We start from the raw sequence: 72,089 nt of genomic DNA on the forward strand, positions 1-72,089 counted from the left end.
CAACGTGCATATACAAGTGGTTACATTCATGGAAGTACCGTAACGTTATTTCCGGGTGCATCTCATTAATATTAGCACTCTGGTAACCATAGAAATATGTAAATGAACAAGTTCGTAACGTCATCTCTAGATTTAAGTGTAACCTACTCCGGTAACTATGGTAACATATACAGATGAGCAATTCTATTCATAAAGGATCCGTAACATCGGTTCCGAAAGCGTCATGTTGATATTAACACTCCGGTAACCGTAAAGATATATGTAGATGACTAATTCATTCATAAAGAAGATAGCAACGTCATTTTATATTAATTTTATGACTATAGTTGCATGTGTAACCAAATAATCTAAATCATGAAAAATCCATAACGTCACTTCCAGAGGTGTTATATCCATCAACTCTAAAATATCAAAAGGACATATTGGGTATAAATTTTAACATATTGTTCACAGAGACATTATACCCATAAATGCTTTATCAATACTATATCACCATTAAAAAGTGAATCTATGATTATAGATGCCAACCAGCATCCGTCCGAAATCATTCGGGCAGATGGTGGGAGCATAATAAAGTGCATGCGTGAAAAGAATATATATATATATATATATATATACATACATTATATTATGTTCTAACCATAAAGAAAAACTATAATTATGATAATAAGTGCAGTTAAATATTGACCAATGATCCATTATAATAAAACAAACCAATATCCATGCATAGAAATAGGAAAGAAGAAAAGGAAAAAACCCCCCTGTGATATATAAGTGACAAAAGGTGACAAAGGTGACAAGAAGGAAGAATTGTTTAGAAAAAGAGAATAAATACAAGATTAAAATATTGTTATAATTCTCAAATAAATTATATAATAATAATAATAAAGCACTGATAATACAAATACTTCAGAATGGTACATGGTTAATCACTCTGTAAATATCTGATATATAGTGGGAACCAATATATATACACAATCTTCAAAATTATTAGATTCCATTAACGACAAGTGCCCAATGTGAACCACACAAAATTCCCACCATAATCCAATTAGTACATCAACAATCAATATATAGTCCCAATAAATAGTAATAATATAATATGGTATCAAAAAAACACTCCCAATTCCATCATGTATCAAGATTAATATAGAAAGATACATAAATACACAAAGAACCGGCAAGGTCAACATGGAAGAAAAACATGGAGAGAAGGAAATTCCAGCCCTAAAAGGAAAGATAAAACCATACATCATAACCACATATTAAATTTTAAAATAAATATATTTTAATATTAAAACCAATTAAAACAGAATAAAAAGCCCATAAAAACCGCACTGAAAAATAATATTTATATAGGAAGAAAGGGAACAAAGCTGTTGTGATCATTCAAACCGTTTGGTGTGAGGGTATTCAATTTATAGATCCACATTGTTTCTCTCTGAGCCAGAAGTCTCTTCCAATTGCCACCTCGCATACCAATCAAGATCCTGTCTATACCTTTGGCTTGAAATAGAGTACTATCACATTCATGTTTTAATTTGAAGTGACGTGGAATGGTTTTTAATTTATTAGGATCCTCTTCTTGCTTGGCATTTTCAATATCTAGCACGTGTTCACGGATTCGACGTCTCAATTCTCGAGACGTCATTCCCACATATGCTAATCCACAAGGACAGGTTGCTTGATAGATAACTGCTTTGGTTGTACAATTAATACTATGAGTGATTTGATATGTCCTCTCATGATTTGAGTCCTCAAAAGTCTGGCTATTGGTAATATTGGCACATGCTACACATTTGCCACATGTAGTGCAGCCCCATTTTGGGCCTTTTGCACCGAATATAGGTTTTTGTGACTTAATTTCATAGTGACTCCGTACTAATGTATCTCGAAGATTCCTAGATTTTCTATATGTGACTGATGGATGTTGGTGTATATGCCCTGCAATAGTTTTATCTAGCTGAAGAATCGACCAGTGTCTTTCCAGGATTCTTTTAAATTCATCACTCCGAGAGTTATAGTCCAGTATGCAACGTACCTTAGTATCCTTCTGTTCAGTTTTCGTCCTATATTGCAGCAGATCTGTCCTGTTTCTTACACTTGCGTTCCTGTATGCCTCACAAATGGTTTTCTTGTTGTATCCCCGATCCCTAAAACGAGAACACAGATCCTCAGCTTGTTTTTCATATAGATGATCATTGGAACATATTCTTCTAGCTCTTAAGAACTGTCCCTTAGGGATATTTCTAATAAGATGTTTCGGATGTTGGGATGTGGCATGCAGGACTGCATTAGCTGATGTGCTTTTTCTATATAGGTCAGTCTGGATGGAGCCACATTCATCAGTTTGTATAAGAATATCCAGAAATTCAATCTTTTTCTGACTATATTTGTATGTCAGCCGGATATTGATGTTATTTTTATTCAATTCCTGAATAAAGGCTTCCAAATCCTCCACCGACCCCTGCCATATCATCAGCACATCATCTATGTACCTACACCAGAATAATACCTTCTCGCTCAGTCTGGTGGTCTCCGTTTGGAAAATACGTCTCTCCCACAGCCCCAGAAACAAATTAGCATATGAGGGCGCACAAGCCTTATTATCATAATTATAGTTTTTCTTTATGGTTAGAACATAATATAATGTATGTATATATATATATATATATATATATATATTCTTTTCACGCATGCACTTTATCATGCTCCCACCATCTGCCCGAATGATTTCGGACGGATGCTGGTTGGCATCTATAATCATAGATTCACTTTAATGGTGATATAGTATTGATAAAGCATTTATGGGTATAATGTCTCTGTGAACAATATGTTAAAATTTATACCCAATATGTCCTTTTGATATTTTAGAGTTGATGGATATAACACCTCTGGAAGTGACGTTATGGATTTTTCATGATTTAGATTATTTGGTTACACATGCAACTATAGTCATAAAATTAATATAAAATGACGTTGCTATCTTCTTTATGAATGAATTAGTCATCTACATATATCTTTACGGTTACCGGAGTGTTAATATCAACATGACGCTTTCGGAACCGATGTTACGGATCCTTTATGAATAGAATTGCTCATCTGTATATGTTACCATAGTTACCGGAGTAGGTTACACTTAAATCTAGAGATGACGTTACGAACTTGTTCATTTACATATTTCTATGGTTACCAGAGTGCTAATATTAATGAGATGCACCCGGAAATAACGTTACGGTACTTCCATGAATGTAACCACTTGTATATGCACGTTGCTATAACTACTAGTGTCACATGTTTTTTATCCGGAAATGACGTTACGGACTTGGTATGAATGTAATCGTTTGTATATGCATATACATACATATATACTTTTTTCACGTATACACTTTGTCATGCTCCCACCATCTGCCCGAATGACTTCGGACGGATGCTGGTTAGCATCTATAATCATAGATTCACTTTTTAATGGTGATATAGTATTGATAAAGCATTTATGGGCATAATGTCTCTGTGAATAATATTACGGATGTTACGGATCCTTTATGAATGTAATTGCTCACCTGTATATGTCACCATAGTTATCGGAGTAGGTTACATTTAAATCTAGAGATGACGTTATGAACTTGTTTATTTACATATTTCTATGGTTACCGGAGTGCTAACATTAATGAGATACACCCGGAAATGACGTTACGGTCCCTCTATGAATGTAACTGCTTGTATATGCACGTTGCTATAACTACTAATGTCACATGTGTTTTATCCGGAAATGACGTTACGGACCTTGTATGAATGTAATTGTTTGTATATGCAGGTTGCTATAACTACGAGTGTCACATGCTCTTACCCGGAAATGATGTTACGGATTCTTAATGAATGTAACCGCTTGTATACGCATGTTACCATAACTACCAGTGTCACATGTTTCTTTACCCGGAAATGACGTTACGGACTTTTTAACAAATGAGCAAGTATGTTTCAACTGTTGTGATGGTAACCAGAGCGTCACATGATCTAATTTGGATATTTCGTCACCAAATTACACACCGGCTCTACATCCATGAGGGATTTCCTGCCTATAAAGAGGTTAGCGGTTCCAGTACAGATCACTCCTGGACGAAGCACTTTCAGGTGCGAAACGCGCGTCAGTGTGGCTGTTGGAGGCCGTGGCAATCTTACGTTTTGGACTCCTTGGTAATGTTATGTTGTATTCATTCTTTATTGCACTGCAAACCATACCTTTGATAATGCTATATACCAATTGATATTTACTACTGGTAAAGGTTGCAGTTACTTATGAATGTATAAATAGAACAACATTTCATACCATCCAGTTTTATGGATTCCATTGATGACAGTATAACAAGTGCCCGGTGTCCACATTATTCCATCCGTCCCTCCTGGGCTGTACCATTAAATTGTTATGTGTTTTTATAATTTTTATAATTTATGTTGTTAATAAAGATGATTGATATATAATATGGCCTGCATATTCCTTTTTTGGTGGCTATTTGAAATCATGCAATAGAGGCCTCATATGGTTATTGTGGTTATTGGTGTAATTGATAATTTATTTCTGGTTAAATTGCAGAAATTCCACAAGTATCAATGGATTACAGAAGTAGAGAATTATCATGGTCTACTAAGATTAAAAATGTGTTTTCTAATGGTAATGCCCAGGAACAGGAATCAGTCCAGAAATCCGCACTGAAAAAGAATTTTAAAAAATTATTGAACCGCCGTACAAGGCTATGGTGGAACAAGGTGTCTCTGGAGAACTATATAAGTCAGGAACTAGTACCACGAGGACTTCGGGTTCAACTATTTCCTTCTTTTACGATCAGTGATGATGATTTTAGAAAAAAATGGGAAACAGCATGTATGACTTGCTCAAAAACATTTATGGGATTGCTGATCGAACTAGATGGAAGAACCCTAGATAGTTTGAGCTTGGAAATTGATGAAATTCACAAGAAGCTCCAGAATGAGTGTTCTGTGGAAGAATTAGAATTATTTAATAAAGAAATGGAAAACTGCTCGAATGAGTGGGAAAAACAAATTGCAGCCGTCAAGACTAAGAAGTTTCAGCGAGACACCCAGGATAAGGAACAGAACAGGATGTTTAGATGGAATCACAAAAATCAGTCAGAATCTACTAATGTCTCTTTGAGTGACACTTCTAGTGTCGCCTCCAGTACCACCTCAATATATACAGAACGATTCCAAACAAGACCAGCAGACAACACTCGATACCAATATGGTCAGAAGCGCAAACAATCTAACTTTGGAGAATCCACAGGAAACACCAACTCCCTAAAGGTAATTAACTTATCAAATATTGTGCTTACGCCAGTTCAGATTTCTGTATTGCAGAGAGGATTGTCTTTTTCTCCTTCTTCTAGCTTTAACCACTTTCTTGCTTTTAAAGATATTCAGCTTTTTGCAAGAAAGTTAATTTTTAAAAAGCTCTTCTCTGATAAGGACAAACAGGGATTATTTTCCTCCATTGCAGAGAGGGAAGCACTACAAACGCTAGAAGAATTGGCTGAAGAATCGGAAGATATATATAAAGGTAAATTCCCTCAACATTTACTTCCGAAATCTAAAAATTTCCCGTCTATCTCTTTATTTCCTGAGATCGAGCTTTTTGTGAGGCTGGTTTCACGTGATCTTGAGAAAATCCCAAAATCTATTAAAAAAGACAATCTTGGAGTATCAGAGCGACGAGCCCTGAAGGACCTTATGCAGCTTAAAGAAGTAATCATAAAACCATCAGACAAAGGAGGAAATGTAGTTATTTGGCCTACAAACCAATATGAGAAAGAGATGTTCAAACAACTTAAAGATGGTGTATGTTATAAGAAATTAACCTTTAATCCTCTGTCCAAATACCAACAGGAATTGGATTCCCTACTTTATGAAGCTGTCGAGGATGGGGTTCTATCAAGTAAACAAAGGGATGGTTTATGGATCAGAGAACCAACTGTGGCAAGTATTTATTTACTACCCAAGATTCATAAGGACCCACTTATGCCACCAGGGAGGCCAATTGTATCGGGCATTAATAATTTTTGTGAACCGCTATGTGGTTTTGTTGATTATTATCTTAAACCCCTGGTGGAGAACCTCCCTTCGTACATTAGAGATACTACCGATGCCCTTCGCAAACTAGATGGGGTCCAAATAGAGGATGATATGTGGCTCGTAACATGTGACGTTGAGTCACTATATACATCCATCAGGCATGAAGATGGAATTGCAGCCACAGAATTTTTTCTGAAATCGAGTAGACTGGATACCCACCTTTGTAAATTTCTCATTAAAGCATTGGGCTTTCTATTGAGCCATAACTTCTTCCTCTTTAAGGGAATGTTCTTCCTACAGCTCCAGGGCACAGCAATGGGGGCGGCTTGTGCGCCCTCATATGCTAATTTGTTTCTGGGGCTGTGGGAGAGACGTATTTTCCAAACGGAGACCACCAGACTGAGCGAGAAGGTATTATTCTGGTGTAGGTACATAGATGATGTGCTGATGATATGGCAGGGGTCGGTGGAGGATTTGGAAGCCTTTATTCAGGAATTGAATAAAAATAACATCAATATCCGGCTGACATACAAATATAGTCAGAAAAAGATTGAATTTCTGGATATTCTTATACAAACTGATGAATGTGGCTTCATCCAGACTGACCTATATAGAAAAAGCACATCAGCTAATGCAGTCCTGCATGCCACATCCCAACATCCGAAACATCTTATTAGAAATATCCCTAAGGGACAGTTCTTAAGAGCTAGAAGAATATGTTCCAATGATCATCTATATGAAAAACAAGCTGAGGATCTGTGTTCTCGTTTTAGGGATCGGGGATACAACAAGAAAACCATTTGTGAGGCATACAGGAACGCAAGTGTAAGAAACAGGACAGATCTGCTGCAATATAGGACGAAAACTGAACAGAAGGATACTAAGGTACGTTGCATACTGGACTATAACTCTCGGAGTGATGAATTTAAAAGAATCCTGGAAAGACACTGGTCGATTCTTCAGCTAGATAAAACTATTGCAGGGCATATACACCAACATCCATCAGTCACATATAGAAAATCTAGGAATCTTCGAGATACATTAGTACGGAGTCACTATGAAATTAAGTCACAAAAACCTATATTCGGTGCAAAAGGCCCAAAATGGGGCTGCACTACATGTGGCAAATGTGTAGCATGTGCCAATATTACCAATAGCCAGACTTTTGAGGACTCAAATCATGAGAGGACATATCAAATCACTCATAGTATTAATTGTACAACCAAAGCAGTTATCTATCAAGCAACCTGTCCTTGTGGATTAGCATATGTGGGAATGACGTCTCGAGAATTGAGACGTCGAATCCGTGAACACGTGCTAGATATTGAAAATGCCAAGCAAGAAGAGGATCCTAATAAATTAAAAACCATTCCACGTCACTTCAAATTAAAACATGAATGTGATAGTACTCTATTTCAAGCCAAAGGTATAGACAGGATCTTGATTGGTATGCGAGGTGGCAATTGGAAGAGACTTCTGGCTCAGAGAGAAACAATGTGGATCTATAAATTGAATACCCTCACACCAAACGGTTTGAATGATCACAACAGCTTTGTTCCCTTTCTTCCTATATAAATATTATTTTTCAGTGCGGTTTTTATGGGCTTTTTATTCTGTTTTAATTGGTTTTAATATTAAAATATATTTATTTTAAAATTTAATATGTGGTTATGATGTATGGTTTTATCTTTCCTTTTAGGGCTGGAATTTCCTTCTCTCCATGTTTTTCTTCCATGTTGACCTTGCCGGTTCTTTGTGTATTTATGTATCTTTCTATATTAATCTTGATACATGATGGAATTGGGAGTGTTTTTTTGATACCATATTATATTATTACTATTTATTGGGACTATATATTGATTGTTGATGTACTAATTGGATTATGGTGGGAATTTTGTGTGGTTCACATTGGGCACTTGTCGTTAATGGAATCTAATAATTTTGAAGATTGTGTATATATATTGGTTCCCACTATATATCAGATATTTACAGAGTGATTAACCATGTACCATTCTGAAGTATTTGTATTATCAGTGCTTTATTATTATTATTATATAATTTATTTGAGAATTATAACAATATTTTAATCTTGTATTTATTCTCTTTTTCTAAACAATTCTTCCTTCTTGTCACCTTTGTCACCTTTTGTCACTTATATATCACAGGGGGGTTTTTTCCTTTTCTTCTTTCCTATTTCTATGCATGGATATTGGTTTGTTTTATTATAATGGATCATTGGTCAATATTTAACTGCACTTATTATCATAATTATAGTTTTTCTTTATGGTTAGAACATAATATAATGTATGTATATATATATATATATATATATATTCTTTTCACGCATGCACTTTATTATGCTCCCACCATCTGCCCGAATGATTTCGGACGGATGCTGGTTGGCATCTATAATCATAGATTCACTTTTTAATGGTGATATAGTATTGATAAAGCATTTATGGGTATAATGTCTCTGTGAACAATATGTTAAAATTTATACCCAATATGTCCTTTTGATATTTTAGAGTTGATGGATATAACACCTCTGGAAGTGACGTTATGGATTTTTCATGATTTAGATTATTTGGTTACACATGCAACTATAGTCATAAAATTAATATAAAATGACGTTGCTATCTTCTTTATGAATGAATTAGTCATCTACATATATCTTTACGGTTACCGGAGTGTTAATATCAACATGACGCTTTCGGAACCGATGTTACGGATCCTTTATGAATAGAATTGCTCATCTGTATATGTTACCATAGTTACCGGAGTAGGTTACACTTAAATCTAGAGATGACGTTACGAACTTGTTCATTTACATATTTCTATGGTTACCAGAGTGCTAATATTAATGAGATGCACCCGGAAATAACGTTACGGTACTTCCATGAATGTAACCACTTGTATATGCACGTTGCTATAACTACTAGTGTCACATGTTTTTTATCCGGAAATGACGTTACGGACTTGGTATGAATGTAATCGTTTGTATATGCATATACATACATATATACTTTTTTCACGTATACACTTTGTCATGCTCCCACCATCTGCCCGAATGACTTCGGACGGATGCTGGTTAGCATCTATAATCATAGATTCACTTTTTAATGGTGATATAGTATTGATAAAGCATTTATGGGCATAATGTCTCTGTGAATAATATTACGGATGTTACGGATCCTTTATGAATGTAATTGCTCACCTGTATATGTCACCATAGTTATCGGAGTAGGTTACATTTAAATCTAGAGATGACGTTATGAACTTGTTTATTTACATATTTCTATGGTTACCGGAGTGCTAACATTAATGAGATACACCCGGAAATGACGTTACGGTCCCTCTATGAATGTAACTGCTTGTATATGCACGTTGCTATAACTACTAATGTCACATGTGTTTTATCCGGAAATGACGTTACGGACCTTGTATGAATGTAATTGTTTGTATATGCAGGTTGCTATAACTACGAGTGTCACATGCTCTTACCCGGAAATGATGTTACGGATTCTTAATGAATGTAACCGCTTGTATACGCATGTTACCATAACTACCAGTGTCACATGTTTCTTTACCCGGAAATGACGTTACGGACTTTTTAACAAATGAGCAAGTATGTTTCAACTGTTGTGATGGTAACCAGAGCGTCACATGATCTAATTTGGATATTTCGTCACCAAATTACACACCGGCTCTACATCCATGAGGGATTTCCTGCCTATAAAGAGGTTAGCGGTTCCAGTACAGATCACTCCTGGACGAAGCACTTTCAGGTGCGAAACGCGCGTCAGTGTGGCTGTTGGAGGCCGTGGCAATCTTACGTTTTGGACTCCTTGGTAATGTTATGTTGTATTCATTCTTTATTGCACTGCAAACCATACCTTTGATAATGCTATATACCAATTGATATTTACTACTGGTAAAGGTTGCAGTTACTTATGAATGTATAAATAGAACAACATTTCATACCATCCAGTTTTATGGATTCCATTGATGACAGTATAACAAGTGCCCGGTGTCCACATTATTCCATCCGTCCCTCCTGGGCTGTACCATTAAATTGTTATGTGTTTTTATAATTTTTATAATTTATGTTGTTAATAAAGATGATTAAAATAAAGTTGTCAAGGGGTATGTAATGATAGGACAGGGGCCCCTATGCTGGCCCTCAGACTTGAGACCCTGTGCTGTCCCTTATCTCGGAGATAGTCTTGATGGTAGGCAGGTCTGAGCCACCAACATAACCCCAACTCCTGTCTGAGCCCTGATCTTACTCCCCCTCTATCACACCCCTGGGGTGGGCCAGAAAACACAAAGACAAAACCCCAAAAGCGACACGGACAAGGGAGAATGGAAACTCATACACACAGCACTCAAAGCACACAGGAGAGACAATATGTGTATCGGGGAAGAACAAAACCGGAGAGGAAGTAACGCACAACACTGGAACACTCATACCCGTCACAAGTTGAACATGGATCACCATTAACAGGATAACCATCAAAACCGGGATCGCTGGAGCTTATGCTGAAGCTATCATCGTCGCATACTGGAAGAAAGCAGTGTTTTAAATACGAAGGAAGCAGCTACATGTGACAATTAGCAATCTGAGCACTTAGGTCCTGCTCAGCAGTCTGCAGGAATTAACTCCTGCAAAGCTGAAGACCAGAGAACCTGAACCAGCCGACGCCCGGCTCTGGCTGAACAATCCATGAAGCCTCAGGTTGCTTGTCAGACTCTGTGGTGTGAAGAGAGATGTGTCGAGAGCCGAACTTCGCATGACAAAAGAATTGAGTTGGGTTTCCTTTTTTTTAATTCTGCTCTTTTTATATGTTATATGTATAGTCTAGGGTAAACAGGACAACTATTATGATGTTTTGGTTTGCTGAGGGCGGTGTTTTTTTTCCCAATTTTTTTTTACTTTTTCTATGTTTTTGCAGGAGCAGGATGTTCGAAGAGCACCTAACAACCATACACTATTAGAGTTGAGCGGACTTCCAAAAATCCGGGTCTGGCGGATCCGTCGCGGGTTGTCAAAGAAATTGGGATCCGATCCGGAATCCGGACCCATGTATGTCAATGGGGGAGCGGATCCGGGACGAGAGAGAGAGAGGGACGAGAGAGAGAGAGAGAGAGAGAGAAAAAAGAAAAAAAAAAAAAACGGATCGTGCAGCCGGAGTCCCGCGTCCTGGTCGGACGCTGAAACCGCGCGGATTCGGATTTTTACAGTTCGGATCCGCTCAACACTATACACTATGTCTGTTATAGTTGTTTCTCCTGGCAATTTATGAATAATTAGATGTTGCCACTACCTTTGTCTATAGGGTGTGTCTCTTCATTCTATGCTTTTCAGGACGGACTAAGTGGATTGTGTCACTACATTAAGGGCAATTTGACAAAGGGGAATTGTAATATCCACTTGTCAATATATTCATTCATTTCCAGGAGGAATAACAGAGAAATGATTGTCCAATTTACAAAAACAAAACCTATAGATTAGCAAATCTGGAAAATTCAAATTGCAGACTTTAAATTTACATCTTTAAATGTGTCGTATTATGCTTAATAGTTAGTGATAAGCGATCGCTAAAGTCCTCAAGTGCTCGTTACTGAAATCGAAAGGGTCTGAAGCTCAGACCAACTCGATTCGTGTAATGAATATAATGGCAGTCGATTATTTTTCTATCAGACCCCGTTAGAGGGCAGGGGAGGGACGACAAATGCATGGGAAAGATGTCTGGATTAGAGTTGAGCGGATTGCTAATAATCCGGGTCCGGCGGATCTGTCGCGGGTTGTCACAGAAGTCCGGATCCGATCCGGAATCCGGGCCAATGTAAGTCAATGGGGAGGGGGAGGAGAGAGAGAGAGAGAGAAAGAGAGAGAAAGAGAGAGAAAAAGAGAGAGAGAGAGAGAAAAAACCCTGAACCCGGATCGTGCAGCCGGATTCACGGGTCCAGGTCGGACCCGGATCGGACGCTGAAACCGCACGGATCCGGACTTTTACAGTTCGGGTCCGCTCAACACTAGTCTGGATACATCTCTGATTCATAGGTCGCTAGGAAGTAAAAAATTAAATAATTAAAAAACAAAAGCTTGGAGTCCCCCCCCATTTTTGATAACCAGTCAATGTAAAGTGGTCCTGTCTGCTTTACCTTGGTTGGTTATCAAAAATAGAGGGGACCTCAGGCTGTTTGCTAAATTGTTTATAAATAAATAATTTAAAAAATGATGTGGGGTCCCCTCATTTTTGATAACCAGCCGTGGTAAAGCAGGCAGCTGTGGGCTGTTATTATCAGAGTGGGAAGGCCCATGGTTATTTGGCCGGTCCCAGCCTAAAAATAGGATTCGAGTTGCCTGCTCGCTAGAGATAATCACAGATCCCTTATTTGTCTGTCTTGGAATCCATGGACTCCAAAAAACCCTTTCTCAGAAGGGGAATTAGGAAGACTAGACTACATCACAGTAGAAAAAGTGAACTGAACTCTCATTGGGCAGGTCAGACTGACGTCCTTGTATATGCTGTATGGAATGTTTTGGAACTGTTTACAGAGCTTCAGTAAAAGGTAAAAGCTCCCTGTCCACAAAAAGACTGCTGCATGCCCGGTCAGGCCATCAGTACTTGGACTGCTGTGTACAGCCCCGTCATATCAGAGGCCAACCAGGGCGGCACATAGCTGCCCCAAAAGTATTGCATCACAATTCTGGCACTTTTGCCTGGCTCTTCCCAATTGCCCTTGTGTGGTGGCAATCGGCATAATATTTTTTGCGGGTTGATATTAACTATGTAATGTCAGCTGGCATCAAGCCCTTGAGTTAGTAATGTAGAGATGTCTATCAGACACCCCCATTACTAACCCAGTAAGTAAAATAGTTTATTCGAACAAAGACTCCCCCACACTTTGCTTGGTTCACCAATTTATTAAAAAAGTGTTCGCATGAAGTTTGGATGTAATCTACAATCCAGGATTTAAACTCCGGCAACTTTGGCTAGCAGTAAAGTATAGCTATTCACAGATGCCGGTTACAACGAAAGTTCCCATCATAGTTGCTGGGTCTCGCTTACCCAGCAGCTCTGATAACAGTTGTCGTCGTACCTGGAATCTGTGAATAGCTGTACTTTAACGCTATTCACATTCACCGAAGTTGAAGTCCCGGATTGTTTTCTGGCTAACAAACAGCCACAAAACATATGTGGTGGGGACTCAAGCATGGTGATTGAGCACCCCCAATAGGGGGCTAAGTATTGAGCGCATCGAGCACCCTGATGCTCGATCGAGTAATGGGAAGTGCCGAGCACGCTTGCCAAACACTATTAAGCCCTCACCTGCTGCTTCCTACAATCCGGTCTTCTCTTTTTTTCGGCATCTTTAGTGCTGACTAAAGGCCTCTTTACACACAGCGACATCGCAGCGACATCGGTTGTGCTTCACGGCCAAATCACTGCCTGTGGCGCACAACATCGTTAGTCCCCGTCTCACATACTTATCTGCCTAGCAACGTCGCTGTGGCCGGCGAATCATCTCCTTTCTAAGGGGGAGGTTCGTTCGGTGTCACAGCGGCGTCACTAAGCGGCCGCCCAGTAGAAGTGGACGGGTGTAAATGAGCGGCCGGAACATCCCGCCCACCTCCTTCCTTCCTCATTGCCGGAGACCGAAGGTACGATGTTGTTCCTGCAGTGTCACACGCAGCGATGTGTGGTGCCGCAGGAACGACAAACAACCTGCGTCCTGCAACAGCAGCAATATTTGAGATTAGAACGACGTGTCAACGATCAACGATATGGTGAGTAATTTTGATCGTTAGCGGTCGTTCGTGCGTTTCACACGCAACGACGTTGCTAACAAGGCCGGATGTGCGTCACGAAATCCGTGACCCCCAACGACATCTCGTTAGCGATGTCGTTACGTGTAAAGCCCCCTTAAGCCTCTCATTGTCATGAGGTCTCAGGGCAACATATGATAATGGGGGCGGCAAAAATTCCAAAAAAAGAACCCCTTACCAGCCATTTAAAATCCAGAAAAAAATGGCAAATTGCAAAAAATTCACATTTGGAATACTCAAAATTTATCGCGAATTTCGAGGCTATTCCTATTGGCCTATCTCTACCCTTTCAAACCAACATTAAGTAATCCGGAAAGCCTAATCCATCACAGAACTGTGCAATATTTTTACAATAAATTTTTCCAGTCCAAAAGCAGAAATCTGAACATAGAAAACCAATTACAAGCAAAAGTTTTATATTTTGGATTAAAAAGTCATAACCCAATAGTCAGGAGTGTTTGGTAATCCGGGTGTCGTTAAACCTTATTAATGGTTGTGGTTACTGATCACAATCCCCTCACCTGGCTGAACAGAGTCTCTGGGGACAATGGACGATTACTGCGATGGAGCCTGGCTCTGCAGCCCTATAACTTTACCATACAATATAGAAGGGGCAGCCAACACCAAAATGCAGATGGACTGTCCAGGCAAGAGGAGCCTTGAGTCCTCTCAGCCATGCCTGCGTGTACTTAACCAGCGACCTGTAGAGGTCCCTAGTACATACACAAGTTGGGAGGGGAAGGAATTGTCATGATGTATTTTACCTTCTCACTGTATTTGCTGTAATACTATGTCTTGGGATGTAAGTAACCATACCTTCCCCCCCATCTCCTGTGTCTCTGGGCCCATAATGCAATTATCTCTTGTCCACACAGCCAGGGGAACTTCTCATTGTTTCGTAAGCAGTGGATAACGCCAACTACACAAACTTGTAGACATCTCGGAGCCAACCTTCTAGAATCTTCTAGTGGGCCCAACCATTGCATAGACCCCTACCCTTGAGGGGCGGGCCCACGAGCTCAGACAATTCACTCCTGTTTCTAAATGCAGTTGGGAGCTGAGTTTTGAAGAGGAAGGGAGCGAGATCTGATTCTACGGACAGATCTCGCCGTCCAGTGGATTGTGTGGGATTTCTGGGACTCTGAAGAGGACTATTTCGTCGTGATCTGGCACTTTGGATTATCGGGAGGTGCCCCCGAATCTGTTTTATTTGGACTTGTCCTGTGCTGTTCCTGTATTCCTGTTAGTAAACCTGTTGGATCATCCTCGGCCTGTTGTCTCTCTTTGCTCTGATGTACACAATGGTAGATTTAAACAATTTACTGTACATTGTTTTGCATATCAATTGATTAATTGCTATCACAATTGATAAGAGATCCTCCACCCCCCCCCTAATAAAAAAAGCTGAGGATCGAGAAATAATTAAGTCTGACTTTTTATAGCTGATATACAACAAATCTGGCAAAACCCCACGGGCTTTGAACCCGGCTGTTATAGTAAAAAGTTGCCTGTAAGAGCGAAGATAATTCTTATGGAAAGCGAGGGTCATATAACATTAATGTTATCGATGACACGATGGAAATCTCGGAATGTGCATAACTGAATAATAACGAGCGTACCAGAATGATATTAATTTTTAATTGGAGCATGGTCAGAATTCTCGCACCGCTGCATACCAATTAATTGTTAGCAAAGGAGGGAAAGCTGGCACGGCTGAGATGTCTGGGTGACACAAAGCAGGTCATATAGTTCTGTCTTCACTCACAGGATCTAAGAGGAGCAAAAAATATAAAAGGCTGGAAAAAAAACATAACGAAAAAAATGTTTGTTATCGGTAAAAATGGTTTGTAAATTGTACATAAAATGGGAATACAGGAATATTCAAGGATTCTGCTGCAAGCCACCTCTGCTTGTATGCCCCCCTCACACGTTAGGGAACAAATTACTATTAGAACCCATATTAACCAAAATTAAAAATTCCATTTTTTTGCCTATGCATCTATATCATATACAAATTGCAGTCCCTGCACTGCCTCATTGAATAACATGGGTCCTAATCAATCCCTTTTTTCCTTGCATTGCACTCATCTGAATTATACACTAGTTTGAACATACCCTAAGGCTGCATGCCTTTCATTATATCTGACCTACAGGGGTGTTTGGGGGTTAATAAATTGGTGAAAGAGGGTGCTTTTTTGTTTTTTATTTCAAATGAAGATTTTTGGGGTGTTTGTGTTTATTTCTTTTCACTTATTACAGATTAGTAATGGGGGGGTCTCATAGACTCCTCCCATTACTAAGCTAGGGCTTAGTGGCAGCTGTGAGCTGACATTAACCTCTTACTACCCCGACTGCGATCGCACGAGGGCAATCAGGAAGAACTGGGTAAAGCGCCGGGATTGTCACATCTAATGGAAGTGGCAAACCCAGGCAGACTGCTATTTTTACCCTGGGGTGGCCCAATAAGCATGGGTCTCCCCAGCCTGATATTACCAGCCCCTAGCTGTCGGGCTTTATCCTGGCTGGGTATCAAAATTGGGTAGGACCGCATGCTGTTTTTTAAAATTATTGATTTAAATATTTATAAAAAGAAAAAAGCCACATGTAGTTTCTCCTATTTTGGTACATAGCCAAGATAAGCACACGGCTGGGGGTTGCATTCTGTAGCCATATGCTTTATCTGTTCTGGGTATCATATAAAGGGGGACCCTACGCCAAAGGTTTTATTTATATATTTTCATACCATGATATAGACCCACAGACAGCTCCTGTGATTCTTTACAGTCAGATGTTGTCACACAGGCTGGGGGGCGTGTCTTACTTCAACCAATCACAGACACCAGGATGGCTAGTGGGCGGAGAAAGTAGTGCATATGGATGAGCAATAATGAGCGGCCCCAGAAGAAGAGTGAGCGGCCTGGAAGCGGCTACAGCTGTGTCGTAGCCTTGGTAAGAATACCCACTTGCACCTATACCCCTATCCCTTCTGATTCTTATATGGGGACTGGCATCCGGCCAGATAACTGTGATCAATCCCGGGCCAGAACTGGGATTTTTTTTAACATGGTTAGACCTGCCGCTCCCGGTTATCTGTGAGTCCGCCCATCCCTACTTTTTAGGCATCTGTAAAAAATCCAATTTTTTCTTACTGTTTCAAATGGAAGATAAATAGCAATCCGTTAATGGATGCTTTCTACATAGACTCCCATGTAAAAAAACATATGTGGGCAAAATCATTTTACTAATGGATCTCTGCAGGATCTGTTCTAACGGATGATTACATGTGAACTCAGCCTTATTCCGTGTAAACTCACCTGCGATGTTTTTCCAATCCACAGAACATCAATCTCTCTTGCGCGTACACTGACGTTTCTGTGCGGAATTTCCCCATAGACTTGCATTAGATGCAGAAAATCCGCAGGCAAAAATCACACGTGTGTTTTTAGTGTTTTTACGCAGCGTAAACACATCAAAAATGCAAGAAATCCGCAGTTAAGAATATCAATGCCAGGAGGTTCAAAAAACAAATCAGCTTTATTTAAAGCATGACAACCCAAACAGAGACAAAAATCAACCTCAAAAATGCGATAAAAACGCAATGAAAAAAAATCCACAATTAAACTCTGGGTAGTTTCACACTTGCGTTGGACGGGATCCGTAGCATTGCGTTGTGTGACGCATGCAACGGATGCGTTGCATATAGTGGCACAACGGATGCTACGGATCGTACAAAATAACACAATCCGTTATAGGTTTTTTTCCTTGACTTTACACATCTGGGCATGCGCAGTTGTGTAAAGACGGATGAGTTAACGGAATCCGTCAAATGACGCATTCTAACGGAATCCGCCACCATAGGCATCCATTATAAAAACAACGGACGCCAAACGGATTCCTGCAGGTTGCGTTTTTTTGACACTCCACCAAGCGCAGAAAAACGCTACATGCAGCGTTCCATCCTCCCGACGCGGCGTTAAAATAAGGACGCTGCGTCGTCCAGCGGATGCAACGCAGACACTTGCGTTACAGTGCGTTGTCAATATAAGTCTAGGAAGAATAGCGCAGTGCGTTAACGGACTGCGCTATTCTCCATAGTGACGGAATGCGCTGAACGCAAGTGTGAAACTAGCCTAAGGTGCAGAAAACTCAGCAAACACTGATCATGGTAACAAAGCCATAAAGTGATATTTTTGTTGCTTCCTTAAAAAATATAGCATAACACATTACTGATGACATGGTTTGGTTGGAGGGCAACATTTGGTTAGCGTCATAACCACTTCCGTGCTCCCCAGTTCCATAGAGCATAAAGTTCCTGTGCTCCCGCCAGGAGACATCAGCACAATCTGATGGAGCAGACAGACAGGAGGAGAGGTGTGCAGCTGTAGTAAAAGAACTGCACTGTAGCTAGCTAGTAGGTGGGAGTGAGTAGCACTTAGTGTAATCCCAGGGCTTTGCGAGCATGTACAACATTACATCTAAACTTTAAACAATGTTGTTTGTCCCAGGTGAAGGAAACAAGTCCACCTATATGAGAGAGTACTGCCATTAGAAAGAAAAGGCAAGGATTGCGACAGTGCCACCACAGAGGGAAGCCGAAAAGCTCATTCCTATGTGAGAAGCATTCACCTGTCATATGGATGAGCAGACAGCCACATAGAGCAGTCTGAAAACCGATGCCATACCAGATATGAATGGTGAATACACTGCGTGCAGAATTAAGGCAAATCAGTATTTTAATCACATGGTACTTTTTATACGTTGTCCTACTCCAAGCTGTATAGGCTGAGAGCCAACTACCAATTAAGTAAATCAGGTGATGTGCACCTCTGTAATGAGGAGGGGTGCGGTGTAGTGACATCAACACTCTATATAAGGTGTGCTTAATTATTAGGCAACTTCCTTTCCTTTAGGCAAAATGGGTCAGAAGAGAGATTTGACGGGCTCTGAAAAGTCCAAAATTGTGAGATGTCTTGCAGAGGGATGCAGCAGTCTTGAAATTGCTAAACTTTTGAAGTTTGATTGTGACGCCCTGGACTAGCCAGGTAGTCACAGTTAGAGCCCCGCACAACACCTGTCCCCTAAAAAGGTGTCATATGCCAACCATTAAAAACTAGTCACCCCTCTCAGAGCTTGATGGACACACCAGGTGGTGGAGCCAGGCGGTTGGCCACACCCACTGAGGAGTTCAGAGAGCCTGAGGTGGGAAAACAGGAGATTAGTTGTCAGGAGGTGGAGGAGAGTGGAAGCAGGCCTGTACCCAGGTCTGCAGCAGTCTCACAGGTGCCAGGGTTGGAGCCCGGGCACCTTTGGCTAAGAGGCATACGGTGGCCTCAGCCTGCAGGAGCCGGGAAGACGGATCGGTGGAACCGTGGTGGACCGGGACAGGGTAGTGGCCCGCCGGTACCGACCCAGGGAACCTACTCGGAAACCGGAGCACAAAGGGGGATACTCAGACCCTGAAACAAGGTCCAGGAGCCACTGGACTGAGTTAATTAACTGATTGCAGTCTGGACTATAGGTCCTTTCCCACCCAATGTCCCGACTGAAGACAACAGTCCAACGAGGGGGATAGAAAGCCACCGCACAGGAAGAGAGATCCCACGGGCCAACGTCTGTGGGCAAAATGGCTCTCCCGACATCCACAAAGCCGGGGAGCGGACTTCCGATGCTGAAGCGCAGGTAGCCCACAAATACACGACACGGTGCAGAAGAAAGGCAGAGACCACCAACCGGGTGTGGGACCAGACGCAGCCGACTGCGGGCACCGACCACCATCAAATTGGTTTACCAGAGACTCATGTGTGTTACTGACCGTGAGTACAACAGTGCCCTCCGGACGCGCACCTCCCTGTACCGCCCAACAAACCCCAACGGATCCCGGGGCCACCACCCCTGCCCACGGAGGGGTTAATATCTTGCTGCGTAAACATCTTTCCCCAGGTGCCCAGTAACCGCAGCGGTGGTGTCCACCTTCACCACAACCCGTGTGTAGCGTCACAAAGTCAAACACGGCTTCGGCCGTACACCTACGTCCCCTAAAAGCGCCAGCCCCCTTTCAGATTGAAGTGGACCACGGGGCCCCCGGATCCGGAGACGCTCGAGCCACCACCCGGCGAGTCCGGATCCGAGCGGCTCGGTTGCCGCCAAGCACAGGGCGGTACATGATCGCCTGGATCAGTAAAGGGCAGAGAGCTCCACTCCAACTCAGACGCCAGCAAGTTGGAGGTGGGGTACTGGTATGGGCTGGTATCATCAAAGATGAACTTGTGGGACCTTTTCGGGTTGAGGATGGAGTGAAGCTCAACTCTCAGACCTACTGCCAGTTTCTGGAAGACAACTTCTTCAAGCAGTGGTACAGGAAGAAGTCGGTATCGTTCAAGAAAAACATGATTTTCATGCAGGACAATGCTCCATCACATGCATTCAACTACTCCACAGCGTGGCTGGCCAGTAAAGGTCTAAAAGATGAAAAATGACATGGCCCCCTTGTTCACCTGATCTGAACCCCATAGAGAACCTGTGGTCTCTCAAAAAACGAGATCTACAGGGAGGGAAAACAGTACACCTCTGGGAACAGTGTCTGGAGGCTGTGGTGGCTGCTGCACACAATGTTGACTGTAAACAGATCAAGCCATGACAGAATCTATGGATGGTCGGCTGCTGAGTGTCATCAGAAAGAAAGGTGGCTATATTGGTCACTTATTTCTTGGGGTTTTGTTTTCGCATGTCTGAATTTTGTGCAGTTATATTGGTTTACCTGTTGAAAATAAACAAGTGAGATGGGAATATATTTGGTTTTTATTAAGTTGCCTAATAATTCTGCACAGTAATAGTTACCTGCACAAACAGATCCTCCTAAGATAGCCAAATCTAAAAAAACCCACTCCAACTTCCAAAAATATTAAGCTTTGATATTTATGAGTCTTTTGGGTTGATTGAGAACATCGTTGTTGATCAATAATAAAAAAATCCTCTAAAATACAACTTGCCTAATAATTCTGCACATGGTGTAGACTGGTGCTTGTGTCTGAGGGACAGATACATAGGCAGCAAAACTCTGCAAATTGGTAGACTTGCGGGGCATTGCAGAAAACTAAATAGAGACCAATAGAGGAGCTTTGCTCAGCATGGTGAATGTGTGTTGTTTTGCATTGACACAAACTTCGCCAGTTGGCAGAGAAGATACTGATCACAATATCAGCAAAGTTTTTCAGTCCACCAATTTTCAAGATAATTAGAGATGAGTGAACCCGAGGTGCGGGGTTCGGTGTTAGTAACAAACACAGACTTTTTTTTAAAAAAAAAAAAACAAAGTTCGGGGTCGGAGTTCAGGGGCTTTACATATGAACACCATTCGCGAGAGCATTGTTGTGCTTGGGTACGCTTGTAACGGGGGCAGGGAGAGCCTTGAGGGTTGCTGTGATGGCCACTTTATGCTTCAGGCTGACCCCCTGCCCGGCCGTCACTGCTAGAACAGGGGTGTTGTTTGTGGGGCAGAGTGTGGATGGCAGAGGCATTTCGCCAGACTCAGGTAAACACCGCAGACAGGCATCGGATGAACCAAAAGGCATTTTATTGCACATAACTTCTATACAGTTTCGGTACACAAATCTTTCAGCTTCCAAATCACAATTCTTGCCGGGGGACTACTACTGTTTCTCTTCAGCGGGCGTTACCCGGCTACTCTTGTTTCTTCGCTTATGCTCGTACTCCGGCTACTACAGGCTCTGCCCATACACTTCTGCTTCTCTGTCTATGCTTCTGCGGGTCTTACCCGTACACTGCTGGTTCTTGATCAAGGCACGTTTCTGACTCGCCCACCCCAGGGCTATGGGACACCCGGTGCCGGGCCGGACTAGTCCGGTGGTAGTCAGTGGTGGCTGGGCCCGGCTCCGTGGCCCTGGTGGGTGTCAGTTGAATATGTGGCTGATGACTTTAATGTTTGTGTTCGTGACGCCACCTGTGGTATGCGGCTATTAAGCCGCCGCTGCTGTATGAGGCCTCCGGGATGGTGTTATGGCAGCAATGGTGGTACTGCTCCCCACAGGTGGAGCAATGCCCGGGGCACAGTTGGTGCTTGTGGAAGTCTATGGTGCTGTGTGACTAACACGGTGCAGGGCCGACAAGCAATGAAAGAAACAGGCACAAACAGTAGTCTCTTTACCTTCTCCTCTTTTACTCGGCAGAAACTTAGTCCAGGGAGACCGTCACAGATGGTAAAGATGATCCGGCCGGCCTGGAAGTGCCTGGGGTGATCTTTGGCCAGTTGAGTATGAGGCCTACTCCTTAATCTTTCTCTGCTGTTTTAGGACACTGCACTTTGGGTTTGCAATTGCCCTCTTGCTGCTGGGACTTGTTGTTCGTCCCCTTTTCTGTGTGGTAGACTGCGCAGGCCCTCTCTGGTGCTTCTCTGCTGGAGCCCACACCAGGCCCTTGGGATGCAGTTGTACCTTCAGATTGCTTCTGGGACAGGGGGCTTGCAGCTCTCCTGCCCTCCGGATTCAGCTACCAGGGATGGATTTTATGCCCTGGCAACTACAGACTCCGATGTCCGAGTCTCTGCTGTGCCTCTCTGCTCCCCTTGCTTCACTGGGCCAAGCTATCCAAGCTCTAGGCCCCAGTTTCACAAGGCAGCACTACTCTGCGTCTGCACTCTTTCACTCCTGTCTCCAGACTAACTAACACTTCCTCCTTCCAGCCAGACTTAAGGAATGCTCCCTGAAGTTCCAGGTTCAGAGCTCCCCCTGCTGGCCGGAGGGAGAACTGCGGTTGGTGTTACACTTACTGGCCAATAGATCTCCCAATTACCTCCAGGCTCAGCATTAACCCTTTGGGAGGGCAATGCTGTTGTGGCGACCAGGTCCTGGGGCGCCACACTCCCCCTTAGTTAAATTCAGTACTCCCGGACTGTAAAAACAAACATGACATGTTAACACATTTCATCCCATTATGGGAGGCGCATTACTTTAACGTTACAACCTTAAACATTACTATAAGAGTCCAGTGTGGCTCCCTGCCGGTTGTCCATTACACTGCTCCATGGGGGACCCGCCGCGTTCAAACCCCCAACGTAGGCTCTGGGCGTGCGTCAGAGCATTGATGACCCCACTCTATGCACGCCGGACGGGTTTTTCTTCAGGGGTGTTGAGCACACTGGTGCTAACTATGAACAATTTAGGTGTTGGCCACCCATAGTCCAGTGGCCCAATTGTCCATTTTCGCAATCAAAGAAAAAGAAAACATTTTGTACACAACATGACAGACATTTTGCATAACTATTTACATTCTAATAAGTACTCTTTCCCTTATACAGTTGACTCCCTATACCTTAGAGGGGGTTGTCCCCGAGTGCTGCGCTGGGACCTACGTAGCTCTGGTGTTTGCCCCTGACTACGTGGTGCGTCTTCTATCTCAGCACTACAGGTGGGCCTAACCCCAATAGGTAAGCGTGATGGTTGCCTTTGTGATCTAAGAGTCGCCAAGGGTATGACAGGTTCACCACTGACAGGGGGTTGATCCTCCTGTTCCACTGCTGGCGTGTCATCTCGTGCTGGAGCGGACGGTTCTTTAGGTGGATCCGGAACCTTTTCTGTTTCTGGCTCGACCAACTGCGGAAACGTCAAAACTGGTACCACTATGGCATTGTTTATTCGGGTCCAAGTTTTGGGGAACTTTCCAAGGATGGTTTGAATCATCTCCCCTCCTTTCTCTTGACTTTGGGGACTTCCTTGTACTCCTTCCATTTCTCTTTGGATTCTGCACCGTTCAGGGCACGCTTTCAGGCGGTCTCGGGAAATTGCTTGATAGGTCTTGCCTTCATCTTTGCTTATGAGGCATACCTTACTATTGTCAAAGTTGGAGGGGATAATGGTGTAGGGCTCGTTTTCCCACTGATCATCCAATTTATGCGTCTTCCGCTTCTTCTTGAGGACTTGTTCTCCAGGTGCTAAGGGAGTTGCTGGGGCTGTTTGATTGTAATGCTGTTCTTGTCTCGTTCTTGCTTGAGACAGGCTCCTCTCTACGCACTCCTGGACCTTACGGTACCGCTGCTGCCGTTCTGTATCCCAATCCTCTATTTCTTGAACCGCCTCAGGCGACACAGTCCCCATCTCAAAGTCTACAGGCAACTTGCCAGGTCTGGCTCGCATCAGGTAAGCGGGGCTGCAGTTGGTCGAATTCACTGGGATGTGGTTGTACAGGTCTACCAGATCTGGCAACTTTTCTGGCCATTGGTTCCTTTCCTCCAGCGGTAGGGTCTTCAGCATATCAATAACCACATGGTTCATTTTCTCGCACAGTCCATTGGTTTGGGGGTGGTACGGTGTGGTTCGGATTTTCTTACAACCGTACATGTTACAGAACTCTTGGAACACTTCAGCCTCGAATGCAGGACCCTGATCAGTCAGTACCCTTTCCGGATAGCCGTGAGGTCGACAAAAGGATGCCTGGAACGCTCTAGCTGCTGTCCTGGCTGTCTGGTCCTTCACAGGCACTACTACCAGGAAACGAGAGTAATGGTCCACAATGGTGAGGGCGTACACATAGCCTGACCGGCTTGGTGTTAACTTCACGTGGTCCAGGGCCACCAACTCCAGGGGCTGCTTCGTGACAATTGGCTGTAGGGGAGACCTTTGGCTGGCATCATCCTTCCGCCTCAGGTTACACGGGCCACAGTCTCGGCACCACTTCTCGATCATCTTTCTCATGTGCACCCAATAGAACCGATCACGGAGTAGGGCCTCCAACTTCTTCCACCCGAAGTGTCCTGCGTTATCATGATACGCTGCTAGGACCATTGGAGCATCCCTCTGCGGAACCACTATCTGCCAGACAAGTTCATTTGTTCGCCAGTTGACATATCTCTTGCAGAGCTTGCCTTGGTAGGTGAACAGTCGTCCCCTCTCCTTCCACAGCTGCTGGGCTTCCTCTGGAGCGTCTGGGCCAAGATGGGTCTCAGCTTGCGCTAGCTTCTCTTTGACCAATCGCACGGCCGGGTCACCGTTCTGTGTTTCTTCCCAATTATGGTGGAGTAAGGGGTTGACCGAGACCTCGTGCTGGCTTGAGCGCTTCACTCCCACAGCATGCTCACACTGGGAAACACCTTGGTGATGGAAAGCCGGTAACTCTATCTCTTCGAGTTCATCCATGTCTTCTCCAGACTCGGGTAAGTGAGGCATTCTGGACAGCGCATCAGCATTGTTATTCTTCTTGCCAGCCCGATACTTGATGGTAAAGTCAAAGTTAGACAGCCGGGCCATCCATCGCTGTTCCATCGCACCTAACTTGGCTGTTGCCAGGTGTGTCAACGGATTGTTGTCCGTGAAGATGGTGAACTTGGCCGATGCCAGATAGTGCTTGAAGCGTTCAGTCACTGCCCAAACAATAGCGAGGAACTCCAGCTTGAAGGAACTGTAGTTTTCTGGATTCCTTTCTGTGGGCCGAAGCTTCCTACTGGCGTACGCTATCACCCTCTCTCTGCCTCCCTGTACCTGGGACAGAACTGCTCCCAGTCCCACGTTGCTGGCGTCTGTATACAGTACAAACGGTTGGCTGTAGTCAGGGTAGGCCAGAATTTCTTCTCCCGTGAGAGCCCCTTTCAGCCGGACAAAGGATGTTTCCAGTTGGCTGCTCCATTCAAATGGAGGGCTCTGCTTCTTAGCCTGCTTTGGCTGGCCCACCAGGAGATCTTGAAGGGGCGCTGCTATCTTGGTGAAACCATCAATGAACCTTCGGTAGTAGCCCACCAGTCCAAGGAACTGCCGCACCTCCTTCACTGTGGTGGGTCTTGGCCAGTCCTTGATTACAGTGACTTTCTCCGGATCAGGTGCCACACCTTCTGCGCTGACCACATGACCCAGGTACTGTACCTTTGGCTTCAAGAGGTGACATTTGGACGGCTTGATCTTCAGGCCATATTTCGACAAGGACTCAAACACTTCTGCTAAGTGCTTCAGGTGGTCCTCCTAAGTCTTGGAGTAGACTATGACGTCATCCAGGTACAACAGCACGGTTTCAAAGTTGTGGTGGCCCAAGCAGCACTCCATCAACCTTTGGAATGTCCCTGGGGCGTTGCAGACCCCGAATGGCATACAATTGAACTCACAGAGGCCCATTGGTGTCGTGAATGCAGTCTTCTCCTTGTCCGCCTCTGCCACGGGAACCTGCCAATACCCACTGGTGAGATCCAAGGTGGAGAAATAGTTAGCTGACTTTAAGGCTGTTAGTGACTCCTCTATTCTGGGCAGTGGATAAGCATCTTTATGTGTAATGCGGTTAATTTGCCTGTAATCTACACACATTCTCATCGTACCATCTTTTTTCTTTACGAGCACTAGTGGAGCTGCCCAGGGGCTACAACTATCTCTGATAACCCCAGCCTCCTTCATTTCCCGTAACATTTCCTTGGCACACTGATACTGTGCGGGGGGTACAGGGCGGTATCTCTCTTTAATGGGATGATGATCACCCGTGGGGATTTGATGTTTAACCCCTTTCACCTGCCCAAAATCTAGGGGGTGTTTGCTGAAGACCCGCTCGTACTCCTGTACCACCCGGTAAACCCCATGCTTTTGGTGCGAGGGGGTGGAGTCGGTGCCTACATGTAATTTTTGGCACCAGTCTTCCGGCTGCCCCTTGGAGCCATTGTCTTCCGCCTGGTCGGACGGGATCAAGGGTTCCACTGCTTTAATGGTATTGTTGCTGACAGTGTACAGTTTTGCTACAGTGGCGTACCGGGGCAATTTGGCCTCCTCCTCCCCACAATTCAAGACATGGACGGGCACTCTCCCCTTGCGGACGTCCGCTACCCCTCTGGCTATCAGGACTCCAGGCCTACTGTCTGAATACACTGGTTCTACCAAGGCATGGTAATCCTGACCCTTGAGGCCTATTGCTGCCCGACACCATATCAACATTTCACTTCTTGGGGGTATTACAATGGGGAGGGGGTCACTTACCCTCACACTGCCAATTTCTCCTCTGGCTAGCTCTACCTGCTGCCTCCTCATCAGGGCTCTGATCTCCCTCTGTAGGACACGCTGCTGCCCGGAGCTGGCAGTTTCAGACGCCTGTTGCAACAAAATTATCACTTCGGCAATACAATTTTCTGTCACATTTGTACCAAGGGTTAGCAGTGGGTCAGATTCTTTGCGATCAATATCTACAATTATCATCCCCTGACATGGCAATTCCACCCGCCCCACTTTAATGGTTACTTCTTTGTACCCAATTTGAGGTAAGGGCTGACCATTACTGGCCACAATTGTTAAATCATCATCTGGGCCATGGTCAATGTCTGAATCAGCCCCGTATCCAGGAGGGCATTCAAAGGGATCCCATCCAGCACAATGGGAAGGACCGGTCGTCCTCCCACATACTTGCTGCGGCTGGGGTTTGAGCCGGGCTTCCTTACACCTGGGGGTTGGCTCCTGGCCCCAGGCTCAGCCCGTTTAAAGGACAGCGTCGTGCAATGTGGCCCGCCTGGTTGCAGTGGCGGCAGATCGGTTGTCCTGTTGAATCATACCGGTCTGTGTCTCTGCCTCGGGTCGGCGGAATCCTCCTCTGTCGCATCCATGGGACGTCCTCTGGGCTGGAGGCCAACTCGATTCTTGCAGGCGATGGGGTCACTTGTAGAGACTGCACGGTCTTGGCAAGGGCAGCTACAGTCTTGGTCAGCTCCTGGACCTGCTGTCTGAGCTCTGCAGTGGGATCCTTATCCAGGGACTGCGCCTCAGCCCCTGCAGTGGCTCGTGTTGCAGGCACCACCCCGGGGTACGTGATAGCAAGAGGCCGGAGGGGTACTGGGTCATTCGGTGTAGATTCTCTCAGTACCCTGATGGCCTGGTCCTTAAACTTGGCAAAGTCCAGAGCAGGGTTCTGCAGGACCAGGATACGCAGCTGGGTCCTGTGGGCATCTGACAGGAGCCCCTCTATGAACTGCTCAGTTAGGAGTTTGTCTTCTTCACGTACACTCTCTGGATCCACCTGTTTAACTGCTTTCAGGGCCTCCTGCAAGTTTAAGGCATAGTCCCTTATGCTGTCTGTGGCCCGCTGCTTGCACCCAAAGAATCTCATCTTTATCTCTGCTGCGGTGCGGGTGTCAAAAGTACTCTTTAGCTTGGCCAGTATCTGGGCTGCTGTCCCTTTATCTGTATCAGGCCAGGACTTCGCTTCACGCTGGGCTGCGCCGGCTAACTGTCCCATTACTATGCCCACCTTCTGGCTCTCAGTCAGAGGATACACCCGGAACAAGCTGTGCAGGCTTTCTCTGAAGTCACTCAAGGTATGGGACTCCCCGGAGTACTGCGGCAGCCATTCTGCACCCGGTATGTACGGCATGGTGATCGGCATTACCGGCGCTACAGTGGGGGCTGGGGCGACGACGACTGGGACTACTTCGGCCGGTGCTGCGGCGCCTTGGGCGATGGCAGCCACCTGCTCTCCCTCGGAGTCGGACATCTTCCTCCCCCTTAGTGAACCTTACCAGGCTCCGTTCACTTTTCAAATTTTCCTCTGGGTCGCGCGGGGTTAACAGCGCTCTGCTCTGATGGCGCGCTCCCTTTGCGCTCTTTGTCAGGCACGCCCCCCTTCTTCCTGCGCTCGGCGCGGCTAATGGCGGCGGCAATTTACAACCAGTACACAGTCTTTTACACAGTTCTTCAGGCGCACAGTACCCGGTGGGACCGGGCACGAAATCCTGTTCGTGACGCCAAAGTTGACTCGCCCACCCCAGGGCTATGGGACACCCGGTGCCGGGCCGGACTAGTCCGGTGGTAGTCAGTGGTGGCTGGGCCCGGCTTCGTGGCCCTGGTGGGTGTCAGTTGAATATGTGGCTGATGACTTTAATGTTTGTGTTCGTGACGCCACCTGTGGTATGCGGCTATTAAGCCGCCGCTGCTGTATGAGGCCTCCGGGATGGTGTTATGGCAGCAATGGTGGTACTGCTCCCCACAGGTGGAGCAATGCCCGGGGCACAGTTGGTGCTTGTGGAAGTCTATGGTGCTGTGTGACTAACACGGTGCAGGGCCGACAAGCAATGAAAGAAACAGGCACAAACAGTAGTCTCTTTACCTTCTCCTCTTTTACTCGGCAGAAACTTAGTCCAGGGAGACCGTCACAGATGGTAAAGATGATCCGGCCGGCCTGGAAGTGCCTGGGGTGATCTTTGGCCAGTTGAGTATGAGGCCTACTCCTTAATCTTTCTCTGCTGTTTTAGGACACTGCACTTTGGGTTTGCAATTGCCCTCTTGCTGCTGGGACTTGTTGTTCGTCCCCTTTTCTGTGTGGTAGACTGCGCAGGCCCTCTCTGGTGCTTCTCTGCTGGAGCCCACACCAGGCCCTTGGGATGCAGTTGTACCTTCAGATTGCTTCTGGGACAGGGGGCTTGCAGCTCTCCTGCCCTCCGGATTCAGCTACCAGGGATGGATTTTATGCCCTGGCAACTACAGACTCCGATGTCCGAGTCTCTGCTGTGCCTCTCTGCTCCCCTTGCTTCACTGGGCCAAGCTATCCAAGCTCTAGGCCCCAGTTTCACAAGGCAGCACTACTCTGCGTCTGCACTCTTTCACTCCTGTCTCCAGACTAACTAACACTTCCTCCTTCCAGCCAGACTTAAGGAATGCTCCCTGAAGTTCCAGGTTCAGAGCTCCCCCTGCTGGCCGGAGGGAGAACTGCGGTTGGTGTTACACTTACTGGCCAATAGATCTCCCAATTACCTCCAGGCTCAGCATTAACCCTTTGGGAGGGCAATGCTGTTGTGGCGACCAGGTCCTGGGGCGCCACATTTCTCTTTCTCTCTTTGGTTATCTGCCACGGTCGCTCCCACACTCTGCCCCGTTGCTTCCTCTCTCTGCACCAACAGACTCTCTCTCTACTACTCTCACTCTGCTACAGAGCCCTCTAACCCTCCCCCTAGGCTGCCCTACTCCTCCTTCTCCTGTCACTGTTCCCATAGGGACCACTGTTCACCCTGACACCTAGTGGGGGAACCCGGTTATTACTATAACCACACATAACATCACATCGCTGGCCACCACACTGTGGGGCATCTTCAGGGGGGAAACGTCCTTTTCACCACCAGGGGTCCGTCCACCCCTTACATTCCTCCCCTCTTTGACCTCAGCCTCCCGGCAAGGTTTGTACCTGCAAGACAATATCGAACAAACCCACACACCTGGTTGCAAAGCAATCTTTTCTCTTTATCAAATCAAACTTTAAAACCATCACATACAAGCACAACAAATGGGCACACAAGTCCGGTGCCCGGAGTCCCTCCAAGGGAGCTCTCGGTCTTAGTAGTATCTTTGCCCGGAGGCTATTCTCAGTGCTCCCGGTCTTAGCTGACCTTCTGCCCGGAGGCTATCCCAGCACTCCCGGTCTTCCGTAGGCAGACAAATAACAAACAATAAGATTTTCTTAACAGACACGGAGGGAGTCCCTGCACAGTCCGGCATCGGGCTCCTCCCGGGCTCAATACCTTGAACGTTGCTGCAACTGAGAACAGTCACCGGCTTGGAACAGTACCGGTTCTTGAAAACATCTATGTCCGTCACCTCTGTTTACTGGTATCTCACGCAGGGTGGTAAGCGCGTAGCCATTCAGCCCGCTGGGCCCTCACGTACTCGGAGAGGGATTGGCCGGGTAAGCGGCGCAGCCTTTGAAACGGTTCATAATTTGGCTGTAGCTCTGGTTCTCCGGCCTCCGGTTTTGGCCCCTCAACCCCCAGCGGGGGTGATGGGGTAGCTGCACGGGAGGGCTGTGGGCTGCCAACAACAACCACCGGATGCGACACCATGCTCTGGCGAATCGCCAAGATCGCCGGTGCTTCCTTCGCCTGATCCCCTTCGGCCGGCTCGGCTACCGGTTCAGCAACTGCTTCTGGCGATGCCGCCGGAGTGCTTCTTGGCCGACAAACATCAGCGATCACCGGTCTCTGCTGCGTGCGTCTCCGGTACTGACAATCCTCCCACTCTATCTCCTGCTGCCACTGCGCGGCCTCCTGGACAGTGGGTATACGGGTCACTCCCACTGCGAACAGGCCTCGGCAACCCACTTCTCTTCGGAACTTTACTTTCTCACCCGGATACAGGGTATCGAGACGTTGTGGTAACTCCTCAGTGTCCAAATTGACCCGATTATAAAAGAAGTGCTCTCCGGTCTCATCATCTTCTATAAACCCGTATCCCTCGGCCTGATTAAACTTGACCACGGTGCCAATGCTACACTGCCGGTCAAATTCTTCACTGCGGGACCCGGCCATCATTTCCCTTGCCACGGTCTCGGCCAGAAGCCGTTCTTGCACCGGATCTATCTCAGGCGGTGGGGACTGTCGCCGGGTTAGGGGCGACGGCTTCACTGGCTCCCAGAAAAACCCCCGCTCATCTTCCTCAAACTCTGCGGTAGTTTGCCAGCCCGGGGCCTGGACTTCTGTGGGGGGCGGAGGCCCTACCTTGACCGACGCAGCCGCCTCCGGACTCTGAAGGGGTGCTCCGAGTGTCCCGCTTCCCAGCGTCAGTTGGGTCGTGTAGGTGGCCCGGACTTCTATGGTCGTCTCCCCGGTAACAGCATCCCACGAGGTGACCCACGTGACCTTGGCGGGCCTCTCCGGTCCCCCGGTCACAGCCGGTAACGTTATGGTAGGTGTCTCTTCCACTACACTCCGCCTCGGGCGTCCTCTTGCTAGGCCAGTTGTCATCAGCACGCCTGCCTCGGCTCGTATGCCTGCCTGTGTCTCCATGTTGCTTAGCGCAGGCGGTTGAGTTGGCGTCTCCCGTTGCTCTAGCTGTAATGGCGCCGAGAAAGGTGGAGGCGGACCTTCTTTTCCCGCTCTTGCATACGCTCCACCCCTGGCCTCACTCACCAAGTCGACCCAGCATAGGTGACGCCTCTTCTTTCCTGCAACGCCGCCCACGTCTCTAGTCTTCTGCAGCATCTTGGGGCAATTACCTCCCCTCTTTGGGCGGCGCACTCTGCACTTCTTCTTCTTCACTGGCCAGCTAAGTGTTTTGCGTTTGGCGCCAATCTTCTGCGCCTTCACTGTGTCTATGAAGACAGCGGCCATCTTACCGCCATCTTGCGACCGGTCCAACACCTTAGGCACCACTTGGTCTTCCTCACATTTTTGGGTCGGGGTTCCTTGCAGACAGGCTTCACCCTGCTCGCAGCGCCACTTTGTAACGGGGGCAGGGGGAGCCTTGAGGGTTGCTGTGATGGCCACTTTATGCATCAGGCTGACCCCCAGCCCGGCCGTCACTGCTAGAACAGGGGTGTTGTTTGTGGGGCAGAGTGTGGATGGCAGAGGCATTTCGCCAGACTCAGGTAAACACCGCAGACAGGCATCGGATGAACCAAAAGGCATTTTATTGCACATAACTTCTATACAGTTTCGGTACACAAATCTTTCAGCTTCCAAATCACAATTCTTGCCGGGGGACTACTCTTATTTCTCTTCAGCGGGCGTTACCCGGCTACTCTTGTTTCTTCAACTATGCTCGTACTCCGGCTACTACAGGCTCTGCCCATAAACTTCTGCTTCTCTGTCTATGCTTCTGCGGGTCTTACCCGTACACTGCTGGTTCTTGATCAAGGCACTTTTCTCTTTCTCTCTTTGGCTATCTGCCACGGTCGCTCCCACACTCTGCCCCGTTGCTTCCTCTCTCTGCACCAACCGGTTTCTCTTTACTACTACTCTCACTCTGCTACAGAGCCCTCTAACCCTCCCCCTAGGCTGCCCTACTCCTCCTTCTCCTGTCACTGTTCCCATAGGGACCACTGTTCACCCTGACACCTAGTGGGGGAACCCGGTTATTACTATAACCACATATAACATCACATCGCTGGCCACCACACTGTGGGGCATCTTCAGGGGGGAAACGTCCTTTTCACCACCAGGGGTCCGTCCACCCCTTACACGCTCAGTGCTCAGCCCAATGAGAATTGCTTGCAGTGTTTGATCGGCTCCCACTGGGGGGAACAACAGCGTGATCGGAGGTGGTGTGCACAAAAAAAAAATGGAAAAACCCTCCCACCTGCCTCCGGAAGGGATCTGTTTTTGGCTGGCTGCATGTGGGCAGAGACCCGAACTGCCTAATTAGTGACTTCCATTGGGTTTCAGGTCAAGATTAGGTCCAAAACCAATCTTAATTTAGGCCCTGTGCGCACTTACCGGATTTTGCCGCGGATTTTTTGCGGTTTTGCTGCATGTTTCGCTGCAGAAAATGTTCATAACATCTCTGCAGTGATTCACCAGCAAAACCTATGGGAAAAAAAAATCCTGTGCGCACTGGGCGTATTTTGACAGCTGCATGTTTTGCTGCGGGATTCCCGCAGCAATAACAATTGCATGTCACTTCTTCTCCGCACGTAGCTGCGGGATTTCACTCCATTGACTCCAATGTAATCGTGAAATCCCGCAGGGAATAACGCAGGCAGCAAATTCAGTGCGGTTCACTGCGTTTTCCTGCGTTATTCCCTGCGGTATTTCGCGGTTTACCTCCGGTAATGTACATCGCTTGTCTGCGGTTTTGCAGGGAAGTGATGTCATTACAGGAAGAGGAAGCCGTGCAGAGAGTAAACACACACAGATCACAGACACAGACAGACATCACAGACACAGACACATAGAACACACCTAGAAAGCAAACGGAGATATAGAAAAAAAAACACGTGGGCTCCGCTGTATATTTACCGTCCAGCCGAGGTAAGCACACAGCGGCGGCCCGGTATTCTCAGGCTGGGGAGGAAGAGGGGTAGGGTTAATGTCCCCCGCCTCACTCCCCCTCCCGCAGCCGAGAATATCAGCCGCAGCTGCCCCGGGACTGTCGCATGCATTATGCGGCAGTACCGGCGTGTCCCCGGCTCTTCCTGCCGCCGTGTAGCAGTGGCTGTCAGGGTAATACAAGGGGTTAATGGTGCTGGATCACCGCCATTAACTCCAGGCTTGATCATGGCAGCGTCTATGTGATAGCTGACATGATCAACCCGTAAGTAAAGTGAAAAAACACACAGAAAAATCCTTTATTTTAAATAAAACACAAACAAGCCTCGTTCACCCTTTTATTAACCCCTCCCAAAACAAAGCTCCGGCGTAATCCACAGCTCCGGCGTCCTGCAATTGCATCCAGCCGCGACTGACACAGACACTGCTGTATGCAGCCTCGCAGCGAGACAGCAGAGGTAACTCCAGGGCATTTCCCACGGCCGGTAATGTGAACTCACTGCCGACCGTGAGAAATGCAGTGTGCTCACAGGGACTCTGTCTATCCTCCCTCTATCTATCTATCCCTCTATCTATCCCTCTATCTATCTATCCCTCTATCTATCCCTCTATCTATCTATCCCTCTATCTATCCCTCTTTCTATCCCCCTATCTATGCCTCTATCTATCCCCCTATCTATCCCTCTATCTATCCCTCTATCTATCTATTTCTCTATCCCTCTATCTATCTATCCTTCTATCTATCTATCCCTCTGTCTGTCTATCTATTCTTCTGTCTATTTCTCTATATCAGAATTAAATGACTTTTTTTTTTTTCAATGTGCTTTATTGCATTAAAGTGAACCTGTCATCAGAAATTTAGCTATAAAGCTAAAAGTTCCCCCCTCTGCAGCTCCTGGGCTGCATTCTAGGAAGCTTCCTATAGTTTTTGTGGCACCTTTTATCCCAAAATAAACACTTTGTAAACTGGTACCTTTTCGTATGTAAATTTCTTAAATTTTCCATGTGGGCGGGCTGCCTAGGGTCTGTTGCTGTTCCTCCAGCATATTTACGCCGCCCCCAAACGCTGATTTTGAAATCTCAGGACACCGCCTCTGGGTGCCCGTGGTCCCGCGCATGCGCTGTTCCACTGTAGCGGTGCCGTGCACTGTGTGCACGTGTGACCGCTGTGACACTTTGCGCGGGCACGAGGTTATGGGCGGCGCTGTTAGTGTCATCAGTAAGTGCCGCCCATAACCTCGTGACCGCACTTTCCCCTATTCCTCCAGCGTTATACGCAAGCGCTCGCTGGCCTGATGCCCGGACGTCCCCTCCTTCCCATCTATTTCCTGCTGCTGAGCAGGATGGGAAGGAGGGGACGTCCGGGCATCAGGCCAGCGAGCGCTTGCGCATAACGCTGGAGGAATAGGGGAAAGTGCGGTCACGAGGTTATGGGCGGCACTTACTGATGACACTAACAGCGCCGCCCATAACCTCGTGCCCGCGCAAAGCGTCACAGCGGTCACACGTGCACACAGTGCACGGCACCGCTACAGTGGAACAGCGCATGCGCGGGACCACGGGCACCCAGAGGCGGTGTCCTGAGATTTCAAAATCAGCGTTCGGGGGCGGCGTAAATATGCTGGAGGAACAGCAACGGACCCCAGGCAGCCCGCCCACATGGAAAATTTAAGAAATTTACATACGAAAAGGTACCAGTTTACAAAGTGTTTATTTTGGGATAAAAGGTGCCACAAAAACTATAGGAAGCTTCCTAGAATGCAGCCCAGGAGCTGCAGAGGGGGGAACTTTTAGCTTTATAGCTAAATTTCTGATGACAGGTTCCCTTTAAATGCAATAAAGCACATACCAACCCGCACGCGGCAAAACCGCGGCAATACCGCGAACAATACCGCGGTAAAACCGCGGCAAACCGCATGCGGTTTTCGGGTGTGGTTTGCCGCGGTTTTTTACCACGGGTGAGGTAATCTTTGAATACCTGCGGAATTTTCTTGAGAAAATTCCATTTTCCAGTGCGCACAGGGCCTTAAAGTTTGGCTGAGCTCATTGAACCAAACTTCAACGGGTCCGCTCTTTCTTAAAGATAATGCTGTTCCAGGGGCAAACTGTATAGAATTTCCGAGCACTATGTGCCAGTGTATTTGAGTTGAGTTTTGCCATCTCAACTCATATAATCAAATCTAATTTGGGGTCCACAATTCCCTATCAGTATGTCTTTGGAGGAAGCCGGATAAGCCGTAGAAAACCCATGCAAACATGAGGAGAACATATGAACTCCTTACAGGTGTTGTCCTTGGTGGGATTTGAACCCAGGATGTCAGACACTTTCCCCATTGTGGCTCACAATTCCCTATTAATATGGCTTTGGAGGGTGAGAGGAAACCCATACAAACACAGGGAGAACATATCAACTACTGACAATGTTGTCCTTGGTGGGATTTAAACTCAGGACCCCAGCATTGCAAAGCAACAGTACTAAGCACTCAGCGACCGTATAGTGCTAACCATTATGTGACCATACAGTGCTAACCACTGAGTGACCACACAGTGATAACCACAAAGCCACCATACAGTGCTAACCACTGAGCCACCATACAGTGCTAACCACTGAGTGACCATAGAGTGATAACCTCTGAGCCACTATACAGTGCTAACCACTGAGTGACCATACAGTGATAACCCCTGAGCCACCATTCAGTGCTAACCATTGATCCACCATACAATGCTAACCCTGCACCACCATTCAGTGCTAACCATTGATCTACCATAGAGTGCTAACCACTTAGCCACCATACAGTGCTAACCATTGATCAACCATACAATGCTAACCACTAAGCCACCATACAGTGCTAACCATTGATCTACCATAGAGTGCTAACCACTAAGCCACCATTCAGTGCTAACCATTGATCTACCATAGAGTGCTAACCACTAAGCCACCATTCAGTGCTAACCATTGATCAACCATACAATGCTAACCACTAAGCCACCATACAGTGCTAACCATTGATCTACCATAGAGTGCTAACCACTTAGTCACTGTGGTGCCCTGGACAAGCCAGGACGTCACAGGTACTACACCAACACACCTCACACCCCGGTTAGGCACACCTAAGCCAAACACAAAATCCTTGTTGCCTTCATCCAGGGGCTGATGTCCACACCAGGGGATGGGCCAGGCGGTTGGTCCCGCCCACCGAGGAGTTCACAGCCCTGGAGGCGGGAAAACAGTTGAGATCAGTTAGGGAGTTGGAGAAGTGAAGTGGTAGCAGAGCAGTCTGAAGGCGTCCGGGTGTGTGGCCCGGACGGAACAGCAAGGTTGGCAGACGGTGGTGACCGTCTGCAGGAGAGGCCTATTGGAGCAAGTCGGCGGTACCGGACCGGTGAGCAAAGAGAAGCCAGCACCATCCAGCAGGGCTTACGGACCCCGACAAGGCTAGGAGTCGCCGTTGAAATTGTCAAATCCGTTAGCGAAGGGAACCTCCGGGGTTTCCCAGCAGTCAAGTCCCGATTGAAGGCAACAGCTCAAACCATAGAGGGAAACACAGTCATCACCAAGGCTACAGTTCCCAGGGCCAGAGCCTGCGGGCAAAAGGGGCTCCTTCAGCACCCATCCAAGCTGGGGAGCGGGTTACCGGTGGGAACCCATTGGAACCGTACACAAAACACAGGTGCAGGGAAAGGCAGTCACCATCAACCTGCCGGGAGGAGAAACACCGCAGCCATCTGTGGGACCTGTCCATCCAGCCGTTTGTTTTACCGGAGACTTTGCATTCATCATTGGCTGAGTGAGTACCACTGTGCCATGCGGCACAGCGCTGCCCCCGCGACCCTGCACCTCACCAGCCCCTGTAACCCGCCTGCCATACATCCCTACTCCTCACCGGGCCCCGGGACAACCAAACCCCCTACCCACGGAGGGGAGAACCAACATCCAAGCTGCTCCCTGTCATCGCTCCCGGGATCCCCGTCCAGAGCAGCGGTGGTGTCACAACCTCACCACAACCGTGGGTGGCGTCACGGACAATATCCCTAAACCCAAACCACCCCCTTTCACTCACGGGCGAGGAACGCCGCTCGAGTCCCCGGGATCCGGCCCACCGCTCGAGCCACCGCCGAGCAGCAGCAGCAGTAGCCGGACCCGAGCAGTGGGTGAGCGCAGCGTCCCCTCCTCCGCCCGCGACACCACCATACAGTGATAACCACTTGGCGACCATATAGTGATAACCATTGAGCCACCATGCTGCTCCGAGAGGTCACCATACTCCTGACTAGTTCCGCTCTGCTACATCAGCATCGAGGGCTACAGATCTGTCCCCTTCCACATATCTTTCTAATGTTATCATGCTATCATCTCCTGCATTTATGTCAGGTTCGGGAGTCCACAAAATCATTTTTTTGACACTTGGGAATCAAAGACGACCCTTAAACCTTTTGACAGAAGTCCATATCTAATACTTCAATATGATCAAGGGTAGCAGCTCGTAAGAGCATTACCGACACATTGGAAATAACACAGCAAATAGCTCGGAGTAAATTTCCCGCAATACCCTTGATACAAAGGAAAATTGTATTTGGATTACGTTAAGTCTTCTTTGCTTTTTCTACCTATTCGAGACCTCTCCAGTCTTCCCGTTCGCTCAGTGTCCCTCTTTCATTTGCTTTGTATCCAGAAATGCCTGCGTTATGAATCATTACTGCCGTGTTTAAATTGGAAGAGCGGCTTTTGTTTTTAAGGAGGCAGCGGAGACTCGTAAATGGAGATGATTCATTTTTCAAATGGCTGAAAGCGCTGCACTGTTACGTCTTAAGGAACCGCTCAGATGGGTCTTGGACGCAGCCCTTACCGGGGGAATGAGGGGTCCCGAAAACAATTTGGTATGAGAAATTAGGGAAACATCTGGAAAACCCATTCTTAGTGCATATGAGTCTATGAATTTACAGCGGGTATTGTGTGGATCTTTTCTGCGCATTAGGTAATGCTGGGAGATAATGGTAAATTTTACTACTTGCTTTATACCTGTATAATATTATGGAGCGCCAAATATAACAGCCAGTGTAATTATATCCGACTCCCCCTTTTTTTCCAAGGAGAGATTTTGTACGGAAATTTAGGGCTCATATAACATTTTGTTAATGGCAGGAAAATATTGTGCTTGAGATATTCTTCTCCAAGTACTGACATTGGTGGCAGTGATACGTTTAATTAAAAAAGGGGGACATAGCCAGGAAAATAGGAAAATAGACTATTATAAGAAATAGTGTCATGCGATGTTCGGATCTGCACACACCTGCTGGCACGGTGTCTGACAAGCAATATGAGGCTCTGGATTGTTCAGCCAGAGCCGGACGTCGGCTGGTTCACGTTCACTGGTTTTCAGCTCTGCAGGAGTTAATTCCAGCAGATTGCTGAGTAGAACCTAAGTGCTCAGGTTGCTGATTGCCAAGTGTAGTTATCGCTTTCTTATTTAATGCAGAAGAGAAAGCGCAATAGGGTCTTAACCGATTACAACCTTTAGGAGAAAAAGAAGTGTACTCACCTATAGTAGTTGTGCCAGTCACAACCACTATAATAGCCAAAATAATGGTGGTTAGCTGCAGCTCCCCAGTTTAGACGATAGCATTTGTTCAGAAGAAAAGGATTTATGCCGTGCTCACACCACGTAATTCAATCATAGATTTGTCTCTTTATTCTTTGTAAGCACAGGTCAACGCGTTTCGAGGGATGCAGCCCTCTTCATCAGAACAGCAGACCAGAAAGAACATAAATATAGTCTTTATTATTATGTTCTTTCCTGTCTGCAGTCCTGATGAAGAGGGCTGCGTCCCTCGAAACGCGTTGACCTGTGCCTACAAAGAATAAAAAGACATAAATCTATGATTGAATTATATGGTAGGAGCACAGCATAAATTCTTTTCTTCTGAACACAAGCTTTATTATCTAAGACACTGCTTCCTTCCAGGAGGTGCTGATGATAGCTTTAGTTCTTACTCCAGCAATCCCAGGCTTGGTGCTTTTCCTGTGAATGGTGATCTGTATTGTGCTTCTGAGTGGTGTTAGCATTCCCCTGTTGTGCGTTACTTCCTCCCCTTTTGTGTTCCCCCCAGTACATATATTGTCTATCCTGTGTGTATTGAGTGCTGTGCGTACGAATTTCCGTTCTCCCTTGTCCGTGTTGTTTTGTGGGGTTTTGTCTTTGTGTTGTGAGGTAGAGGGGCAGTAAGATCAGGGTCCAGACAGGAATTAGGGTCATGCTGGGGGCTCGAATCTGGTTACCATCAAACTTACCTTCGAGATAAGGGACAGCGCAGGATTGTAAGTCTTTGGGCAAACCTAGGGACCCCTGTCCTGTCTCCATATACCCAATGACAAATAGGTATTGAGGTATAGATGTGTCCTTCATTACTTTTCCTCATATCCTGAGCTGAGTGACCAGAGGTGAGCCATGTGATATCACTCTACTCCATAGGAAGATGTTTATGCCATATGTGTCGATATGTGGTCATCCAATGCTTGTGGTGGGTGTTGCATCCTGTAAAATAATCACTCATTCCAACAAAGAGAAGATAGGGCACAGTGAGTGGAGCAAGGAAGTAAGTTGGGCAGCCAGGCCAAGAGAAAGTCAGTTGGGTGAATAGTAGAGTTCTGCACAGGAGGTCCTGGGACCACGAGCTCTGTATCAGGGTTTGCCCAGGTCTCAGGAGGAATCCTCCATTGTGACCAAGGGACACGGCTGCAAGAGACGGGGACCACAGAAGTCAGACTTGGCTGCCGGAGGATTAATGCCCAGAGTGAGGGCTGGACAGAAGGTTACTCCATTGAGTAGCAGCAGCAGAATGGTAACGCAGGAGGAAAGTGACATGTCTGTCCTAGGAAGCGTTATGGTGAAGATGTCTCTTATGAAGATTGAATGTTGAATAAAGAAGTTAAAGTTTGAGTCAAAAGGAAATTGGTTCTGTGATGTGTTGCCCAACTACGTCTATGACAGTGATCGGTGACGGGGTGGTGGACGAGCCGCTGAAGACACAAGTAAGTGTTGCACCCCCCAGCCGGGGCGGAACACGTGCACAACACCAGATTGAGGAAGGCGAGTGGAGCACTGCCGGCCATCACCTGTCTCCCCCTTCAACTGCAAGAATATAAATTGTATATATGCGGCCACTTGATCACCTGCTCGCACCGTGCATGGGATGTATGACCACATACTATCATGATTCAGCAGTCTGCAGTCATGTGGACTGACCACAGGATGCTGCATACATTTCTACACTTCCCCAGACTGGCACCGATCCTCTGATATCAGCCTGGTGTCTTCACATTCGTATTAGAGTAGAAGAAACACTGTTTTGCTCAACTCAAAATGTGAATGCTGCAGCCAATCAATGAGTGCATCAGTCATATACTATTGTTTATGTCAGAAGACTGGAGGGAAACACAGGCTAAAAGATGAGGAGCGTTGCCAGGCCTGGAGGTATATATAGATGTTTTTTAATTTATGCAGCATCCTAGAGCTAATAAGAAGATGTCCACTACTGAACTACCCCTTTTATGCTGATCAATAAAAACAATTAATACAGTTGTGCAACTGGGAACCAGTTTGAGGTCATTGTCTTCATCCATATACCCTATTAGGCCCCCTTAACACGTCCGTGTTGCCGACACATGTGGTGCCTGTTTCCACATGTACCAAAGATACGAACACACGTAGACTCATTTAAATCAATGGGTCTGCCCACACATCCGTGCTTTGATACGGATGACTCGCCCACCCCAGGGCTATGGGACACCCGATGCCGGGCCGGACTAGTCCGGGAGACGTCAGTGGTGGCGGGGCCCGGCTCCGTGGCCCTGGTGGGGTCAATTAATATGCCTGGTGACTTGGGGATGAATAAAGTTTATGGTTGTCGTGACGCCACCTGTGGTTTGCGGCTATTAAGCCGCCGCTGCTGTATGAGGCCTCCGGGGTGATGGAATGGCAGCAATGGTGGTACTGCTCCCCACAGGTGGAGCGGTGCCCCGGGGACACAGTTGGTGCTCGTGAGAGTCTATGGTGTGATGGAAGTCTATGCAGGCAACAATAACTGAGACAACACCAGGGGGTGCAATTCCAAGGTCTTTACTCACATTTTCTGGGCTGCAGCACACTGGTGAATTTGGGCGGCTGGAACCCACTGTCAGGGATCTCCGCCGATCCTGGGTAGTTCTTGGAATGAAAGCCGGTGCCCTCTTCTAAAGTGTCTCTGTCCTCAGCTGTCTCCTTAAGCCGTGCCCTTGTTGGATGAACCAGGCTCGGCCTCCACTACAGCCTCCGGGCCGGGGGCTCGCCTGTCGGTTATTTACCCCCTTTCTAGAGGTTCTGCTGTGGGCTGTGGCCCGTGGAGTTTGCAACTTTCCCTGGGCCTCGGTTTTTACTGTTGGAGATGTCTTTTCCTCCTCTGGTTTCTAGGGACCGTCCCCTGTGCGCAGCTTGATCCCTCCACCGAATGACTTTGTGGAACAGGCCCTGCGCTCGTAAGCCTTGCAGCGGTCCTGGAATCCCTTCTTTTCTCTGCGTGGTGTCACCTGGACCCTTTGAGTCCCAGGATCTTCACCAGGAAGTGTCTCTTTCTTTCCTTGCTCCTGTCTGACTAGAGCTCTATCCTCAGCTCCCTTCTCTGCCTCCCGCAGACTCTCTCTCTCCTCCTCCCTGAGGTAACAGCTCCTCTCTAAACCTTCCTTTCTCTCTACCCTCGGGTGGCTCCTCCCACCTCCCCAGTTGCTAAGCTGTACCCTATAGGAGCAGGGATGGGTCTTACGGCCCCTCCCAGCATGCAGCATGGGAGGGTTGCTGCCACTGTCCCTGGTCCCAGTGTGTACCTAACAATGGGTGTAGTGTAGATTTGCCTGAGTACCGGCGTTCACTCCTTTCCTTACCCAGGATGGGACATCACACCGCTGGATGGGGTGCAATGTTCCTGTGGCGACGGAAGCCTCAGGGGTGCCACACGGACTGTATGTCCATGTGGAGCACATGCATCTCCGTTTGTTTGACATCGCAACGTGCATTTTGGTCACCAGCACGGATGTCACGCGGACCACACAGTGATGTGATCTGTGTGACATCAGTGTGACAAATACAGGAGGACACCTATTCCCTGAACTTAATTGTTTTTTTATACTTACCTTGTCTCTGGCGCTGCTGTTGCTTCCGGGTCCCGCTCATTATGCCTCATGAATATTCACGGCACTGACTGCGGATCCGGAAGCAGGTGTGACAGCAGAGCCAGAGACAGGTGAGTATGCAAATTCATGCTGTCCATGTGTAATCCCGATGTCACGCGGATAGCACCAGGAACAGTACACAGAGAACACACACATGGATGGCCATACGGACCTGCACCACGGACTGTCACACATGTGCATTCACTGCACTTACTTGTGAAGGGGTCTTGGGGGTAGAGCTGCTCTGTACAAGCTCCAGTTTGGTGGACTTGAGACGTCCTTGCAATATATGATCACCGATCTATTCTCATTTTTAAAACTTTTTAGCAATAATAAATACTTTAAAATAACTTTTCCTTTTTATTTTTTGCATAATACATTTTCGGCTTCGATTCATCACTTTTGTGTCCTATGAACATATATTCAACTTATCCTTGGTGTTTCCAATTTTGTATAACTTATTACGTTCTTATTAATGACTTTACCTTCTTCTTTCAAGTTTTTGAGTCATCAGTGCCTCTTACAGCGACACCCTAAGATGACAGAATCTGCCCCCCTTGGATGAAAACATCTCTGTGAAGTCCTCCCATCACGGGGACGGACGCTCCTCAGACATCATGAAATTAATTTCTCCTTAAATCAATTAAAGACAATTTCATGATGACTCCGTGTCTGCTCTGATGGTAACAAGTCAGACCAAAGTTACTTTTTTAAGGGAAAAAGTCTTACATTTGGTAAGAGGCTGAGTCTTTTTTCTGCTTATTCAGATCTCACAGAAAGGGCACAATGGAAAAAGTTAAAAAGAAAGCCTGAGAAATTATTTCATGTCCTATCTGCTCTTTGGTGGGGTCCAAAACCTCAAAAAGCCACTCATTCTGAGTGTTGGGGGTCACACGCCATGCAAATATGGCAAATATCAGTGCACATTTTTCTTTCGGGACTCAATATAAATAAATTCAATATGTTCTTTGACTTTCAAACCCAGAATGAAGTGTAGCACCCGGTTTCGGTCCCCGCATGCCCCCGCTCCCAGGCTCAGGTAGGGGTGCTCTTCCCCTCACTGCTTGCCTCCTGGCTCTGTCGCGGGCGGAGGGGCCGCGCTCGCTACACTCGGGCCCGGGGCTTCTGCTGCTGCTCGGTGGCTCGAGCGGTGGGCCGGACCCGGGGACTCGAGCAGCGCTCCTCGCCCACGAGTGAAAAGGGGTGGTTTGTTTGGGGAGATAGTTCGTGACGCCACCCACGGGTCATGGTGATAATGGGCACCACCGCTGCTGGTGACGGGGATCCCGGGAGCGATGGCAGGGAGCAGCTAGGATGTTGGTTCCCCCTCCGTGGGTAGGAGTTGGTGATCCCGGGTGCTCGGTGGTGATACGGGGAGGCAGGGTAGCTGGGGTGCAGGGTTGCGGAGGCAGCGCGGTGCCGGATGGCACTGTTGTACTCACTCAGGCACAGATTCACAGAGTCTCTGGTAAACCAAACGGCTGGATGGACAGCTGCAGTGTCTTTGCTCTCCCCGGACAGGTTGATGGTGGCTGTCTTTCCCTGCACCTCTGTAGGATGTATTGACTCCGATGGTTTCCCAACGGTAGGCCACTCTCCGGCATATATGTACCGAAGGAGCCCGTTTTGCCCGCAGGCGCTGGCCCTTGGATCTCTAGGCTATGGCGGTGGCTTTTTATCCTCACTTTGTGGACGGTTGCCTTCTGTCAGGTCTTGGGTGTTAGGGAACCCCTGGGGTTCCGGTCACTTTCAGATTTGACCGTTGTCGGCGGCTCCTAGCCTGGTCGGGGTCTGATGGCCCTGCCTTTGTGCAGATCTGCTCCCCAGTTCGGTACCGGCGGGCCACCGCCCGTCCCCGGTCCTACGGTTCCGCTGACTTGCACCACCTCCTGCAGACGGCCACCACCGTCTGCCGACCTTGCTGACAGTGCCTGGGCTCCTACCCAGACACTAACAGTTTCTGTCTTGTCACTTTCAACTCTCCCCACTGAACTCCAAACTCTAATTAACTGTTTTTTCCCACCTCCAGGCCTGTGAACTCCTCAGTGGGTGGGGCCAACCGCTTGGCTCCGCCCCACCTGGTGTGGACATCAGACCCTGGAGGAAGCAACAAGGATTTTGTTTGACTGTTGTTGACTATCCAGGGGAGGGGGTGTGTGTGATGTTGTGTTTGTGACTACCTGGCTAGCCCAGAGCGTCACAGCTCCATGTACTCCGTTCCTGCCCTGAGCTCTGCGGCCTCCTCTTATTTCCAGGCCACACGCATGTCTTTAGGAGTGCCCATAGGGTGCGCACACGACCACTCCCCTTTATCAAAAGGCCAGCTTCCCATTACCTGGAAGTGATACTAGAGGTCATCTTAACCTGAAAGGTATTTGAGACTGCCTCTCCTTAGAGGAGGCACCTGAGAAACTTTGCCTACTAGTTAGTGCATTGCTAGTTCTCATGTCCCATTACACTACTGTGTCTAGTACTGGTTACCTTGTCTTAGTTCCAGTTCTTTGTTGTTAAGCTCTGTCTCGTCCTAGAGCCTGCTCTCTATCACAATCTCCATGCTGCCATGTCTGAGTCACTATCTCCGTGCCACCACATTTCAGTCTCCACCTCCATTCTGCCACGTCTGAGCCACCATCTCCGTGCTGCCAAGTACAATTTACCATTTCCATGCTGCCACATCCGCGCATACCAGTACCAGACGCTAAGAGACTTTACCAGTCCGTAGAACTGACGTCCACTGATTTCTGGCAGTCGTACATTTAGGACCCCTGTGGCTGCACCAGACAATCCCTGTATAGCGGTTTGCTAGTGGTTAGCTCGCTCAGGGGAGTCCGGTGTACAACCCAGTGGGTCCACTCCTGGAAGCTCGCCGCCCCTCGGCGAACATAACATGGAGTAGACGAGGGACCAATGTAAATCGGTGGCCAAAAGAGACTACAAAAAACTCAACTATACGATAATGTATGGGAGTTACAGATCCTACAATCATGATTATTTAGTGGAAATTTCCAAATGTCCTCTCACCCGACTTCTCCCGAATTTCATAGGAAGATGATCTTACGACGAAGGCCACCTCCTGACGCTGTCACTTGGACAAGGTCTTATGATCGAATGAGGTTCCGAGCTGCAAAAATCCCCTTACAGAGACTTTAATTATAAACAATATCCAGTTAAGGGCTAATAAATTTAAAGGTCATCCCCCTATTTATGACCTTCGCCAGTGGTCATAGAGGATACAAAAAGCTTCTCTCTGAAGAACCAAGGAAGTTTTTGCATTATACAACAGCCTATTAATTTTAATAGTCATTGTGCAATGCTTTATTTCTCTAGTGGTGGCGCTGTAGAAAATTACCGTATTTTTCATTATATAAGACGTAATGGATTATAAGATGCACCCCAAATTTAGATGAGGAAAATAGGAAAAAAATCATTTTTAATGTTAAAATGAGGGTCTGTTTTATAATCCTAGTGTGTCTTAATCCTAATGTTTACCAAGGGGAGCGGGATTTTGCTTGATCTGTTAAATACAGTGGATTTTCCTGTGCAAAAATAGTGAAGGTAAAACACAAAACAATGATTCACGGCAGGGTCGTTGTGCCTAACGTCTCTTCTATTGCAGCGAGTGAAGACGTCTTGGAGACAGGTTGTGTAGCAAAAGTTCATTGGCAACTCTAGTTCGCTGACTGTTCATGTTCGGACTAGCACTCGCCCCCGGGGCATGCACACACCGAGTGTCCAAACAACACTACAAATTTCCCAAATTGTTACCGCTGATAGACTTTGACTTTTGCTCTTGTATTTCCGGTATTGATACCTGAGACTTGAAACCTTTTCTGGTTTTTGTTAGTTTTACAGTCATCTAAAGCAAGCATTATAGGAATCTTACAGACAAGCAGCAGTAGCCTTAAGGCTACTTTACACACTGCGATATCGGTCCCGATATCGCTAGTGTGGGTACCCGCCCCCATCTGTTGCGCGACACGGGCATATCGCTGCCCGTGCCGCACAACATCGCCCAGAACCGTCACACATACTCACCTGTCCGGCGACGTAGCTGTGACCGGCGAACCGCCTCCTTTCTAAGGGGGCGGTCTGTGCGGCGTCACAGCGACGTCACTGAAACGTCACTGAACCGCCGCCCAATAGCAGCGGAGGTGCGGAGATGAGCGGGACGTAACATCCCGCCCACCTCCTTCCGTCCACATAGCGGCCGGGAGGCAGGTAAGGGGAGCTTCCTCGTTCCTGCGGCGTCACACGCAGCGATGTGTGCTGCCACAGGAACGAGGAACAACCTCGTTACTGCTGCAGTAACGAGATTTGAGAATGGACCCCCGTGTCGCCGATTAGCGATTTTACACGTTTTTGCAACAATGCAAAATCGCTTATCGGTGTCACACGCAACGGCATCGCTAATGCGGCCAGATGTGTGTCACGAATTCCGTGACCCCAACGACTCCGCATTAGCGATGTCGTAGCGTGTAAAGCCCGCTTTAGACATTTTTGGAATACAAAAGATTGAGCCACTTTTTATATAAACCAATCAGTCATAGCAATAAATCACAGACTCACTGCCATCATGTCCAGTCCCATAGAAGAAAAACCGTAGGACACACCGTAGGATTGCTCTGTACAGGGAAGGCCGGTCATGCAGACTTCTGTCCACCACCAAGGACCCCTACAATGGCTACTTATGAGCATCAGAATAACACCACAAAACAATAAAAGAATGGTGCCTGGTTTATTGATTCACAATTTCTTTTTCATTATACTGTCTCCTCTCACATCGCCCCGATAACCATACTGTATCCCCGCATATTTACCCACATATTGCCATTTCATTTGAAAAAAAAAAAAAACATTTAGAAATTGATGGCAGCAACACATTTTAGGTAGAAAAGTAAGTGGAGCAAATGAAAAACATCTGTTGGGTCAATTTTCCACTAAGTCACAAGACTATATAAAAAGAACATGTCAGAGAGGCAGAGTCTCTCAGAAGTGAAGATAGTCAGAGGTTTGTGAACAATAGCGACTAAAAATTGTGTAACAATTTCAGAAAAATACAAATTCAGTATTGCTATAATTGTTAATATTTTATTTTTGCGGTAAATCACAAGTAGAATTATGATTTTTGCTTTCTATTTCTTCACATTGAGTGAATAAAAAATTGGTATCAGGTTCCATGTAGCCCAAAGGGTTGCCAAGGACAAATACAGCTCAAACTTAGTGATTAAGGGGTTAAAGAAGTAGTCGAGTCTAAAGCATAGCCTCTGATCACATGTTCTAATTGGGCTTGTGATCTTAGGGGTACTTTGCACGTTGCGACATCGCTTACATTGGCTAGCGATGTCGAGTGCGATAGTACCCTCCCCCGTCGCACATGTGATATCTTGTGATAGCTGCCGTAGCGAACGTTATCGCTACGGCAGCTTCACACACACTTACCTGCCCTGCGACGTCGCTCTGGCCGGTGACCCACCTTCTTCCTAAGGGGGCGGGTTGTGCGGCATCACAGCGACGTCACACGGCAGGTGGCTAATAGAAGCGGAGGGGCGGAGATGAGTGGGATGTAAACATCCCGCCCACTTCCTTCCTTCCACATAGCCGGTGGAGGCAGGTAAGGAGATGTTCCTCGCTCCTGCGGCTTCTCACACAGCGATGTGTGCTGCCGCAGGAACGTTGAACAACATCGTATCTCCTATTGGTGCGACATTATGAAAATGGCCGACGCTACACAGATCACCGATTTTCGCCGCTTTTGCGATCGTTTATCGGCGCATCTAGGCTTTACACGTTGCGACGTCGTTACCGGCGCCGGATATGCGTCACTTTCGATTTGACCGCGACGATATCGCAGTAGCGATGTCACAGCGTGCAAAGTACCCCTTACTCTTTAAGACAGACTAGACAGCCACATTGATGGCCCAGCCAGTTAATGCATTACGTTATTATACCGTCATTAAAAAGTAATGCTACATTTCACATACAGGGAAAATTGTATAACTGGTTCCACTGGAAGTACCAGAGAAGTTGGGTCTACTACTGACAAAGTGGACAATTCCTTTAAATATAAAATTTTGTTGACCAAAGTTTTTATAGTCATGTAAATTATTCACCAATCACAAACATATCACGCTGTAACGCTTATTATTTCAGCACTATCTAGGTTAAGATGTAATTCTGGATTTCGAGGCTACATTTTAAAATGAGATTAGATGCCTGTTTAACTAGCTCTGCATAATTATCTCAGATTTTGTGATAAAGACTGTTTCGCAGAAGTTCAGACATGGGTCAGGGACACTCATTTCACTGTGCTCATATAAATGATCCGAATTGTTCTTTCACAAAGCAGGGAAAGGTACAACCTCAGTCACAAGATCTGCTGCGTTCCTGCTGTTAAGACGCAGAGCAAGTCCCAAGAAATAGGCAAAAAACTTTCAATATCTTTTTTGTTTTATACATGATGTAACTTTACTGTATGCGCAAGCGCTAAATGTCTATTCTCAAATGACCACTCTACAAATCTATTTTAAGACTGACCTAAAAATTAAGCATAAAAGATATTTATGCTGCCAATACTTCATGCAATAATGCTGTGTATTAAAGTGTGGTCAAGAATATAGTTTATGTACAAGACTTTAACTGCTATAATACTGCTCCTATGTACAAGAATAAAACTACTATAATACTGTCCCTATGTACAAGAATATAACTACTATAATACTGCCCCTATGTACAAAAATATAACTATTATAATACTGCTCCTATGTACAAGAATATAACTACTATAATACTGTTCCTATGTACAAGAATATAACTACTATAATACTGCCCCTAAGTACAAGAATATAACTACTATAATACTGTCCCTATGTACAAGAATATAACTACTATAATACTGCTCCTATGTACAAGAATATAACTACTATAATACTGTTCCTATGTACAAGAATATAACTACTATAATACTGCCCCTAAGTACAAGAATATAACTACTATAATACTGTCCCTATGTACAAGAATATAACTACTATAATACTGCTCCTATGTACAAGAATATAACTACTATAATACTGTTCCTATGTACAAGAATATAACTACTATAATACTGCCCCTAAGTACAAGAATATAACTACTATAATACTGTCCCTATGTACAAAAATATAACTATTATAATACTGCTCCTATGTACAAGAATATAACTACTATAATACTGCTCCTAGGTATGTACAAGAATATAACTACTATAATACTGCTCCTATGTACAAGACTGTAACTACTATAATACTGCTCCTAGGTATGTACAAGAATATAACTATTATAATACTGCTCCTATGTACAAGAATATACCTACTATAATACTGCCCCTAAGTACAAGAATATAACTACTATAATACTGTCCCTATGTACAAGAATATAACTACTATAATACTGCCCCTATATACAAGAATATAACTACTATAATACTGCCCCTATGTACAAGAATATAACTACTATAATACTGCCCCCTATGTACAAAAATATAACTACTATAATACTGCCCCTATGTACAAGAATATAACTACTATAATACTGCTCCTATGTACAAGAATATAACTACTATAATACTGCTCCTATGAACAAGCATATAACTACTATAATACTGCTCCTATGTACAAGAATATACCTACTATAATACTGCACCTAAGTACAAGAATATAACTACTATAATACTGTCCCTATGTACAAGAATATAACTACTATAATACTGCCCCTATATACAAGAATATAACTACTATAATACTGCCCCCTATGTACAAAAATACAACTACTATAATACTGCCCCCTATGTATAAAAATATAACTACTATAATACTGCCCCCTATGTACAAGAATATAACTACTATAATACTGCCCCTATGTACAAGAATATAAATACTATAATACTGCCCCAATGTACAGGAATATAGCTACTATAATACTACGCCTATGTACAAGAATATAACTACTATAATACCGCCCCCAAGCTGTGAGGTTGTATGTGAGCAGTTCTCCTGATGTCTGGAGCAAGCCCAGGGCAGGGCCCCCCTGGGCGGGGAAGCTCCCCAGGCAAGGCCCAGGCTTCCCGGCCTACACTGGGACACGGCTCCCAGGCCTCTTCTATTGGGAATACCACCCCCAGAGTCGCTGTGAGACCTGTGACTGAAGCACAAAGCTCCAGTAAGAAAGGAGAAGATAAAGAATCGGTGTGTAATGTTTTGGGAGGAAAAACAACTCCAAGTGCAGCAAAGAAACCAGAAGTGAGTAAAGAAATGCTGTAAAGTGTGCAGTGTTGTGATTCCTCCAGAGAACCCCCAGTCAGTGCACAGCTCCAGCCCGCAGCTCAGCCTCCATCACCTTCAGGTGTGCAGCTTAGCTCTCCGGCCCGCAGGCAGCGGACATCTTTGGAGAAGCAGACCCTGCAAGAAAATCTCCAGCAGCAGCATGTGGTGTCCGGCATGGCGAGCTCAGGTCGCACGAGGTCGCAGTCCAGTGCCAGCGGTAAGCAAGTCCCAGTGCCTGGGTCCAGCAAGGCCACCATGCAGACATCTGTGGTGGAGGCCTGTGACAAGCCTGTGTTCAAAGTCCCTGCACCTGTGGCCAAGCCTGAAGCTGTGGAGACGGGGCGTGCGCCCGAGCTGCAGCTGGCGGAGGAGATACCTGGACTGGTCAGGAAGATGAGTGAGTTGCAGACGCATAAACAAATGCTGCAAAGTGAAATAGACTGTATGTACCACCTGAAGACCAGTAACCCTGATAATAATGCCACGTATGACATGAGGCTGAATGCACTGGGTGTGGAGCTGGCCGGGGTGGTACAAGACATGGACTGTTGTCTGGAGGCGATGGGGCCCCTGAAGGAGACCTACGTGAATCGGGAGCGGTTTGCCGCCTATTCACAAGACTGTGCTGTGGAGACCAGGACCCCCCACATAAAGTCAGAGACTGTTCAGGACGAGACCCTCCAGCAGCAGGCACGGCCGGTGGTACAGGCTGCACGCTTCTGCTTCCAGGAGGGAGCACCACTGCAGCAGTAGGGACAGCCTGTAGAGTGAACAGGAGCATATGCCTCAGACTCTAGCAGAGGCACCACAAGTCTCAGCATGCTCCTCACAGGAGCAGGACAGTATGTGTGAGACTGATTGTGCTGCTGAGGCACAGACTAGGGCTAATGACACTGTGCCCGTGGGTTCGGGGTCTGGAGGGGATTCACAATCTGTGATGGACGTTGCACTGTCTGATAATGATGCTGCTCAGGATAATGTACATGACATATGTGACTATCCCCCTTTACCATCTAATCCACAAGGTGTGACAGCCCCCCCTGCTGCAGATCCTCTCCCTGTCAGTCAGCCCAGTGTGACCCAGCAGGTGCCCCCCAGGAACGCCTGGAGCCACGGTGCCCCATCCTTCACCTCTAGTGCCAGGTATACCGGCCAGACATTTAGACGTATAAATGTTGTGCGTTTTAAGTACATGGGTGCCAAGTAGGATCTGCCACAGCGCAGATATGTGTGAGAGAGCTACTGTGCCGCCAGATGGGGTTTGTGGTGCATGAGATACTGGCAGTGTCTAATCTGCAGGACAGGCAGGGCTATTGTCGCGGGCGGGGAGGAGGGTGTCAGCACACCGCGCTCACCCCTTCTGCTCGGGTCCGGCAGTTGCTCCTGGTGGCTCGAGCTGCGGGCCGGATCCCGGGGTGTCTCGAGCGACGCTCCTCGCCCGTGAGTGAAAGGGGGGGTGTTTGTTGGGATTATAGTTCGTGACGCCACCCACGGTTGTGGTGATGGCACCACCGCTGCTCAGTGTGGGGGTCCCGGGGATGGTGATGGGAGCAGCCAGGTGTTGTGTTGCCCCTCCGTGGGTAGGGGTTGGTGATCCCGGGGCCCGGTGAAGAGATGTGAAGTGTAGGGCCTGGAGGGCGCAGGGACGCGGGGGCAGCGCTATGCCTTGCGGCACTGTGGTACTCACTCAGCCTGAGACACGGACACAGTTTGTACGGTAAACCAACGGCTGGTAGGACGGTCCCACAGACGGTTGCACCTGCACTCCCGGTAGGTGACGGTGACGTCTCTCTTCCTTGCACCTGTTTGACTGATGGTAGCGGTGGATTCCCTCCGGTTACCCGCTCCCCGACTGCAATCTGGGCCGGAGGAGCTCTACACTTTGCCCGCAGGCGCTGGCCCTGGGGAAACTGGTGCCTTGGCGGTGGCGGTGTCTCCCCGGTAATGGTCGGGCTGTTGCCGTCAATCGGGACTTTGTTGCTGGGGGATCTGCGTCCCCTTCACTGACGGATTCGGCAAATTGGGCGACTCCTAGCCTTGCCGGGGTCCGAGAGGCCCCTGCCCTGGTGCTGACTGTCCTTCGGAACACTGCTCCAGACCACCGGGCACACAGCCAACGGGGTCCTTCCAGGAACTTCCAAACGGTCCCCCTCCGGACAGTCACCGCCGTCGCTGACCTTGCTGTTCTAGCCCTACACACAGCTGGGCTCTCAGGCTCTGTGCACTCTCTGCGCTCTCTCCACTTCTTGCTTTCCTCCTTTTCCACTTTCCTTTCCTTCACTTTCACTTCTTGTTGTTTACTCTAGCCCCTGCCTGGGCTAAGCTGCTTCTTTACTCAAGCCCTGCCTGGGCTAATCTGCTGTTCACTCCTTCATGTCCCTGACTCGACTCCTGCTCCTCCCTGAGCTTTCTGCCTGGTTACTTCCTGCCTCCAGAGTTGTGAGCTCCTTGGTGGGCGGAGCCAACCACCTGGCCCACCCCCTGGTGTGCATCACAGACTCCTGGAGGGAGGCAACAAGGATTTCTGGTTAGCAGGTGTGCCTACCTGGAGTGTGGGGTGTAGTGGTGTTGTTATCTGTGTCCCCTGGCTTGCCCAGGGCGACACACTATGAGGTCAGTTTCAAGCTCGTTGGTGATCTGGACAGATTCTGGGCCCATTATCCCAAGTTCAGGGACACTGAGGGCTGGAATAAGTTCTTGTTGGTTCCCATTTCCAGGCCAGATACTGTTACAGTAAATGTCACCGTTTGGAATGAGGCCGTTCCCCCACAGGACATCGAGGTGTGGCTCCGGAGACATTGTGACCTCGTTTCTGGGCTCACCAAGGTCAGAGATGAGGATGGCATCTGGACAATGGGGTGGAAGGTACAGGTGAAGCTGAGGCAATATAACAACATCACTGCCCACCTACCCAACTCCTTCTTCATTGGGAGGGAGAAGGGGAGATGTTACTACCCCGGGCAGCCCAGAAAATGTTTTAAATGTGGTGGAAAGGGTCATCTGGCTAATGCCTGTACTGTGGTGTAGTGCAGCCTGTGTGGGGAAATTGGCCATGTTGCTGCAGACTGTCGGGATGTCAGGTGCAACCTCTGTGGTAAGATGGGCCATCCTCACAGGGACTGTCCAGACGCCTGGCACAACATCTGCAGAGAGTTACCGGATGAGGATGTGATGGCAGGGGCTGAGGCTCAGGAGGTAGTTGAGCTGGTGGCAGAGGCTCAGGAGGAGGAGGATGTAATGTCAGGAGAGATACTGACCAACTCAGATGCCCACCAGGAGTCCACCGATGTGACACCGGAGCAGCAGGGTACAAAGGGGAACATGGAGGTTGTCCTTCAGGTCCAGCAGCCTCAGGTAGGCCCCTCTTCAGCATCACTTTTTGTGTCTGAGGACTGGAATGTTAAGCACAATAAGAGGAAGAAAAAAAACGCGTCCTCTCGTAAACCTGAAGCAGAATATGACTCTGGTCAGAGTGCTAGCAAGAAGGTCCAGGGTTCTGCTGAAGTGATGGTCGTGTCCGACAGGTATGGGGTGTTATCAGAGTCTAATGATGAGGACTATGATAACGAGTTGAGGAAAATTGATGCTGAATGGGACAGGTACATAGAGGACCATCCCCGCCGAAAAGGAAGCCCATTTCTGTAGACCCTCAGGTAGAGACTGACATGGACACCAGTGGTGGACAGAACATCTTTGATTCATGATGATGGCTGTTACTCTGCTCCTTTTATACTGTGTTGTGATGGCCGGGTTCTCATTAACAATAACCTCAAGTAATGTGAATAGCATTAAGGTGAGAAGGACGAGACATACGGTATATGAACATCTCAGATACCTGGGCACTGATGTCATCTTCCTGAAAGAGACGCGACTGACATCTCTGGGGCTTATGAGGGAGGCTGAGAGGGAATGGCGGTCCGGTCCATCATTCTGGTCACTGGCTGTGGAGCCTTACGCCGGGGTCGCTGTCCTGTTTAGCACCAATGATGTGACTGTACATAGGATGACGGAGGTGGTCATGGGGAGGTGTCTGGTTCTGGAAGTCACTATCCATGGTAGGTGACTTCGGCTTATTAACATCTATGGGCCACAGACGGTGACTGACAGGATCCAGCTTTATAATGACGTCAAGCCTTACCTCTTCACTTCTCTTCCAGTGATGATGGCAGGGGACTTTAATGCGATATTGACATCCGGTGACAGTTCTTCAGGCAGGACAGTGACCAGGGATGGTAAGGTCCTACGGAACATCATAACACAGGCAGGACTGACTGATGCTTTCACACAGGGAGGTCGGCAGCCTAAGTTCACATATTCTTGTTACGACAGAAGCAGTAGTATAGATTTTGTGTTTGTGAGTCCTACTGAGGCTGTCGGCACCCTGAGTGAGAAGGTCGTCCCTTACTCTGATCACCTCGCTTTGTGCTTGTGCCTAGGAGTCTCTATCCGTCCGGACATTGGTAGAGGGTTGTGGAGGCTTAAATCCGGTTTCCTGGATGACGTTTATGTCCAGAGTCGTGTCCACTTGTCGCGGGCGGAGGAGGGGACGCTGCGCTCACCCACTGCTCGTGTCCGGCTGCTGCTGCTCGGTGGTGGCTCGAGCTGTGGGCCGGATCCCGGGGACTCGAGCGGCGTTCCTCGCCCATGAGTGAAAGGGGGGTGGTTTGGTTTGGGGATATTGTCCGTGACGCCACCCACGGTTGTGGTGAGGTTGTGACACCACCGCTGCTCTGGACGGGGATCCCGGGAGCGATGACAGGGAGCAGCTTGGATGTTGGTTCTCCCCTCCGTGGGTAGGGGGGTTGGTTGTCCCGGGGCCCGGTGAGGGGTAGGGATGGATGGCAGGCGGGTTACGGGGCCTGGTGAGGTGCAGGGTCGCGGGGGCAGCGCTGTGCCGCACGGCACGGTGGTACTCACTCAGCCAATGATGAATGCAAAGTCTCCGGTAAAACAAACGGCTGGATGGACGGGTCCCACAGACGGCTGCGGTAGCTCTCCCGGTAGGTTGATGGTGACTGCCTTTCCCTGCACCTGTGTTGTGTTTACGGTTCCAATGGCTTCCCACCGGTAACCCGCTCCCCAGCTTGGATGGATGCTGAGGGAGCCCCTTTTGCCCGCAGGCTCTGGCCCTGGGAACTGTAGCCTTGGTGGTGACTGTGTTTCTCTTTACAGTTTGAGCTGTTGCCTTCAATCGGGTCTTGACTGCTGGGAAACCCCGGAGGTTCCCTTCGCTAACGGATTTGACCGGTTTCACGGCGACTCCTAGCCTGGTCGGGGTCCGTAAGCCCTGCCGGATGGTGCTGGCTTCTCTTTGTTCCCCGATCCGGTACCGTTGGGCCACCGCCCGTCCACGGTCCTTACGGTTCGCTCCAATTAGCCTCTCCTGCAGACGGTCACCACCGTCTGCCAACCTTGCTGTTCCGTCCGGGCCACACACCCGGACGCCTTCAGTCTCCTCTCCTACCACTTCCTTCTTCAACACTCAAAATTAATCTGAACTAAACTGGCTGCTTTTCCTGCCTCCAGGACTGTGAACTCCTCGGTGGTTGGGGCCAACCGCCTGGCCCACCCCCTGGTGTGGACATCAGCCCCTGGAGGGAGGCAACAAGGATTTTGTGTTTGACTTCGGTGTGCCTAACCGGGGTGTGGGGTGTGTTGGTGTAGTTCTGTGACGTCCTGGCTTGTCCAGGGCGCCACACACTCCCTTATGGAGGTTCATCAAGACAGGGCTGACTTCTATGACAACATGACCGACTGGTGGGAGGACGTCAAGGAGGATATCAGATCCCTCTTTCAGAGACTGTCAGTTAATAAAAGGAGGAATAAATACAGCCAGTACCTAAGACTGCATAAAGAATTGGAGTCATTGTATTCGGCGGGTGGGGATGACAAAGTAAGGATTAACCGCTGAAATCTGAGATAAGGCAGTATCAGTACAGTAGGTACACCTCCCTGGTTCTTGAACAAGATTATGGGTCCTTAGGGGCCCCTGATCCGTTTGAGAATTGCAGGGAGAGGGTGGCCAACAAAATGGTCACACGTCTCACTGATTCCCAGGGTGTATTGCAGGATTCACGGGAGGGTATCCTGGGGGTGGTGAGATCTTACTATGCTGACTTGTTTCAGAGGAAGGTTTTGGATAGAGATAAGATGGCTCAATTCTTGGAGGCAACTACAGTGCCTGATACTTATGATCTGGACTTTTCTCCTTTGACAGCGGAATTGACGATGGAGGAAGTTAAGGAGGCTATTGATAAATTATGTCTGAAGAAGGCACCAGGTCCAGATGGTATTACAGCAGAGTTTTATAAGAAATTTAGAGACCTCCTGGCTCCAATCCTTGTGGATGTGTATAGCAATTGCCTAGAAACTCACCTGATGCCTCCATCCATGAGAGTCTCCTCGTTAATTCTGCTGTCTAAAGGTAAAGAGCCGAGCGACATCAAGAACTGGAGGCCGATTGCCCTCTTGAATGTGGACAGGAAGATTCTGGCAAAGATCCTCTTTTCTAGATTAGTCTGTTTGTCTCCGGCACTGTTGGCAGGCTCTCAGTTTGGCAGAGTAAAAGGGCGGAACATCTCTGGAGCAGTCATCTCGATACGGGAGATGTTCGAGAGATGTAAAGCTCAGCGGTGTGGGAGATATGTTGTGAGTCTGGACCAGGCTAAAGCCTTTGACAGGGCTGATCATGACTATCTGTGGGCGACTTTGTCAAAGTACGGTATTCCAGGAAAATTTGTGGATTGGCTGAAGACGCTGTACAGAGAGGCGGTGAGCTTTCCTCTGATTAATGGTTGACAGGGTGATACTTTTGGAGTTGAGGCAGGGGTGAGACAGGGCTGCCCATTGAGTCCACTCCTGTATGTTTTTGCCCTGGACCCGTTTCTGAGGTCACTGCAGGAGTTCTTTTTTCAAGGGGTGTCTGTCCCCCACTGCTTGCCTCTGAATGTTGTTGCCTATGCGGATGATGTGACGTTGGTGATCTCCAATCCTCATGAGGTGCAAATGTAATCTGCGTCCATCAGAAGCTACTCAGAGGCCTCCGGGTCTCTAGTCAACCTTGAGAAGAGTCAAACTCTGTGGACATTAGACACTGATCCCGGCTTTGATCTGCCACAGTTTGCCAATGCCTCCACCCATATTAAGATCCTAGGGGTTAAATTCGGGAGTGATGGTAATACCAGGCTAAATTGGGAGGAGAAATTAGAAACTGGAAATGTAAAGGTTCAGCGATGGAAGAACTGGAGGCTGACCTACAGAGAAAGGGTCACTATGTTGAAGACTTACCTGGTCCCCGTGTTTTTGTATGTCTCTGTCATTTTCCCTTTGCCAGAGCCTTTCTCAGCGAGGCTCTTCAGCCTGTTCTTCCAGTTCTTGTGGGGGAATAGGCTGAACCTAATAAAGAGGGGAGTAACGTACTTACAGCGGAGAGAGGGGGGGTTGGATATGTTGAATCCAAGGGTTTTCTTTGACTCCTTGTTTCTGAAGGTGAATTTTGGGAACATGGACTCAAACAGTAGCTCCCTGTGGGTGAATAGTATCAAGTACTGGATATTGCCTTTTGCAGAGTCTTGGGTGCGAGGCGGCAGTCTCAAGAGGAGGAGATGGACAGGTGACCACCTCCCCCAGTATCTGGACTATGGTCTGAAGTGTGTCAGGAAGTGGGGACTGGAGAGGTCTTACATTGAGAGCAACACGAGAAGAGACCTGTATGCTCGGATATGTGGGACTTTCTTCCATTCTCCACTGGCCCTGAGGGACTGTGTCACAACCACCCTACGGGACAGTCTCAGGTTCCTAAATGGGAGACGACTTCCTTCCAAACTGTTCGATATTACTTGGCTTTCGCTACATAGTCGGCTCTTTGTCAGGGGGAATCTGAAGTTTCTGAGAGTCTCTGATTGGACCTGTCCCCTTGGTTGTCGGCAGGAGGAGACTATGGATCACTTTATATGTGATTGTGTCGCGGGCGGGGAGGGGACGCTGCGCTCACCACGCTCGGGTCCGGCGCTGCTGCTGCTCGGTGGCTCGAGCGGTGGGCCGGATCCGGAGACTCGAGCGGCGCTCCTCGCCCGTGAGTGAAAAGGGGAATGGTTTTGGGGATTTATTGTCCGTGACGCCACCCACGGTTGTGGTGAGGTTGTGACACCACCGCTGCTCTGGACGGGGATCCCGGGAGCGATGACAGGGAGCAGCTTGGATGTTGTTCTTCCCCTCCGTGGGTAGGGGGATTGGTTGTCCCGGGGCCCGGTGAGGGAGGGAAGGCAGGCGGGTTACGGGGCCTGGTGAGGTGCAGGGTCGCGGGGGCAGCGCGGTGCCGCACGGCACGGTGGTACTCACTCAGCCAATGACGAATGCAAAGTCTCCGTAAAACAAACGGCTGGATGGACGGGTCCCACAGACAGCTGCGGTGGCTCTTCTCCCGGTAGGTTGGTGGTGGCTGCCTTTCCCTTCACCTGTGTTATGTTCTTGGTTCTGGTGGCTTCCCACCGGTAACCCGCTCCCCAGCTTGGATTGAGGCTGAGGGAGCCCCTTTTGCCCGCAGGCTCTGGCCCTGGGAACTGTAGCCTTGGCGGTGACTGTATTTCCCTTCACGGTTTGAGCTGTTGCCTTCAATCGGGTCTTGACTGCTGGGAAACCCCGAAGGTTCCCTTCGCTAACGGATTTGACCGGTTTTACGGCGACTCCTAGCCTGGTCGGGGTCCGTAGGCCCTGCCGAATGGTGCTGGCTTCTCTTCGCTCCCTGATCCGGTACCGGCGGGCCACCGCCCGTCCTCGGTCCTTACGGTTCACGTCAATCAGCCCCTCCTGCAGACGGTCACCACCATCTGCCAACCTTGCTGTCAAGTGCCCGGGCCACGTACCCGGACACGGCCAGTCTGTTCCTCCACTACCACTTCACTTCTCGACTCAACCGCACTCTCCACTTCAACTGCCTTCCTTTTCCCGCCTCCAGGACTGTGAACTCCTCGGTGGGTGGGGCCAACCGCCTGGCTTCACCCCCTGGTGTGGACATCAGCTCCTGGAGGGAGGCAACAAGGATTTTTGTCTGACCTTGATGTGCCTAACCGGGGTGTGAGGTGTGTTGTTGCAGTACCTGTGACGTCCTGGCTTGTCCAGGGCGCCACAATTGCTGGGGAGGAAGGAAGATCCGGGAGGAAGTGTCCGATCATCTCCAAATCCCCAGACTGTGGACCCTAAAGTATCCTGACATAGTGTACGGTGTCCCCTCTAATGTCAGTAATATCGACAGAGAGCCCATGTATATTATAATTAGTGTCATCAAATACTACCACTGGCACATGAGGACCCGGGTATCGCTGCACAATGAGCCATTTGATCACACCGCTGCGGCTCCGGTGGATAAAAGCCATAGAAATTGGAAGGAGTCAGAGGAACACAACATTATGGAGGGATGTGAGGTTCAGTTAGGAGATATGATGTTTTTTTTTTTTCTCTCTCCGCCAAGGGTGGACTTTTTCATTTATGTATGTATATAATGTGATTATTTAGTGCTTTTGTATATGTGACTGCAGAATGCAGTGATTTGTGTTTCGTTGTTTGGGCAGTTTTGTGTTTTTATAATTGTATTTGTTTGTTTTTATAATAAAAATTGCCCCCTATGTACAAGAATATAACTACTATAATACTGCCCCTATGTACAACAATATAACTACTATAATACTACCCCTATGTACAACAATAAAACTACTATAATACTGCCCCTATGAACAAGAATATACCTGCTATAATACTGTCCCTATATACAAGAATATAATTACTATAATACTGCCCCTATATACAAAAATATAACTACTATAATACTGCCCCTATGTACAAGAATATAACTACTATAATACTGCCCCTATGTACAAGAATATAACTATTATAATACTGCTCCTATGTACAAGAATATGACTACTATAATACTGCTCCTATGTACAAGAATATAACTACTATAATACTACCCCTATGTACTAGAATATAACTACTATAATACTGCCTCTATGTACAAAAATATAACTATTATAATACTGCTCCTATGTACAAGAATATAACTACTATAATACTGCCTCTATGTACAAGAATATAACTACTATAATACTGCCTCTATGTACAGGAATATATCTACTATAATACTGCTCCTATGAACAAGAATATACCTGCTATAATACTGCCCCTATGAACAAGAATATAACTACTATAATACTGCTCCTATGTTCAAGAATATAACTAATATAATACTGCTCCTATGTTCAAGAATATAACTAATATAATACTGTCCCCTATGTACAAGAATATAGCTACTATAATACTGCCCCCTATGTACAAAAATATAACTACTATAATTCTGCTCCTATGTACAAGAATATAACTACTATAATACTGCATCTATGTACAAGACTATAACTACTATAATACTGCTCCTATGTACAAGAATATAACTATTATAATACTGCCCCTATGTACAAGAATATAACTACTATAATACTGCCCCCTATATACAAGAATATAACTACTATAATACTGTCCCTATATACAAGAATATAACTACTATAATACTGTCCCTATATACAAGAATATAACTACTATAATACTGTCCCTATATACAAGAATATAACTACTATAATACTGTCCCTATGTACAAGAATATAACTACTATAATACTGTCCCTATATACAAGAATATAACTACTATAATACTGTCCCTATATACAAGAATATAACTGTTATAATACTGCCTCTATGTACAAGAATATAACTACTATAATACTGTCCTTATATACAAGAATATAACTACTATAATACTGTCCCTATATACAAGAATATAACTACTATAATACTGTCCCTATATACAAGAATATAACTACTATAATACTGCCCCTATATACAAGAATATAACTATTATAATACTGACCCCTATGTACAAGAATATAACTACTATAATACTGCACCTATATACAAGAATATGACTGCTGTAATACTGCCCCTATGTACAGGAATATATCTACTATAATACTATGCCTATGTACAAGAATATAACTACTATAATACCGCCCCTATTTACAAGAATATAACTACTATAATACTGCCCCTATGTATAGGAATATATCTACTATAATACTATGCCTATGTACAAGAATATAACTACTATAATACTGCCCCTATTTACAAGAATATAACTACTATAATACTGCCCCTATGTACAAGAATATAACTACTATAATACTGCCCCTATTTACAAGAATATAACTACTATAATACTGCCCCTATGTACAAGAATATAACTATTATAATACTGCTCCTATGTACAAGAATATATCTACTATAATACTACTCCTATGTACAAGAATATAGTTACTATAATATTGCCCCTATGTAGAAATTATAGATGTGCCATAATTCTGCCACTATGTACAAAAATGTAACCTTTATAATACTACCCCTAAATACAATAATATAACTACTATATGAAGAGGATGTTGTGATAGAAGTGAGATCAGGTAAGAAAAATCTTTTTTTTTTTTTTTTTTTTTATATCTGCTGGAAGAGATGGAAGAGAGTGAAAGGACAGAGGACATTATTACAGCAAGGGCCCAGGATGGAGGACATTATTACAGAAAAGGGCCACAATGAGGGACATTATTACAGCAGGGGACCAGAATTTTCATCTCCCCAATACACCACTACTATGACATAGATTATGGAAATTCACCCGAAAATCACATAATATACAATACTATCACAGTGTTATAGAAATTAACTCTTGTTAAGAACCATGCCTCAAAACAAGGGAGCGTGGGAGGGAGATTGTTCTCTTTATGGGCTGAATAAAATGGCTTCTCCCATTAATGGTCAAAGCCTTGTAAACCCTCCCCTCCTCCCCCAATGGCCTTTATTTCTCTGAAGCCACTCCCTATAATTTGTCCTCTACCCTTCATGTCCTTTTTAAGGCCAGGGTCCCAGTACGACCTCTCTTCTTTACAGCAAGGGCCCAAGATCGGGGACATTATTGCAGGAAGGACCCAGAACTGAGGAACAGTATTATAGCAAAGGCACAGAATGACAGATATTATTGAAAAAAAGGGGCCCAGGAAGGGGGACATTATTTCAAGAAGGAGGACATTATCACAGTAAGGGGCGTAGGATGGGGGGGCATTATTACAGGAAGGACTCAGAACTAGGGAACAGTATTACAGCAAAGGACCAGAATGACAGACATTATTACAAAAAGGGGCCCAAGATGGGGGACATCATTCCTGGAAGGGGACATTATTAATGGGGGACATTATTACAGGAATGGGCCCAGGACGGGGAAGATTATTACCACAAGGGGCCAAAGACATTATTACAGAAAGGACCCAGAACTGGGGGACATTATTATAGCAAAGGCCCAGAATGATAGACATTATTACAAAAAGGGCCTCAGGATGAGTGATATTATTACAAAATAGAGGACATTATTACAAAAAGGGACCCAGGATGGGAGACATTATTTCAACAAGGACCCAGGACAGGGGACAGGATTATGGCAAGAGCCCAGGATGAAGGACATTATTACAGTGAAGCGCCCATAATGGGGAACATTATAACTGGAAGGGGCCCAGGATGGGGGACATTATTACTGGAAGGGGCCCAGGATGGGGGACATTATTACTGGAAGGGGCCCAGGAAGGAGGAGAATTACACACACGGGTGTGGGACCCGTCCTCACAGCAGCCACGGGCACCAGTTACCAGCAACTTGGTTAATTCCTGGACTCGTGTCAGTTATTGCTTTATACTGTGAGTACTCCTGCACCACCCGGTCCAAGCCGAGGACTGTACCCGTCACTCCCCAAACCACCACTCCCAATTGGGCCCCGGGACTACATCTCCCCTACCCGTGGAGGGGATTCCACCTTGCTGCCCCACACCATCAGTCCCGGGCACGGTCCCCAGAGGCAACGGCGGTGCCACCACCTTATCACCGCAACCCACGGGTGGCGTCACGGACAATTAATCCCCTACCTGATCCCTCTTTTATTGTGGAGCCTGGGATCACAGACCGGGTCACGCCATCGGGATACCTGCAGAAGTGGCCCCTTTGGCCCGGATCTGAGTACCCCCCTATCCCTGGGCGACACATCTACATTTAGCATAAGGGCTCAAAGGATGCAGGTTACGCCACTGCTGAGTCTATATATTATCTGAATGTGAAGGCTATATACGGTGCGGTGACATGTGGCGGTCAGTGACGGTATCCTCAGGTGACAATGTACTGTATGTTCCTGCGGCAGTGTCCGCTGTTCCTGAGCCAATATGAACTTGGTATGTTCTGATTTGACTTTCCTAAGGATTTCTTTCTGAAGAGATAAGAAAAAATAACAAAGATATCAAGAGGCAGGACTCCTGGCGGCAGTCTTAGCCAACACGCTGCTCAGATTCAATGAATAAGAAGCCGCCTAGAGCAGAGGAATATAAAGCTGCGAGCATTGTTTTCAACACATATTCAGACTGAAACATCAGACTATGCATCGCCGATTGAAAATGAAAGCCATCGCTGTGCCACATTATAAATTAAGCAGCTTCCTTGGAGCTTGTCAGATTTATTATAGTGAGAGAAAATTCCCGACCATGTGGGGAAATCAACCGGATTCACCGACATTAACCATTTCCTTCGCGTCGTACGTTCCATTGCTCCACACTTGTGTGTTATATAATTTAGGGAAGCGGAAAAAGTGATGGCATTACTTCAGTTCTTAAGGGGGCTTTACACGTTGCGACATCGCTAACGCCATATCGTCGGGGTCACGTCGTTAGTGACGCACATCCGGCGCCGGTAGCGACATCGCAGCGTGTAAAACCTATGAGCGACGATCAACGAGCGCAAAAACGTGAAAAATCGTTGCTCGTTGACACGTCGTTCATTTCCTTATTATCGTTGCTGCTGCAGGTACGATGTTGTTTGTCGTTCCTGCGGCAGCACACATCGCTATGTGTGACACCGCAGGAACGACGAACATCTTACCTGCGTCCACCGGCAATGTGGAAGGAAGGAGGTGGGCGGCATGTTCCGGCCGCTCATCTCCGCCCCTCCTCTGCTATTGGCCGGCCGATTAGTGACGTCGCTATGACGCCGAACGTCCCTCCCCCTTGAATGAGAGATTGTTCGGCGGTCACAGCGACGTCGCACAGCAGGTAAGTGCGTGTGAAGCTGCTGTAGCGATAATGTTCGCTACGGCTGCGATCACCACATATCGCACCAACGACGGGGGAGGGTGCTATCGCTCGCAACATCGCTAGCTATGTCGCAGTGTGTAAAGCCCCCTTTACTGTCAGGTTCATTGCATATATTTTGTACAAGGGGAATAGACGCCCATAGCAGAAAAATGTAACCCCCCCCCCATCCAAAAAAAATAAATAAATATTCTGCTGGGTCACATAACATATTTCACAACTTTGCCTACAAAGTAATTTTCCTACAATTGAAGCCCCTAGATTCCACTTTCTCTGCACCCATAGAGTATGATGCCAATAAAAGTGCCGCACAAACACTGTATGATACCGTATACACGCACAGTATGGGTGACCCTACTTTACCCCCCTCAACTACCCAGGCAAAGTATGGTGACCCTAAAACAATATGATCCCCAACTACTGTATGACCCCCACACAGCTCTCCATACTGTATAATGGGCCTACATAGAGTATAAAAGGCCCCCACACCTCTTCACACTGTATAATGGTCCTCACTAGGCCTCCAAACAGTATAAAGGCCTCCATACAGTATGGTGCATCCCACCTTAATCTTTACACTGTATAATTGCTTGTGTGGCACCCCTGAGATTCAGGTCGCCACAGGGTACTGCACCTCAATTAAGGTGTGGTATCTATATCGGGTAAGGAGGGGGTTAATCACCGGTGTTCCACATTCATACACTACATACAGCTTAGGAACCTTCACATAGAGTGGGTTGGCAGGGAATGTGGTCATAACGGTCATGGGACTTCCCGGTCATTGAAGCCAGCCACCTAGGGGGTGGGTTCCACTGGGGAGTAGAGGAAGGCGCAAGACACTCACACAGTTAGTTAAGTCGGGACCATAGTTCTGGCAAGACCTCTCTGAAAAACGTGGACTTTACTGGGCTCTGGGGCTTGGAGCGGGAGTTCAGCCGGGGTACCTAACTGCTTAGGGGGCCACCCTAGAAATAGGACACTCTCTTTCCTTCTCTTTTCACAATGCCGGTGGTAACCCCTGACCGGATCAGGGATTGACCTGAGCCCATCATGGCAGTGACCAGTGTGACCAGGCTGGCAGCTGAAGTTGTGAGTAAACTACACCCTAAACCCACTGAGACAGTGTTGGCTCGTCCTTACCAGTGCTGCCACCCAGCGCTTAGGCGCCAACAACCGTTACAACCCTCATCATCTACCCGGGGCCCACTCCGCCTGTGTGGAGCGACACCATCCCGGCTGCCTTAACACCTGCCCCGGACAGGAATCCTGCAGCGGCGGCTACTACTGGTTGCATACCACAGGTGGCATCACGACAAACTCTAGCCATTACCCCACTTCCCCCACCATTAACTGTACGCCTCGGGGCAATGTTACCGGGGAAGGCCACCCCGTGACAATGCCTGACCCGACCCCAAACGGCACACCGACGAGAAGGTCAACCGCCTGCTCCGTGGGGCGCTACACTTGCATAGAGTATAATGGCCCTCAAATAGCCCTCTATAAAATATAAAGGCTCCATCATAGCTCTCCCCATGTTATACTGGCCCCCATCTAGTCCTAATATTGTATAATGCACCCTATAGCCTTCCGTATAGTATAATGTACTCCAAAGTCCTCCATATAGTATCATGTACCCATATAATCCTCCTTATAGTATAATTTACCCTATAGCCCTCCCTATACTATAATGTACTCCATAGTCCTTCATATAGTATAATTCACCCTATAGCCCTCCATATAATATGATCTACTCCAAAGTCCTCCATATAGTATAATGCACGCCCAGAGTACTCCTTATTGTATAATACACCCCAATAGTCTTCCATATAGTATAATGTACCCCGATAGTACTCCATATTGTATAATGCACCCCCACAGTCTTCCATATAGTATAGTGCAACCCCCATAGCCCGCCATATAGTATAATGCACCCCCAGAGTCCTCCATATGTAATGAACCCCCATAGCCCTCAATATAGTATAATGAACCCCCCATAGTCCTCCATATAGTATAATACACGCCCCATAGTCCTCCATATAGTATAATGCACGCCCAGAGTACTCCTTATTGTATAATACACCCCAATAGTCTTCCATATAGTATAATGTACCCCGATAGTACTCCATATTGTATAATGCACCCCCACAGTCTTCCATATAGTATAATGACCATCAGTGTACTCACTGTTTAAAAAAAAACAAATAACTCACCTCTCATCATTCCTCCACTGCTCCGGTCTCGGCAGTGAGCGATCTGCAGCTCTACACATCTTGGCGCAGTGGGCGTGCAATAGTGATGTCATCGGAAGCACTGCGCTGAAACGTCAGATTAAAGACAGAGCGAGAATGCTTGATTCAGCCAATATAGTTGAACGTGAGATGACTCTCTCTCTCGCCTGTAGAGTGTAAGCTTCTTATGGTCACTGGGGTCCTCTTGCTCTATCTCCTTTAGACTGTAAGCTCTTATGGTCAGTGGGATCCTCTCTCTCCTGTAGAGTGTAAGCTTTTATGGTCAGTAGGGTCCTCTGTCTCCTGTATAGTGTAAGCTCTTATGGTCAGCATTGTCCTCTCTCTTTCTCCTGTATAGTGTAAGCTCTTATGGTCAGCAGGGTCCTCTCTCTCTCGCCTGTAGAGTATAAACTCTTATAGTCAAGTGGGGTCCTCTCTCTCTCGCTCCTTTAGAGTGTAAGCTCTTATGGTCAGTAGGGTCCTCTCTCTCTCTCGCTCCTTTAGAGTGTAAGCTGTTATGGCCAGTGGGGCCCCCCTTCTCCTGTAGAGTGTAAGCTCTTATGGTCAGTGGGGTCCTCTCTCTCTCCTGTATAGTGTAAGCTCTTATGGTCAGTAGGGTCCTCTGTCTCCTGTATAGTGTAAGCGCTTATGGTCAGCAGGGTCCTCTCTCTCTTGCCTGTAGAGTGTAAGCTCTTATGGTCAGTGGGGGTCCTCTCTCTCTCGCCTGTAGAGTGTAAGCTCTTATGGTCAGTGGGGGTCCTCTCTCTCTCTCTCCTTTAGAGTGTAAGCTGTTATGGCCAGTGGGGCCCCCCTTCTCCTGTAGAGTGTAAGCTCTTATGGTCAGCGGGATCCTCTCTCTCTCTCTCTCTTCTGTAGAGTGTAAACTCTTATGGTCAGTGGTGTCCTCTCTCTCCTGTATAATGTAAGCTCTTATGGTCAGTGGGGTCCTCTTTCTCTTCTGTAGAGTGTAAGCTCTTATGGTCAGTGGGGTCCTCTCTCTCTCCTGTAGAGTGTAAGCTCTTATGGCCAGCGGGGTCCTCTCTCTCTCTTCTGTAGGGTGTAAACTCTTATGGTCAGTGATGTCCTCTTTCTCTCTCTCCTGTAGAGTGTAAGCTCTTATCTTCAGTAGGATCTTGTCTCTCCTGTATAGTGTAAGCTCTTATTGTCAGTAGGGTCATGTCTTCCTCTCCTGTAGAGTGTTAGCTTTTATGGTCAGCAGGGTTCTATTTCCCTTATCTCTAGCCCACATGTATTTTTTAAGCAATTACAAACCATCCTGTATTGAGATTCGCACACATTTATTCACCGCCTACCGAATTTTTGGTGACCATAAACATATTTTTTGAGATGACTGTTTATATGTTTTATGTGATTTTTCCACTTAAATTACATGAAGAAAGATAATAAATGGAAAGAAAAAAAAACAATTTTACAGCCGCATATGTTCAGGAAACACATGCACGCTTGTGACCGATCCCATTAGGTGAGTTAATATAGAATTATTACAGGCCGCGATGTTCAGGATTTGCACAGTATTCCTTACAGACGATGATGTCATCTATTTTTTTTTCCGCTGCGAGCAGATGGCTTACCTTTAAGTCATTTCCAATATGTTAGTAGATCAAAAGCCACTCGAATACCAGTGGAGAGGTAATCGTCCCTCACCGCTGGGGGTTCTTGGGCGTTGTGGTGGCACTATGCAAAGACTCCTGGCATTTCCAAAGATAGAAGAGACGACATTTCTCTATACTTTGAAGATAATAATCTTTGATTTATTTTTATAGTTTGCATTTTTCAAACCAGTTTCTCATAATGTTCAATATGTGATGTAGAGTATCGGCAAGTAGCGGATGATAAGATATATTATGTGTTAGTATTATATTACTAAAATGTAGGTTTATTATAGAAGTATAGAATTTAAAAAAAGGTCTGAATGAACGTAGTATGGGATGTTGTATGGGATGTTATAGCTGCAGGAGCAGTGGAGGAACTGGAGTCCTATGGGACCCAGGCTTAAAATTTGGTCTTGGACCTCCACCTCCATACACACTCACATACTAGCATATTGTTTAATACCTCCCTTTTGTCCACAGTAATAATATCTCCAAAATAAATTAAATTGGGTCCCAAATGCAGTCCACTTTGTGCCCAAACACAGTAGAATATCCCCCACCATGCACCTATACAGTAGAGGTGTAACCTCCCTCTTTGTGGTCCCACTATAGTAAAGATGTTCCTCTATGTGGACCCCATACATAAATATTGTCCCCCTATGTTCCTCATATATTAACAATGATCTCATATAGTAATTATGGCCTCATATTGTTAAACTAAGGAGCAAATATATCATCGGTGCAACCTGTGTGGCCGTACAGAGGCCCAAGAGGTAAGGGGGCCCATCACCACCTCTTTTGATGAGCTTTTGGACTGCAATGAATCCATATTATGTTCCTGCACAGGGACCCTTTTCTGTCTGTGTCCAGTGGTTAAACCCCATCCCGACTGGGCGATTTCCCATTTTTCCTCTGTTTTTTTTTTTTTTTTCATTTTCTTTCCAGAAGCAATAACTTTTTTATTTTTCCATCGATGTAGGCATAAGAGGGCTTTTAGGTTTTTTTTGCAAGACGAATTGTTTTTTGAGTTTTGTTTTTACACCGTTCATTATACAGTAAAAATTACCTAGTAATATGATTCTTCAGGTCAGGGCATTTATGGCAATACCAAACTTGCGCTGTTTTTTATTTAAATGTTTAAAAAAAAAACAATCCGATTTTTGTTATCCAGTCCATCTCCAGAGATCTTGATGTTCTTTTGTCCATGGTGCTTATTACTTACAGCAAGATGGAATTGCAGCTGTATATGGCTCAGGCCAAAAGACTACTACCACTCCAGCAGGATACAGCTAAACCCCCACTAGGTGGAGGCAACACAGGTGCAGGTGGAGCCATTCACACGCACCTGTGTTGCCTCCACCTAGTGGGGGTTTAGCTGTATCCTGCTGGAGTGGTAGTAGTCTTTTGGCCTGAGCCATATACAGCTGCAATTCCATCTTGCTGTAAGTAATGATATTTTCTTTTTTGCTTTTTTATATTATATGTAGTGTAGGGACCTACAAGCATGAGGTTCCCGTGACGAGGGTTGTAGGCTTACGTCTTATGGCCATAACGCTAACAAAAAACCTCAAAAACTTTTTTGTACAGGATACAGCCAGGCCCCTTTCTGTTAGGCCTTGCTATCAGAGTTTCTGTCCCTACGTAGCGCGCAGTGGGGGTACGGCTTGGCAGCCCGCCTGATCTAATAGTATGGGCGTCACCTAATAGGCTGCGGGTTTGTGACTGTGCGTCTGCTAGTGTGAACAGTGCTCTATGCAAGCCACCAGTGTGCAGTTTTACCATCCAGCCATCACCTCCTCCATATTTGGAAGTGCGTGTGAATGGCTCCACCTGCACCTGTGTTGCCTCCACCTAGTGGGGGTTTAGCTGTATCCTGCTGGAGTGGTAGTAGTCTTTTGGCCTGAGCCATATACAGCTGCAATTCCATCTTGCTGTAAGTAATCTTTTGTCCATGGTGCACAACATAATCAAGAAGTTTAGAACCCATGCCACTGTAGTTAAATCTCCCTGGATGTGAAAAGCAGAGAAAAATTGATGAAAGGTTGTAACACAGGATAGTCCGGATGGTGGATAAGCCGCCCCAATCAAGTTCCAAAGAAATTCAAGCTGTCCTGCAGCCTCAGGGGGCATCAGTGTCAGTGCAAACTATCCGTCGACATCTAAATTAAATTAAACACTATGGAGGAGACACAGGAGGACCCCACTGCTTACATAGACATTAAAATTGCGAGACTACAGTTTGCCAAAATGTATGTGAATAAACCTCACCCAACTATATATTGGATCATCCTAACTCTACGTTGAAAGAGAGATGATGTCAGAGAAATCAAGGATCTTTTGCACACAGCTAGATAAGCAACTGCCAGAGGAGTATGGCAGAGGCTCTTTCTTAGAGAACAGAGAAGCGATCGACAGAGCAAGTGCTACCGTGTATTGTCCGACACCCCGCACCCTCACGATCAGCTGTTCTAGGTTTGGCTGGCGGCAGCAGGCCACCGGAGAAACACAAATCCAGAGCTGCCCAGTCAACCAATAGTGGCTGCGTCTGGGTGCTGCACATCCGCCTCCTCTTGATTTGAATTGGAGTTGGATGTGCAGTACTCGGCCGCGGCTGCTATCAGAGGATGGGGCAACTCCGGAACTGAGCATTTTTGGTGCCGAGAACAGCTGAGTAGCGGGGGTGCCAGGTGTCCATCCCCGGCCAATCAGACATTGATGACCTATCCTAAAGACGGCTTTACACCCTACGATTTATCTAACGATCTCATGAGCGACGTGACACGCCCAGATCGTAGTTACGATTTGCCAAGATCGCACATAGGTCGTTTATTATCGGTCACACGTAATGATCGCACAAGCAACGCAAAATCGTTCAGCGATATATTGTCTGACCAAG

Source organism: Anomaloglossus baeobatrachus, chromosome 6, assembly GCF_048569485.1.
Source record: "Anomaloglossus baeobatrachus isolate aAnoBae1 chromosome 6, aAnoBae1.hap1, whole genome shotgun sequence".
Classification (NCBI taxonomy): Eukaryota; Metazoa; Chordata; class Amphibia; order Anura; family Aromobatidae; genus Anomaloglossus; species Anomaloglossus baeobatrachus.